Source organism: Bufo gargarizans, chromosome 9 (genome assembly GCF_014858855.1).
Source record: "Bufo gargarizans isolate SCDJY-AF-19 chromosome 9, ASM1485885v1, whole genome shotgun sequence".
Lineage (NCBI taxonomy): Eukaryota > Metazoa > Chordata > Amphibia > Anura > Bufonidae > Bufo > Bufo gargarizans.
In genome coordinates, this window is record NC_058088.1 from 104418792 (window position 1) to 104490880 (window position 72089).

General features: G+C 45.4%; 1 protein-coding gene across 1 annotated transcript; it reads right to left on the minus strand.

The window, feature by feature from the left end:
* Positions 1–33692: 33692 nt before the first annotated feature.
* LOC122919794 (protein shisa-1-like) lies at positions 33693–35545 on the minus strand. Its single transcript, XM_044268981.1, has 2 exons — positions 35260–35545; positions 33693–34210 (listed from the first exon to the last, which is right to left on the minus strand). Exons 1-2 carry the CDS (start codon positions 35543–35545, stop codon positions 33693–33695), a joined length of 804 nt encoding a protein of 267 aa, XP_044124916.1.
* Positions 35546–72089: the final 36544 nt, after the last annotated feature.

Here is a 72089-nt window from a genome sequence, read left to right on the forward strand (position 1 = left end):
ATCACCTGACAAACAAGCATTTTTCTAATTTTTCGGGTGATCGCAGCTCAGTTCATTCCCAATAATCAGACTGACACGGCCCGTGTAAATGGATCTTTAGAGTGGAAAGATGCCAGGACTACTGGATTTACCATTTATTTTTCAGATTAAGGTAACTGTAAACCCCTTGGGATAAAGATAGGAAGAGATAACTGAAATTACTTCTTGATTGTGCAAAAGGATAATCATTAATCAAACAACTCTAAATAAATGGACACAATTGAAAGTAAACAGACAATTAAGTCCTGCTAACTACTTGCTGTTTGTCCAGGATTAGAAGTGATATTTTCAGCTTAAATCATTAACATGAAAATAGGGATTTAGTGGGTTGTTAATCACAGAATGGCAGGCTGTAGTTTAGTTTTATTCAACAGGAAACAATGCCAGGACTGTGCTAGGCCTCATGCAAACGAATATCTGTTTTTAAACCCATAATAAAGTATGCAATATAAAACGAATTTTATAAAATCTAATGTTAGATAGATAATACGGTCTAAAATGAGAAATCTGATATTGGATGTGCCAAAGTTTTGTTTTGTGGACTCTGCATAAAAGTCCCTCTGAAATGTGTTCACACCCTATCCAGGAACCATGTGCTATTGATCCTGAATATGGTCATGAGACCTTGCAATCTTAACAAAAAATACACTGTCTTGAATGCACAACTTAGTAATAGAGCAGACAATCCTAAAGACCCCCATAGATATACATTAGTCTATTGTTGACCTAAAAATGCTGAGACTAGCGGGGGAGCTTTCAACTATCCCCCCGACAGATAATGTCCAGGGAGAGAAGGATTGGGCAAAGTGAATATTTTCCCACAATGTTTTTGCTATCCTGGAAGATAAGCCACCACCAGAGTTGCCTGGCAGCAGCTTTCTCCCCTGTATTCATTCAATACACATTGTCAATAGTGTTTGTCGCGAATATGCGAATTGCGAATTTTGATCGCAAATATCGCCACTTCGAGAGTTTGTGAACATTTAGAATATAGTGCTATATATTCTAATTCGAGAATATTCTAGATTTTTTTTCATCTGAACCCATAATCCCTCCCTGCTTCTTGCTTGTGGGCCAATGAGAAGGCTGCAGTGTCTTTCTCTGAGCTTAGCAACATCCCTAGCAACCAATAATAGAGGTGTGTGGGGAAGTGGTCGTCCACTGTTTTCAATACCTCCTGGCGCAATAACACGGCCTCAAGTGGTTGTAGACAATTCTTTTTATTTGCATATACGTGCAGGACGCGCTGTATGCACGTGGATTAACAGCCTCAGACTTGAAAAAGGAGTGTTATTCTACTCCGAAACACGTTGTCACGTATATGCAAATAAAAAGAATTGTCTACAAATACTTGAGGCCGTGTTATTGCGCCAGGAGGTTGTCACAGCCTATGGTGTGTTTAGTGACACTTTCCTTCACTTGTGGTTGCCCGTGGCAACGTGTGGTGTTGTGTGCATGTGGTGGCAGTGTCTCGGCCTTCTGGCTGATCCCCAGGACATGGTTGCCACGCATGCTGTTGTCCGCGGTAACAGGTGGAGTGTGTGCTTGTTTGTGCTTTTCCCTTTTAAGTAGCTTCCATCCCTTGCCTGGTATTGGAAGGGTTAATTCCCTTCCTAGTGTGTAAACACTGGGTGTGTCTCTGTGTGGGTGTGGCTACTTGGGGTTATTTAGCTCCTGCTGGATGCCAGAAGTTGAGGGGTACTTCAACCATGCGGTTTGCTGGAGTCATCCTCCTGGTATTATTCCAACTGTCCACTGAGGGCCACCCTTGTGGTCATAAGTTATGTTAGACATTATTGTTCTTGTTTTATTATATGTCTAGTGGTGTCTTTATCTTTATTGCAGCTTATGGTCCTGGGTTCCTGTGTGATGTGGGCTGTGTCCGTTTGTGTTCTTGTGGACAGCAGCACTCGTGCATGGGTTCCAGGCTGTGTGTCTGTGGCAGGTACGTGTGATACTTGTCTACTTACCTGCCATTGCCATATGCTGTACATGTTCCCTTTTCCTTGCAGCTTGGCCAGTGAGACTCCGGTTCCTCTGTGATGTGGAGGAGCAGGTCGTCTTACTCTGCTCCTAGTCCAGGGCCACCCTGAGGGCTAGTAGGGATCTTAGGTTCCTGAGTATGAACCCTCCTACCATCAGGGTTGGCTCATACGGCTAGGAGACAGGGTCAGAATGGGATGTGATAGGAGGTGACCTGCTCCCTGATTCCTGTCCTGGCCTAGCAGCTATCTTTCTTGACATCCCACGGATTAGAGTTACCCCCACTCTGATCTGTGACAGTGGTATTGAAAACAGTGGACCACCATTACCCCACACCCCTCCACACCACACCACACCACTTAAACACACGCCTACACTAGTGTTGTGCCTATGCTTCCACAACACAAAAAGGTGAGCATAATCATTACCTCCTTTTAAACTACCCACCAAGAAACTATTACCCTACGAGCTCCTCTCTCCCTCTCTCAGCACATATGCTGTATAGCAACCAATAAGGAGGCTGCCTACCCCTTACCATATAAGAACCTCCCCAGCAGCCATTTTCTACAGGGTTTTTTGCAGTTCTGAGAGAGACAGCAGTGACATTGCTGTGCTCTGTGCTTTGCTGTGTCATTACCTTAGATAATTAGTTAGTTTAAATATATAATACAGATAGTTGTGGGAGATGTCAGTCAGTGTAGGTTAGATAGTGATAAGCTGTCTATACATACAGACATAGTGCTGTGATATCACAAGTTCACAACAATACTTAGTGCAACCAATCAGTAATATGTATTCAGACCTGCTAAAATGTGAAGATGCGCATATTGCACCAAAATATTGCGACTATATTGGAGCACTCTATCTGCATATAAGGCTATTGCAATGTTCAGCTGTGCCAACCATTTTCTCCAGTCCAAGGAAATTTCTAACAGCTTGAAAAATGTAGCAAAAGTGACCCACACCTGTTTTGCGCGCGCAATACGCACATATCACATTGCCGATTTTCACAATCAAAAAAATAATCACAAATTCTCAAATTCACTGCGAATATTCGCCCAAATATTTGCAAAATATCTTGAATTCTCATCACTAATTGTCAAGGCAGGGAATAGTAAGCTGTAACTCTACCTGTACAACAATCCCTGCCTAATTGCGCACAACTGGACGACTGTCCCTTCCTGACTAGGTGCTGAGACCTAAGGGGGAAGATAGACTGTTCAAAAAGGCCATGCTTGCAGGTCACATGGGGATGTGTTGGCGGCACCGCCGATTTGCTGGGGCCTTAGAACACAAGCCCAAGCACTGTCACCAGGGAAATAGGACACCGGCTGTGATGCTCACTGCCACACACACCCGCCAGCATCCTAGTCATAACACAACTACACATTCAGATGACACCTATTTAATGTGTATGGTGCCTTAAGGCTTCTGCATATAGCCAAACTGTATGCATGGAGTCTATATCAAGGCTTGCTAGTATGGACTAGAAAAGGAACATCACCCAACATATGGTCCAGGGTATATTCAAACCTTAAAGGGCAAGAAGAGCTATAATAACCCTATCTTTGACCTGTGTGTTAGGACATAGCTTTTCTTATTGCTTAAAAAAAAAAAAAAAAAGAGAATAAATGCTCTAAATAAATGTGATTTAAAATATCCAATCTCTTTCAATTGTTTTCATTGTGTGGTTCTAAATAACTGGGTTACAATATAGGTTATTTACCACCACCCAAAGAAAACAACTGAAAAAGATTGGATATTTTAAAGCACATTTATTTATTACATTTTTTTCTCTTTTTTTCAAATCAATAATAAAAGTTCTGTCTTAGCACACAGGTCAAAGGTCAACAACATGGTTATTATAATGCTTCAGCTAGTATGGAGCCACATGGTCATAATGTGCTGCCACATAAGCCCCATCAGGTACCACACATACTAAAATGTTCTCCCCTAAAAGCTGTGCTTCTAGGGGAAAATACTTCTATATATAAAGAGTCCAATAGAGCAGAAGTCTCCAGAACAGGGTCACTGATATAATGTTATATTGATATAGGTAAATGCTGTAATTTGGTATATTTGTGCACCTAATAGTATCATATGGACAATTAAAGGTTAACAAGTGGGTCCACCCCGTGGTTAGTTAATGTGGACTCTCCTCTTAGCTCTACTACAGTTAATACCTGCATATAAAGGCTCACGAGAGCTCGGCCCAAGCTCAGAGAACCATCATCTCTGAGACTTCTACACCCAAGGATGCTACTTTATTATCAAACGTGCTCCAGAGCGAAGGAAATCAGAATTTACAAGATTGTGCATTGGAGTCAGTCAACAAGGTATCATGCACGTTTATGGCCAAGACACTTTGCTGCTGTGAGAGGGAACACCGCTAAGTTTGGCCAGCCGCATCTGATATCTGCACCCTTCAGCCCAGGAACTGCAGAAACAGTTAACAAGTACCTCATTGCTGCTGTCCATATGTTGCTATTGGGGAAGGATTCCACTGTGTTATATGCCTTGGAACTGTGCCTCGTTATTGTCAGATTTACTGCTACTCCTATTCTGCAATTAAGTAAAAAGAGACTTATTTATTGATACCTACTGGCTTGGTTATTGACACAACTATTCATTGACTTATTGCACCCTCCCTCCTATCTTCCACTAAGACCAATGCCTAACATAACTACCACCATACAGGAGCCCAACACCGGGGTCTGCCCTGAGGGAAGAAAGGGTACTCCCTCCAGTTATGGCCCGGAGGAGCCATAACCACTTTTCCCATCCTCTGCTCGCTCCTGGGCCGTCACACATGCGGATAGATTTTGGACTATTCTTCAATGGTTTAAACTTTTACTAAGAAAATACATTTTATTGAACAGATTTTTTTCATTTTTACCAGTCATGTACAAACATTGGGGGGACAATAGGCAACAGCCAGGAAGATGAGTCTGTGGGCATAATGGCCGTTTTGTACTTTATCACAGTGGGATTCACAATAAAGGGTCAGCCAAAAAGCAGAATACCAATGACTTTGCTTGATAGGGGTACTGCGTGAGGCTAGTTTTACTGGTACATATGACGTTTTGAACGCTTTTTATAGATTTTTTTCAATAAGTGAAGGGACTAAGAGGAAATTAGGCCATTTTGTTATTTTTCCATTATGGCATTCATCGTGCAGGTTAGCTTAGACATTTTCGGATGTTATGTTTTTTTGTTGTTTATTTTTATATGGAAAATTGAGATTAGGGTGATTTGAATTTTAAATGTAATTACATTTAATTTAGCTTTTTTTGCAGTCTATGGGGATTCTGTTGACTTCCTATTAAACCTAGTTGCAGGCATGCTTTAAGGGGTTGCCCCACGTTTTGAAGTTATCCCTTATCTCCAAACAATAATAGGGGATACCTAACTGAGGCTGGGGGGTCTGACCACTGGGATTCCCATCGATCCTGAGAATGGTGGTCCCATTTCCCCACCATGTAGTGGCTGTTGTACTTGGCAGTCCCATAGAGAATGAATTGAGTGAGAGGGCACCCGTGCACTCCATCAGAATGGGGGAATGGAACCTAATGGCCCTAAATGGCTGGATTTCTAAATAATACACAACATAATAATGCTAACTTTTTACAATAAAATAAGAATTGCAGGTCTGGGGTACTGCAAATGTATTTCCAGCAGAGGATCTACACCCAAACAGCTGATCAGCGGGGTTTCAGATCCCTGCTGATCAAATAATGATGACCTATCCTGAGACTATGTCATCAGTATTACAATCTCAGAGAACCCCTTTAAGACCATCGTTTAGAGTTGCACTCTAGAATCTGGTCACTTTGGCTGATAAACCCATTTCTCTGGACTGGCCAACGTATAACCAATCTGTCTATTAAATAGCCCGCTCATAGTAAATAGCCCATAATTATCACTCATCCTAAATTGAGGGTATATCATTTCCTTCCTGCAGATGCTCTCCTCACAAAGATAATTCTCTTGATTTGTGTAAATGTACAGGTTTTACCTTGATAGAGACTTTGCACATTACCACAGTTATGGCAATCATACAAGCAATTGCACATTACGTAGCGCGTGTTAACAAATATTCAAATTCTCTGGCATATGGGAGCAAGGCATTACTGCATGAAAAGAAATAGATTTAGGCCCAGCGTGAGGTTGTAAAACAAAGATTAAAGTGACTCATTAGTGTGTCTGAAATCAAAATTGGAGAGAGGACGGTTTTAAACTGCTTTATAGCACCCTGCTGGCCCATCCATTTAGAATTAACCCCCTCAGTGATCAAGTTAACAGCAGACATCAGGATGTGGATGGTGTTTAATACAGTTAAGATTTGCCAGTGTCTACCTTAAAAAAATATGTTTTTTTGCGAGCCCACAAACACATTTTCTACCTGCTGTTAAGGTAGGTTCTTTGCCATTATTGCTCGATAATTTCTTGTGTGTATTGTAATTATCTGAAGAAATGAGGCTTAGCGATTTCATCATTTAAAACGTCATCATGGGCCTTATATAAGAAATAATATAATGCAGCTGCGAAATAGTAAGGACACCTACTTTTAGGACAAAATAATACTTGTCACCAGAAATAGACTGATAAAGCAGGAAGAGTGCCTTGTAGGGCTCACTCTGCTGAATGTAATGATACCTTTCACTTAGTTATCCATTGTTCATTTTATCTATATGCAAATTAGCAGTTAAGTGCACTGAAGGCGGGCCCAGGTCACTCTTTGCACCCATGCATCTCCTGCCTCCCCTGCCTCTCCATAATTGACATGGCGAGTTTTCTGCATAGTCATCTAGGGTGCACTCAGTTTAAACTCACCCCCTCCATGCACTTATCTGCTTATTTGCATCTGGATTAAAAGCACCTTTTTCTCCAAAATTAAGAAATGGATCGCTAAGTGACAGGCATCATTACATTCAGCTGAGCGAGCCCTACCGGGCACTGGGACAAATCTACTAATCCTATAGACCAGGGGCGTACACCGTTTTCTGGTTGGGTGCCACATTGTCAGACTGAACTAATGACAAGGGCCGAAAATAAAATGTAAAGGGGTAATAAAAACTGAATTACTGTATTTATGGCAAATTGAACACACAGTATATACCATTAATGTCTACTTACAGTTCCAGGACTCCCATCTAATGGAAGAAATACATGAAAAATACATGTTAGCAGCCACAAGACATAGATATACAGGTGAAACCCGAAAAATTTGAAGTTCAGTTATTTCAGTAATGCAACTTAAAAGGTGAAACTAACATATGAGAGACTCATTACATGCAAAGCGAGATATCTCAAGCCTTTATTTGTTATAATTTGGATGATTATGGCTTACAGCTTATGAAACCCCAAAGTCACAATCTCAGGTCCCCTTTGCTCAGGGGGTATGGATTAATTAGCTGACTAGTTGTGACACTTTGAGCCTAGAATATTGAACCTTTTCACAATATTCAAATTTGAAGTTGCATTACTGAAATAAATGAACTTTTCTACGATATTCAAATTTTTCGAGTTTCACCTGTACATGTCTGTTACCAGATGGTATCAAGGGCCGCATGTGGCCCCCGGGCCGCTGGTTCTGCACCCCTTGCTATAGATGGTACAACATTAGACCACCTGTTTAGACCTGCACCTGATTTATTGCATGCTGGATAATGAATTTGGGGAATGGTTAAAGGCTAGACACATTTGTCTAATTCTATGCCAACTATTGGCTGGCTTAGTTTGAGATAGAATTTTACACCAGAATTGTGGTGCAGTTTTGGCACTAAATGTTTTAGCCCATGCTCTTTTTTGAAGTCTCTCCCCTTTCCTGATAAGCCATACGCTGCATTTTGGAGCAATTTACGCCAGAGTCTAGGTGCACTCACATTAGTAATTGTGGACCATTGTTCCTGGTTTAACAGTGAATATCCTGCTGATAGACTACCTTTGATCTTTATCCGATCAGCCCCTTTCAAGTACTCCCACATCATCTTGATGAAATAAAAGAACCCTTTTTTAATCATTTGTTGGTGAATTCCCTGGTATGTTTAGGGTCATTGTAATTTTACAAGATCTACTTTTAGCTGAGTATCAGTCTTATGACAAAAATGGTGTTTCCCCTACCCTGGAGTAACATGCGCCTAATTTTTTAAAAGATCCCCTTTCAGCATGATCAAACCTATTAAACCAGGAATATTGCCTGGTAGGGTTCATGATGCTGAGTAAAATTATATCTTTCTTTTCCATAGAAGGCTAATAATGGCTGAAATATATTAACATCTCTTCCATCCCTGTGTTCTTGATGCCTGAGCAGTGGATCTGATAAGCTCGCAAAGCAGATCAGATCCACTGTGCAGAGTCACTCAGGTGATTCAACGATTGCGCTTTGTTGTTCTGATGATCTGAGCACAGGGAGAGGTGGGCTAGCGGTGATCCTAAAGCTATGGCCAGCCTGTTGGTGCTCCAGCTAGGGAATTGACATAAATTAATATATAATATGTTGCCATTATTGACCATTTAGAGAAAAGAAAGATGTAATTTTACTCAGTGTGGTCAATCCTACCAGGCAATATGCCTGGTTTAATAGAGTTGATTAAAAAGGGTTCTTAATAGATGCTGGTATAAAGTTAAAATTGTGTTCAATAAAAATACAGTTTATTCACAAAAACCCTATTGTGGAGGAGCAGCGTTTGAAATTACAATTGTACCATAAGCTGTATTACAACTAAATGTATTACATTAAATCTACCAAATTAATGAGAACCTAAACTTTAAAACTTTCAGGGTGAGCTATTGGTCTCTCACAGAGATTCTATGTACTCTTAAATGGCGTCTGTGGCTGCGCGCTTCCACAGGCGCTTATGTGAATTCGCTCTGCTAGCTGTGTTCATACAATTGTGCTCACTACCTGGGCTAAAACCATAACTTAGAATCTGCCCCCCGACATGTTTCGCCAAGTAACCAGTATCTTCAGGGGCTGGGCAGTCTAATAAAAATACAGAAGACCCTCCTGTCAATTAATACCATGTCAGAGGGAGTCTGTTAAGGAACTTACGTGCAGGGTGAATATTTTCGGGTAGCTTGTGCCTTAACGCGGCGTCCTTCGTCTTCTTTGGCACCTAAAATTGCTTACCTCCTTTTGTTCTCCCCTACGCAGCTCTTTTAATTGTTGATCGATTGTAGCCTTATCCGGACTAGGCCTCGGCGTCCCACGTGGAGTCTGGTAGTGCGCTTCGCCTGGAAAAGAGGGTGCGATTTGTTTGCGCTGTCTTCACCAAGTATCCTACACACGTGACCAGGATGTGGTTGAACCGGGAAAAGGGTAAACTTTCGTGCTGGAGCGCTCCGATTATTATTTTTCGCTATTCAATTCAATAAAGTCCAGAATAGTTCCAACTTAAGTCGAGGTGATAGTAAGTCCCCAAATCTTCCTTAAACGCGTTTCAACTTCATTGATTAAGCATATGTCTATCTCAACATTAGAAGTAGGAATTGGGGACATGAATCTTATCGCTTGGTACCAAGCGGGGGTTAGGGAGGTGACTCAGTTGGTAGAGGGTAACTCAATAAAATCCTTTGAATCCATCCAAAAACACTATTGTAATTACACCTGCACACCACTGTATCTGCAAAGACAAACAGGTAAACAACGAAGAGAAGGCACCGCTCATAGGAACACTGCCTTTTCTTCATACAGCTGATCGGCGGGAGTGTAGGGAGTCGGAACTTCAGCGGTGAGCAGGTGTAATTACAGCTCAGCTGTCCCATTCACTTCAATGGGACAGCTATTCATTTAAACAGGAAGGAGACATTCCATTGGTGTGAATGGGACAGCATAGTTGTAATTACACCTGCTCACCGCTGCAGCTGCAATGGCGAGCAGGTAAACAGAAAAGAGAACACAGAGCTCGTACTATCGCTGTGGTCTCTTCAAACAGCTGATCGGCAGGGGTGCAGACAACCCCTTTATTAAATGGCGCTCATTGTCTAACATTATTCTTTAGCACCCTCTGGCACAATAAAGTGGATTCTATGATGGTGAGCTGCCCAAGCCCCTAATGCTGGAAAAGAAGCCCCAAACCATAATATTTCTATCACCATGAATTAGATTCTTTTGCTGAAATGCTGTCTCTTTTTTAACCAAAAACATGTCTTCTGGTCTACTGTGGCTAAATAACTTACCCCTCCACTCATCTGTCAAGAAGACATTGCTCCAAAAGTTATGATGTTTCCTTAGGTTTTCATGGGCAAAGTTTAGTTTTGCCCTTTTGGTCAGCAAAAGTTTCCTCAGAGCACATCTGTCATGGAGAACTAATTTGTCCAGCCACTTTGTAATGGTAGACTAATCCACTTTGAAATCAGTAGTGACAACAGCATCCAGAAGGTCCTAGGATAGAGTTTATAGATCACTTAATTTGCCCTGTGGCTGTGCTTCATGGGAATTGAATTCTTGCTGCCAGGTTCCTTGCAGTTGATCACTGAAAACCAATGATCAGCTTACCCTCAGGGGACCCATCTAACCAAAAAGGGATTTCCCGATGTTCACAACTTCTTAAATAACACCTATAGGCTCTGCACAATGTAGTTTGATGGCACTTTTTAAATGGCTAAAGGCGGATTTTCATTGCACCGACTAACAATTATCATGAAGAAAGAGTTATTTTCTGATAACTGTCTGCTCATCAGTGGAGGAAAGAACTGCATTTACATACAGTGATCAACAGCGATCATCTCTGCTTCATAGGGACAAATGATAGCTAGTGCTATTACTCAACCTCATGGAGATTAGTTATTTCTGGGTAACAGATCGCTGTTTAAACAGCAATGATACAGATGATTGAGGTGTCCACATGAGTGTTTTGCTCGTTTATTGAGTGATCTGCAGAATCTTAAAGGCTGTATTAGACTGGCCAATAGTCTGCCAGATCATCGCTAATGAGTGATCGATAGCGATGATCTGGCAGTGTAATACTGCCGCCCATTACCTGATGAATGAACAAATCTTTAAGCAATCCAGATTTTTACACAGGCTTAAAAATCATTACTTGCAGGCGGGAGATCGTGCTATCTAATCATGATCTGCTGCCTGCAAACAACAAGTCAGCAATTGCATTAGCGATCACTGCTCCCCATAGTATGGAGGATATCACTGCATGTAGAGGTCTCCTCCACTAACGAGCAGGCGATTGCCGGGAACGAATGTTTCCTTCAGAACAATCGCCTGTAATACAGCCTTTACATTATCGACTATCCTGATAATATGCTGACAATAGGGTGGTTTAAAAGCGCCATAAGGGGTATTTGGTTTAGGTGCTGCAAGCCACCAAGGAGCAGAGCGAAGGATGGAAGTGGCAGTGGCTCTGGCTGCAACAGTTATTCAAAGTGGCAATCCTCACACTGATGCCTAGGACCGGGCAGTGACTGGAGGGCGCACCCGAATGTTGGGGCTCCTGCCTGTTGGTCGTTGGAGTGTTATGAGTGTTATCAAGCCGTGTCAGTAATGGCATGATAAGTAATCAAGCCAGTTGTAGAAAGTAGATACATCTCTCTTTACTAAAGTGGAGAATGGGAGTTGTAGTGCATCAAACGGTATCGAGCACAGTTCCAAACAATTCACAGTGCAAATATTCCCAGATAGAGATGTACAGATATTAGCAAGTATGGGGGTTGTAGTACTTCACCTCTCTATCTTTCCAAGGTCTCTTTCTGCAGAATCTGAGTTTGGCAATACATTTCTTGCAAAACTTTTTCTGTAATTCCCAGCTAAGGGGTTCAGGATTAAGACATGGCTGGCCAGGATCTTCTCACATGACCGTTGTTTCGGTCCACATCCGATCTGCATTAGTAATATATTGTGGGGCCTTCAGAAGCGGAAAACTGCGATTTGCAGACCAGAAAAAAGGATACGGTCATGTGCATGAGGCCTTACCATGACAATGCCCATTGTTCTTCTGTCTGCCATGTGTGTCATCTGATTTTCACATGCGGGAAAGAAAAGGAAAGTGGCCTGTTTGCGACTCCCAGCAACGGTCCAAAGACAAATGGCATCCTTATGCTGTCCATAGTGTTCACAGATCCATAGACTCACACTGATGCCTAGGGCCGGGCAGTGACTGGAGGGCGCACCCGAATGTTGGGGCTCCTGCCTGTTGGTCGTTGGAGTGTTATGAGTGTTATCAAGCCGTGTCAGTAATGGCATGATAAGTAATCAAGCCATTTTTGTTTCAGAAAATGAACTAAAGTTGGTTCGCAGAAGAAACAGATGTCTGGAACATATAACCAGGATACATTCACTTGTGCACAAGGGCTTGCCAAGTCAGTGATTCATGTCCATGTATTTGATTTTCAGTATTGGTCCCTTAGAAACCATGCACTGCTTTGGTCCATTTTGCAGACAAAGTGTGCCCATTTCATTTAATGGGTGTCTTAACCACAAAGAGTATGCAGACGACACCTGCGTGTTCTCTAAAAATTGATGAACATTTTGTGAAAAAACAAAGTTTGCCAATTTTTGCAGACACAAAAAAATTGATCAACTATGTTGAAAAACCACCACCTCACGTCCTGAACTTGGACATTTTCAGATGCAAAATGGACACAGACATGTGAACCAGGACAATTTAATAATTTCCCACCTCTGTTTTTTCCTGCAGTTTTTTTTTTTTTCAGAATGCATTCATGACCACCCATGGCACTGTAGTCGTTAGAGATATTCTTTCTTTTCAACCATGTTCACGGGCATTTTACTATGGATAAGGCCTTACAGAGCATGATGGACTGACATCTTATGGGAGGTAAAACCTGCCAAAATTAAAATGAAATTGAAAAACCTAAAATTATAATAAAGTTTTAAAATTTTAATTTCATCTAGCGTCTGCAAAATGCATGCCAAAATTAAAAAGAAAACTCAATTTCTCCAATAGAATTTTCTTTTCCAACTCCAGTGTGGGTCATAAGTGCCCAAAAAAATTAAAAAATAGCCTTTTTTATTTTACATTTCTACTTTGTCAATTAATTCTCCTCTTCCTATAGTGGGTTTTTTATGTCAAAATCAGAAGTCAAATGAAAACACCATGTAGAAGCTGAAAAAGGTAGATTGAGATTTCAATTTCATCTCTTGCAGGCATTTTCTCTGCCAAAAGTCAAATGAAAAAGAAAGTCTATTTGAATTTTTATTTTAACGTTGTACTAACATTCAGATTCATTTAAATGAGCAGTAGTGGGCATGGTGCAGCATCCAAAATGTTATTTAATTCCTGGCTGACCTGTATGTCCACTAGAGGGCGCTGTGCTTCTCCACATTTCCAACAACACATGATCAAGTTTACAATTCCAATAGATGGTGTTGTGACAGTGAAATCTTAGTAGCCAAATGCATAGGATAACATTATGAGTCTAATAGATGGTGCCCTCTTTTTTAAGTAGTAAATTATACTAGCATTATCATTATATCATCAACTCTACTGCCCTTTTAACCCCCTAGATGCCATGGTGCCTTATCACCTGCAGCATCTATGGGGTTAATCCGCTCTGCCATACTTGAGTGAGGACGTGGTGGACGTTGCTCCAGAAAAGTGCCAAGAAGCTTAAAAAGTCGCAAATTATGGTACACATATGTCATGCGCCATAATCTGTGACTTTTTTTTACATCAGTATAGTGGAATAAGACAATAAATGCCCTCCATTGTGTCTGAGTGACCAAAAATCAGGGTGCATGACTTGCAGAAACGCGAAGCATCCATGGCATCACTGTTCTGATTGCTGGGAGAGTTCAGACCCCCATGATCAGTATTGATGGCCTACAATAGCGCTCAGCAACCTGTGGCCAGAGGTGTAGCTATAGGAGGTGCAGAGGTAGCAGTCGCTACTGGGCCCAGGAGCCTGAGGGAGTCCAAAGACTCCTGTGCCACTTGAGAAGATACCGGTATTATACAAAGTACATGCTGGTCAAGTCACTCCTCTGGCTTAAGAGATACAAAATTTGGCACGGGGGGTAGGTGTTGCCATTTAAATTTTTGCTTCAGGTACCGCAAAGGCTATGCGCTTCCATGCCCCGACCACAAAGCACTGAGGTAAGGGGGCCAAGCTGAACTCTTGTACAGGGGCCCATGAGCCTTTAGCTATGCCACTGCCTTCAGCACTGCAGCTGCGGTGAAACTACAACTCCCAGCATGCACATTTACTCAGCTGTTCTTGTAACTCCCATAGATGTAAAAGGAGGATTCTAGGAGTTGTAGTTTCAGAACAGTTGGAGCTCCGGAGGTTGCCGATCCCCCAGCCTACGGTATTGATATATGGCGGAGCACAGTACAGTTCTGTGGGGTGCAGTCTTCATGTGTGTGAAATCCTGACAAAAGAACAGGTGACGGTCCGTCATTTTGTAAATCTGCAGCAGTAAAATCCACAGCAAATCATGCCACTGAATTAAAATCCACACCGCAGTCCAATTTGTGCAGTGAATTTTGTTCAAACATGTGGCTGAGAGCCCTTAAAATCATATCCACTTTGCTGGCACGTAAACGCTTTGAACCTGCCACCATATACTTGTGTGCAGCAAATCTACAGCGCTTATGTCCAGTGTGACATGATGTACCCTAATTTTTCCATGTAGCTATAGGCTGGGCCCCAGAATCGGTTCTTCTGGTGGGCCCCAGGCACCCCAGTCCAACAATGACCCCAGGCACTAGGTGAATTCACCTGGTTTTTGGAGCTCCTGCACTCAATTCTATCTGTGTCCACTGGACGCAAATACAATTGAGCATCTGACAGCTCCAGCAGAAGAAGGGAGAGATTGGTTCCCTGTCCCTCCATTTCGGGCTCTTCTCTGTGACATAGATGATGCCATCGCACCTGCGACGTTACACCAGAGCAGACCTGCCAGAAGAGGCCTGTCTGCTTCCCTGCATGATCATCGTGGGACCCCGCTGGGACAGGTTAGTTAAGACTGTCCTTTCCTTTTCTGTTTATGTGCCCGAAAACTAAACCCTGGCCCTAATTCTGATCCAAACTGTAATATGACCCCTTACGCTAAAACTGACCCGAACCGTAATAATAACCCTAATCCTAATACAGAGCCTAACCATAATACTGACCCGAACCTTATTACTAATCCTAATCCTTATACGGACTCCTAACTGTAATACCAACCCTAATAAGAACAGTAACCGTAATACTGACCCTATTATTAATATGTATTTTGCGTTCCACAAAAAACGGATCTGCAAAAAATACGGCTGTCTTCCGTGAGCATTCTGTATTTTGTGGCCGCTAATAGAACAGTCCTATCCTTGTTCGTAATACGGACAATAATAGGACAAGTTCTATTCTTTTGCTGAACGGACATACGAAAATAGAATGCACATAGAGTAACTTCTGTTTTTTTTTTTGCTGACCCATTGAAATGAACGGTTCCACATGCGGTCCGCAAAAAAACGTAACGGACATAGAAAGAAAATACCTTTGTGTGCATGAGCCCTAAAACTGACCCGAACCTTAATACCGACCAATCCCTGACATTTAGGGGTCATGCACACAAACATATTTTCTTTCAGTGTTCGTTTGGTTTTTCTTTTTGCGGAACCATTCATTTAAAAGGGTCCGCAAGAAAAATGGAAGTTACTCTGTGTGCATTCCGTTTCCGTATTGCTGTTCAGCAAAATAATAGAACATGTCCTATTATTGTACGTATTATGGACAAGGATAGGACTCATCTATTAGAGGCCAGCTGTTCCGTTCCGCAAAATATGAAATGCACACGGATGTCATCCATATTTTTTGCGGATCCGTTTTTTGCGGACCATAAAATACATACAGTCATGTGCATGAGCCCTTACCCTAAGGGCTCATGCACACAAATGTATGTATTTTTTGGTTTGCAAAACACGGATCCACAAAAAGTACAGATGACGTCTGTGTGACAACTAGTGTTGATCGAGCACCAAAATGCTCATGTGCTCTGGCCAAACACATCGGTATGCTCTTGTGTTCTACCGAGCACCCTAGCACAATGGAAGTCAATGGGAGAACCCCAGGCACCCCCTGCTTGGAAGAGAAAAGGGTGTCTGGTTTACAAAAAAAGTTTAGAAATTGATGGAAACCCCATCAAAATGGTTTGGAAACAGCATTAAGAGGATGGCTGGATGCGTCTTAGACTCCTATTATCAACAACATACAATAGACAACCACACAAACGCTATATGCCAAAAGCCATGTATGTGCAATCCATCAATCTATCCATGAGACAGATAACAACCATCATACTTTACAATGACAGCATTGTGCACTATGAGATATTCCAAACCAGCTATCGTCTGACTGAGAGCCAGGAAGCCTCAAAGGTACTTTGCATCTGTTGGATGGCTTGGGTGGACTTGCACACCTAGATCAATATCATTAGGGTGACAAAAAGCTTTCTGATTGTCCTAACATAATATTCAATAACCTTTCCATAAAGTTTTGTCATGTAAAAACTAATTTGCATAAACATGGGCATATGGGAAAGACATGCAAATGAGCAGAATCTGCCTTGTTTTTCAGCTGAAAAACCATTTGCATGGATTATTCTAATCGCAAATTTTTATTGCAAATTTTCCATGCAAAAGGCTACACTAATAATCTTGTCAGAAAAATATGAAACCAATAGATGGCGCTGTTCATGATTAGTGTAGATCACAAATTTTCAATGCATATGGTTTTTCAGCTGAAAAACAAGGCAGATTCTGCTCATTTGCATGTATTTCCCATATGCCCACATTTATGCAAATGAGTTTTTACATGACAAAACTGTATAGAAAGGTTATTGAATATTATGTTAGGACAATCAGAAAACTTTTTGTCTCCCTAATGATAATGATCTAGGTGCGCAGGTCCACTCAAGCCATCCAACAGATGTGAAATAACTTTGAGGCTTCCTGGCTCTCAGTCAGATGAGAGCTGGTTTGGAATGTCTCATAGTGCACAAGGCTGTCATCTGTCTCATGGATAGATTGATGGCTTGCATATACCTGGCTTTCGTCATTTAGCCTTTGTGTGGTTGTCTATTGTATGTTGTAGATAATAGGAGTCCAAGATGCATCCAGCCATCCTCTTAATGCCAAACCATTTTGATAGGGTTTCCATCAATTTCTAGACTTTTTTTGTGAACCAGACACCCTCTCTTTTTCTCCTATTGACTTTCATTGTATTAAATTGTACTTGAGCACCCGCAGTATTCAGCCGAGCACTCGGATGTGCAGAGCATAGCTATGCTCAAGCTGAACAGCAGTTCGGCCGAGCATGCTCGCTCAACACTAGTGACAACCGTATTGCATCAATATTTTTATTTTTTTGTGTGGATCCATTGTAACAATGTCTGTCCTTGTCTGCAACATGGACAAGAATAGGACATAGCTACGCTAGAGCTGCGTTCCTGGCCAAACGTTGCTGAGTGCTATTGTAGGCCATCAATAGTTATCATGGGGGTCTGAACTCTCCCAGCAATCAGCGCAGTGATGCCAAGGATGCTCCGCGTTTCTGCATTTACTAATTATCTTATGCCACTATACTGATGTAAAAAAGTCACAGATTATGGTGCATGACATATGTTTACCATAATTTGCGACTTTTTAAGCTACTTGGCACATTTCTGGAGCAACGTCCACCACGTCCTCACTCACGCAGAACGGAATACCCCCAGATGCTGCACATCTAGGGGGTTAAAAGGGCGGCAGAGTTCATGATATAATCATATTGTAAGATCCTCACCTGCTTTGCACTCACCTGCTTTGCCAAGAGGGGTCCTCGTGGAGTTGCGGGACAGGTTATGCGTGTCTCTGATGCACCAGCGCTGACCCCTTTGCGAGCCAGTGCGGAGATGCGTTCGCGTGGACATCGGAGGGGAGGACCGTCGGAGTCCCGGGGACAGAGTGGCCAGGCGAGTGACAAGACGCCGCGGCCAGGGTTGTCTCCGGTGTCTCCTGCGACTTCCGTTTCCGCATCTGGGTCCACGCGCTCGCATACTCGCGCTGAGTCAATCATGCGTCCGTGCGTACGCAGGTTCGCAAAGGGATACACGGTCGCGAGTACGCGCTTCTTATGCACTTCGTCGACCAGTGGCGCATATTATACTGACTCACAAGAGCAAAGTGGATAAGGGAGCCAGCCATGGGTTAATCAACTTGTGATTGCCTTAGGCCTTGTACTCAGGTGCAGGGCAATTTGTTCACCTATGGTAGTGGACACTTGGCACCCTGGGATTGGTCAGCAGGCATTTAAAAGGAGGTCTCTCAGGGTGATCAGTGCCCACTGTTATTTTCCCTCAACCAGGTATAGGTCACAACTCCTAGTGACTGAAGACTGCCAGGAACTTTGTCCTTACAGCGGACCCAAGATCTGGAGTGACTCGACTGCCAAGTGCACAGCATCATTCAGCACTGGTTGGGACTATTCCTGCAATCTCCTTGCCTGGTTTTTTGTTATTATTCCTTGTTACCAGCAAGTGTCCTGGACGTTTATGTTTCTGGTGAATAAACACCTTTTTGCTTTCATCACTGGTCTGTTTGTTGGTGCCTTGCATTACAGAACAGTGGGCCCAACTAACAGTTGCCATGGACAAGATCCAGCAGCAGCTGAATGAATTAACGGGAGCCGTTAACCTGCTGTTCCAACGACGCCCAAATATACCAGCAGCCGCTGCAGCGCAAATCCAAGAGCAACTGACAACTGTGATGGAGGAGGTTCAGCAGCTTATCCAGGGAGCCTCAGCACTACCCGTCACTATCGCAAGGCATCAAACAGAACCTAAGATCCCTCTGCCTGACCCCTTCACAGGAGAGCGACAGGAGTTCTTAAACTTCAGGGACTCCTGTCTCCTTTATTTCCAGTTACGACCGATGGCTTCTGGCACTCTCAGGCAGAGAATTGGGATTGTAATGTTACTGCTACGTGGAGACCCCCAACGTTGGGCATTTAACTTGCCTCAAGACCATACAGCTTTTTCGTCAGTGGATGCCTTCTTCGAGGCTATGGCTGTGATTTACGATGACCCGGATCGTACTCGCACCGCAGAGACCAATCTTGAGCATATTCAACAAGGCCGCCGCCCAGCTGAAGAATACGCTGCAGAATTCAGGCGATGGGCAGCTTTCACCACCTGGGGCGACGCAGCCCTACGCCATCGCTTCCGTTTGGGACTTTCGGATGCGGTCCGGGATCTTCTTTTGGCCTTTCCTACCCCCTTCTCGTTGGAAATGGCTATCTCTCAGGCAATCGATGCCGACAGGCGAATCCGTGAGAGGCAAGTGGAACGGTCGTCTCGGTTTTCATCCTCTCGACCACATCCAGGGCCTCTAAAATCGGCCGAAGAGCCAATGGAGGTTGGATCCTCCCATCTCACACAGGCAGAACGAGCTCGTCGCCAACAGAAAGGCCTGTGCCTATTTTGCGGGAAGTCTGGACACCTCGTTAAAACCTGTCCCCTCCTGCCGGCGGGAAACAAATGAACCTAGGGGGCATAGAGGAGAACCCCCTAGGTGCTATTATCCCTCCTCCAAGCCGGGTGATGGTATCCATATCCTTACGGTGGCAAGACAAGGTCCATGAGTTTTCAGCACTAATCGATTCTGGGGCCGCTGGGAATTTTGTGGACTCAACCTTGGTTCGTCGACTTGGCATCCCGTTGATCCAGCCGAAAACCACCATGTCAGTGACCGCGATTGATGGTTCCCCTCTTCAAGATGGTCGTGCAGTGTGGATGACTCCGGGAATACAGGTAACGGTGGGGGCTGATCATCGGGAGACCTTAAGCCTTTTTGTCCTTGACATGCCATCCACTCCTGTGATTTTGGGTCTCCCTTGGTTAAGGCTCCATAATCCAGTAGTGGACTGGCGCTCGGGTCTTATCTGTCAGTGGAGTACGGAATGCCTTACTAAGTGCATTCGTCCCGACCTGTCACTAGCCTCCATGGAAGTATTAAGTACTTTACCACAGCAGTATCATAATTTCCGAGATGTGTTCAGTCCTCAGGGGGCTGATGTATTACCTCCCCACAGGTCATATGATTGTCCTATAGACCTGTTGCCAGGCACCATGCCACCACGAGGGCATCTTTATAATCTCACTGGGCCTGAGGTTCAGGCTCAGCGGGAGTATATTAAAGAGAACCTTGAGAAGAATTTCATTCGTCCATCCACTTCCCCTGCTGGAGCTGGATTCTTCTTTGTGGAGAAGAAGGATGGAGGCTTGAGACCTTGCATCGATTATCGTGCCCTTAATCGGATTACGGTGAAGAATCGATATCCACTGCCTCTGATTGATGATCTGTTTTCTCAGGTGGCAGGGGCCCGAGTCTTCACCAAACTCGATTTAAGGGGTGCTTATAATTTAGTTCGCATTAGAGAGGGTGACGAATGGAAGACCGCATTTAATACCAGAGACGGGCATTACGAGTATCTCGTGATGCCTTTCGGTCTCTGTAATGCTCCCGCGGTCTTCCAGGAGTTCATCAACGATGTTCTCAGAGATTTCTTGGATAGATGTGTTGTTGTCTATCTAGATGACATACTAATCTACTCCTCGAATCTGGTCTCTCATCGGAGACACGTGTGTCAGGTTTTCCAGAAGCTGAGGGAGAACCGCCTCTATGCCAAACTTGAGAAGTGTCTGTTTGAGGTGAAGGAGTTGCCTTTCCTGGGGTACATTATCTCAGAAAAGGGATTGGCTATGGACCCATCCAAACTTTCTGCTGTCTTGGATTGGCCTCAACCTAAGGATCTTCAGGGGTTGCAGCGTTTCTTAGGCTTTGCCAACTTCTACCGCAAGTTTATTAAGAATTTTTCTGCGATAGTAGTACCTCTCACCAACCTCACTAAGAAGGGAGCTAATCCTTCTAAGTGGATGAGAGAGGCAGTCAGAGCCTTTGAGACGCTGAAACAGGCCTTTTGCACGGCACCAATTCTTACTCATCCAGACACCTCCAGACCTTTTGTTCTCGAGGTCGATGCCTCAGAGGTCGGTGTAGGGGCAGTTCTCTCACAGTATTCTGGGAACCCCGAGAGGTTACATCCCTGTTCCTTCTTCTCTCGGAAGCTCTCTCCAGCCGAGTGTAATTATGATATCGGCAATAGAGAGCTTCTGGGAGTAAGATTGGCTTTTCAAGAGTGGAGACATTGGCTAGAGGGTGCAGAACATCCCATCACGGTTTACACTGACCACAAAAATTTGGAGTATCTAGAGAGTGCCAAAAGACTCAACTCCCGACAAGCCAGGTGGGCATTGTTTTTCACCCGCTTCAATTTCCGCCTCACTTATAAACCAGGTTCCAAAAACGTGAAGGCAGATGCCATGTCCCGCTGCTTCCCTGAGGCTGCTTCCGTCCTGGACTCTGAGCCAGAAACCATTCTCCCAACTAAATGTTTTCTTGCTGCCCTGGGGGCCGCAGAAGTAATGGAGGACTTGTCCTCTCTTCTTGAGCCCTCACAGGCAGAGAGTCCACCTGACAAACCCGAGGGTCGATGGTTCGTACCCATTAACCTTCGATTGGAGGTCATCCGACAGCTTCATGACTCAAAGTCTGCCGGGCATTTGGGTGTTAAAAAAACACTTGCCCTTGTTAAACGTCACGTGTGGTGGCCCAACATGTCCGTGGATGTTAAGGCCTATATCCAGGCATGTACTGTTTGCGCCAGATGTAAACCGTCTCGGTCTGCCCCTTCTGGGACTTTACTCCCACTGCCTATTCCCCAGGCTCCATGGACTCACATTTCCATGGATTTCATCACAGATTTGCCAAGATCCTCTGAAAGTACGGTAATCTGGGTAGTGGTGGACCGTTTTAGTAAAATGGCCCATTTTATCCCACTCCCTGGATTGCCCTCGGCCAGAGAATTGGCAGATCTGTTCTTGAATCATGTCTTTCGATTACACGGAGCGCCGGATGACATTGTTTCAGACAGAGGAGTGCAATTCATCTCCCGCTTCTGGCGTTCTTTCTGCTCCCGATTGGGTATTAATTTGTCTTTTTCTTCTGGTTTTCACCCAGAGACCAACGGTCAGACGGAAAGGACTAACCAGACCCTGGAGCAATATCTCCGGTGCTTCGTGTCAGACTGCCAGGAGGAATGGGCAGCGTATCTACCCTTTGCGGAGGTGGCTTATAATAACTCTGAGCATGCTTCCACTAAGATGTCTCCGTTCAGGTGCGTGGGGGGCAGGGATCCAAGACTCTCTTCTTTGGCCGGACCCTCCACTGACTCACCGGTGGTGGATCAGTGGTTCAAGGATAGGCGTCCCATTTGGTCGTCGGCCCAGCGGAATCTCCGCAGTGCGGTGGCGCAACAGAAGAAATTTGCTGATCGTCATCGCACCGTAGAGCAAAAGTTTAAGGTGGGAGATCAGGTGTGGGTCTCCACCCGGAACATTCCGCTGCGTCAGCCATCTTCCAAGTTGGGTCCTCGATTCATTGGCCCATACCCAGTGACACAAAAGATCAACCGAGTTACGTACAAGTGTAAAAGTAGAGGGATGGCACTCAAACAACTGAGGTGTATGGAAAAATATTCATTTAATGAGGAATAGCTGATGTTAAAATATATCAGATATAATGGCTGTGTATGCACATGATTAAATAAATCAATACATGATGGTAATAGAGATAATAAAAGAAAAGAAAATAAAATAAAATAAAATAAAAAGACACCAAGTAAGGTGGTTCGATGTCAATTCAATAGAAATCGGTTGAATGTCAATTCAATAAAAAATTCAATAAAAAATTCAATAAAAATCCTGCTGGAAAAAAGAGAGAGGAATCCTGTTGGAAAAAAGAGGGAGACACTCCGCTGAAAAAAAGGTCACTTCCAGTATTATAATGACCAATAATATCCTAGTACAATGTCAATAGTGTATAATCCTGTTGGAAAAAAATTGTATAATCCTGTTGGAAAAAAAGAGGTGCTCCTGGTATGGAGGGAGAGGAGATAGTCTCGTAAATCTGTTTTATCAACCTGTTTTGGGAGAGAGGTATGTACCTTCCTAAACAGGTCTAATTCATATAGCCCAAGATTTTTTAGGGTTTAGAGATTAATCCGGTTTCGGTCCAGTATTGATGGGCTGTGGAATAAAGACTGCTTTGTAAGCAGGTACGTTACCCTCCTTGTGGTTGTTGGTGCGCTGATCAGCGGCTCCTGTCCGGGCGGCGATATCCACGTGTGCCGTTCCCGCTCTCTGGTGTCTCCGGCCGTTAGTTGTTATTAGGTGTCGTCACTTCCGGTGACGTCACCAGCGTTCCTCGGATCTCCCGCTCAGTGCTGATGGAGCTTGCCACGTGGAGGCTAGTGGCGGGAAGCGGAGGCGCTGTAGTTTTTGGGTAGCTCCGGAGCTGATCTGTAGTGGTCGGATCCTTCTTGTTTCGTTGCTAGCTAGATGACATAGACTTACTCAATGCCCATACGCGTTTCAGAGCTCACTGCTCCTTCATCAGTGGGAAATTCCCACTGATGAAGGAGCAGTGAGCTCTGAAACGCGTATGGGCATTGAGTAAGTCTATGTCATCTAGCTAGCAACGAAACAAGAAGGATCCGACCACTACAGATCAGCTCCGGAGCTACCCAAAAACTACAGCGCCTCCGCTTCCCGCCACTAGCCTCCACGTGGCAAGCTCCATCAGCACTGAGCGGGAGATCCGAGGAACGCTGGTGACGTCACCGGAAGTGACGACACCTAATAACAACTAACGGCCGGAGACACCAGAGAGCGGGAACGGCACACGTGGATATCGCCGCCCGGACAGGAGCCGCTGATCAGCGCACCAACAACCACAAGGAGGGTAACGTACCTGCTTACAAAGCAGTCTTTATTCCACAGCCCATCAATACTGGACCGAAACCGGATTAATCTCTAAACCCTAAAAAATCTTGGGCTATATGAATTAGACCTGTTTAGGAAGGTACATACCTCTCTCCCAAAACAGGTTGATAAAACAGATTTACGAGACTATCTCCTCTCCCTCCATACCAGGAGCACCTCTTTTTTTCCAACAGGATTATACAATTTTTTTCCAACAGGATTATACACTATTGACATTGTACTAGGATATTATTGGTCATTATAATACTGGAAGTGACCTTTTTTTCAGCGGAGTGTCTCCCTCTTTTTTCCAACAGGATTCCTCTCTCTTTTTTCCAGCAGGATTTTTATTGAATTTTTTATTGAATTGACATTCAACCGATTTCTATTGAATTGACATCGAACCACCTTACTTGGTGTCTTTTTATTTTATTTTATTTTCTTTTATTTTCTTTTCTTTTATTATCTCTATTACCATCATGTATTGATTTATTTAATCATGTGCATACACAGCCATTATATCTGATATATTTTAACATCAGCTATTCCTCATTAAATGAATATTTTTCCATACACCTCAGTTGTTTGAGTGCCATCCCTCTACTTTTACACATATCTCCTTACCACAAGCGTTGGGTACGCTTTGTTTGGATTGAGCACCTAATCCATCCTCTTGCCAACAGAGAGCCGCCTCACTTCTATTCTTCAAACCACTGCGAGTTACGTACAAGGTTGCTCTTCCACCGTCGATCCGAGGAGTGAACACCTTTCATGTTTCACTTCTCAAATCGGCAGCCGACTCCGCTCCCTTCATTCAGACCCCATCCCCGCTGGCGGTCCAAGGGGTACCGGAGTTCGAAGCAAACAGAATTTTGGACTCTCGTTTTGTCCAAAGGTCTCTTCAATACTTGGTGGACTGGAAGGGTTTTGGTCCAGAGGAGAGATGTTGGATACCTGCTCGCCAGGTGCATGCGGATGAGTTGGTGGCAGCCTTTCACCGGGATAATCCGGGGAAAGCTTGCTTGGAGTCTTCAGAGCCGCCTCCTCGAGGGGTGGGTAATGTAAGATCCTCACCTGCTTTGCACTCCAGGGGAGCCAAGAGGGGTCCTCGTGGAGTTGCGGGACAGGTTATGCGTGTCTCTGATGCACCAGCGCTGACCCCTTTGCGAGCCAGTGCGGAGATGCGTTCGCGTGGACATCGGAGGGGAGGACCGTCGGAGTCCCGGGGACAGAGTGGCCAGGCGAGTGACAAGACGCTGCGGCCAGGGTTGTCTCCGGTGTCTCCTGCGACTTCCGTTTCCGCATCTGGGTCCACGCGCTCGCATACTCGCGCTGAGTCAATCATGCGTCCGTGCGTACGCAGGTTCGCAAAGGGATACACGGTCGCAAGTACGCGCTTCTTATGCACTTCGTCGACCAGTGGCGCATATTATACTGACTCACAAGAGCAAAGTGGATTAGGGAGCCAGTCATGGGTTAATCAACTTGTGATTGCCTTAGGCCTTGTACTCAGGTGCAGGGCAATTTGTTCACCTATGGTAGTGGACACTTGGCACCCTGGGATTGGTCAGCAGGCATTTAAAAGGAGGTCTCTCAGGGTGATCAGTGCCCACTGTTATTTTCCCTCAACCAGGTATAGGTCACAACTCCTAGTGACTGAAGACTGCCAGGAACTTTGTCCTTACAGCGGACCCAAGATCTGGAGTGACTCGACTGCCAAGTGCACAGCATCATTCAGCACTGGTTGGGACTATTCCTGCAATCTCCTTGCCTGGTTTTTTGTTATTATTCCTTGTTACCAGCAAGTGTCCTGGACGTTTATGTTTCTGGTGAATAAACACCTTTTTGCTTTCATCACTGGTCTGTTTGTTGGTGCCTTGCATTACACATATTCCTAGTATAATTCACTCCTCAAAAAGAGGGCACCATCTATTAGACTCATAATCTCATCCCATGCATTCAGCACAATACTAAGATTTCCCTGTCACCACGCCATCTATTAGAATTGTAAAGTTGATCCTGCATTAGCTGTTGGACATGTGGACATACAGAGTCACTGTCTGGTCTGTCCGGAATGAAATAACATTTTGCTTGCTGCACCATGCCCACTACCGCTCATTTAAATGAATCTGAATGTTAGTACAACGTTAAAATGAAAATTCTAATAGCAAAACCAAAAATAGCTTCTCCTATGTCCCGGCGCATGTGCAGACCAGAAAACTGGATCTGGCAACGCAGCAATTTACGGAACACTTGGTACCGGATCCAGCATTAAAACATCTCTATGGAAGTTAATGCGGTAGTGTTCTGGGATTTTCGCCAGAAGAAATACCACAGCAAGCTGCGGTATTTTGTCTGGTCAAATACCGTACAAGAGACGGAACGGAAGACATCCTGATGCATACTGAACGGATTGCTTTCCATTCAGAATGCATTAGGACAAAACTGATGCGTTTTCTGTAGTGCTTTCATGGGGTTCCGTTCTGTGCTTCCATTCCGTTCCACATCTCTGGATTTGTGGACCCATTCAAGTGAATGGATCCGCATCCGTGATGCAGAATGCACACGGCCGGTGCCCCGTGTATTGCTGACCCGCCGTATGCAATGGTTGTTTGAACGAGCCCTTATACACTGAAATTCTCGAGCCTTCCATCTTCATGTGGACTGGCTGTAGTGCACCTGGAAGAGAACTAGCCGCACTGTGCAGTGGGAGCCATGGTGCCAGTGAAAACGTTGCTGTTTACACAGTTGGTTAGTAAATCCCAGGGATTTCCTTGCACTTCTGTTGGCAACACCTGGGGTTTAACTCTAGGAACAAAATCCCATGTGAAGTATTTACTTCTAGCATTGAAATAACAATGCTCGTGCAATCCTAGATCTGTCGTAGTAAAAACACTGCACCAAATATCAACACACCAAAGCCCTAGAAGAATAGCAGGCCACATTTCAGTATGGCCTCACCAAGTACCCTGTACTCCAGAGAGCTTAGGGATTTCTTTTTACACCGGTCTTAGTTTCCCCCTTGTGCGGTCTGTAGATTCTTCTAATTTATGTGGAGGCGTGTGTCTCGCCATAAGGCCAGGGCTACACGACAACATTGTATTTTTATAATGATAGTCAATGGTGTTGCACAGTGACATGTGATATACTGCGATGCGACAGTCACAAAAAATCCATCCAAGCATGTCGCATGGCACAGTGCGACACCTTTGAATATCATTATAAAAAATGTCATGCGACATGAATGTCGGACGACACATCACAATGTAGTTTTACCAATAAGTCGCACACCACATGGCACTGTGTAGCCTTAGCCTAAATTAGGCACATTTATGGCAGTCCTTGCGTCGGGTGATAAAACTAGTTTTTTTTTTTTTGCCAACATTTACACCTGTTTCTGGCTGGACTCCCGACCCCGGTACAGCCCCTGTCACGCCAAACTGGTGAACACAGCAGAAAACCAGCAGTGGGACTAAATGTTGTTGCACGGCTGCTTAGAAGGGGCACTTGCAACTATTTTTTTAAGTCCCTTAACAAATGCGCCAGACTTTAGGGTTGTCTCACTTCAACAAACAGTATTTATCATGTAGAGAAAGTTAATACAAAGCAATCACTAATGTATTATTATTATCCGTACCGCTTCTTTTGCTGGCTGGATTTATTTTTCCATCACATTATACACTGGCCGTTTCCATGGTTATGACCAAACTGCAATCCATCAGCGGTGGCTGTGCTTGTACACTATAGAAAAAAAAGCACCAGCCTAAGGCCTCTTTCACACAGGCGTTGTGTGTGAGGGCCGGATAGGATGCGGGTGCGTTGCGGGAAAATGTGCAATTTTCCAGCGCGAATGCAAAACGTTTTAATGCGTTTTGCAAGTGCCTGAGAAAAATAGGCATGTTTGGTACTCAGACCCAAACCCGGACTTCTTCACAGAAGTTCGGGTTGGGGATCCGTGTTGTGTAAATTATATTATTTTCCCTTATAACATGGTTATAAGGGAAAATAATAGTAATCTTAATACAGCGTGCTAAGTAAATTAGGGATGGAGGGGTTAAAAAAAAAATATAATATTAAACTCACCTCATCCACTTGTTCACGCTGCCTGGCTTCTCCTCTCTTCTTCTTTGATGACCTGGGAGAAAAGGACCTTTGGTGACGTCACTGCGCTCATCACATAACCATGTTATAAGGGAAAATAATAAAGATCGGGTCCCCATCCCGATCGTCTCCTAGCAACCATGCGTGTATAAAAAAAAAATAAAAAAAAAAAAAATCGCACTGCATCCGCACTTGCTTACGGATGCTTGCGATTTTCACACAGCCCCATTCATTTCTATGGGGCCTGGGTTGCATGAAAAACGCACAATATAGAGCATGCTGCGATTTTCACGCAACGCACAGGTGATGCGTGAAAATCACAGCTCATGCGCACAGTCCCATAGAAATGAATGGGTCCGGATTCAGTGAGGGTGCAATGCGTTCACCTCACGCATTGCACCCATGTGAAAGAGGCCTAAGTGCACCCCCACAGTCCTGGCCACCAGAGAGCCCACTACTTTTTCCTATAGCGTACAAGCATAGCCATCAAAATGGATTGCAGGCTGGTCGTAAGCATGGAAACAAGTGGATAATGTGATGGAAAAATGAATCCAGCCAGCAAAGGAAGCAATATGGACAATCACAATACATTAGTAAGTGCCTTGTATTAACTTGTCTATGGGATAAATGCCACTTGCTGAAGTGACACAACCCCTTTAGGTTAACACAATTCAGTTTTTATTTTTTTTTGTGGTTTCTCATAGCCCCATTCAATACCTTTAGACATATGCCAGGAAGGAAATACTCTCCTCAAGACCCCCTCAATTAGCAAACTCTTAGGCCCCTTTCACACGGGCGTCGCGGGTAAATGTGCGGGTGCGTTGGGGGAACAACCGCGATTTTTCCACGCGAGTGCAAAACATTGTAATGCTTTTGCACTCGCGTGAGAAAAATCACGCATGTTTGGTACCCAGACCCGAACTTCTTCACAGAAGTTCGGGATCGGTGTTCTGTAGATTGTATTATTTCCTCTTATAACATGGTTAACATTCTGAATACAGAATGCATAGTACAATAGCACTGGAGGGGTTAAAAAAATAAAAAAATTATTTAACTCCCCTTAGTCCACTTGTTCGCGCAGCCGACATCTCTCCTGTCTTTAACTGTGAGCAATAGGACCTTTGATGACATCACTGCGTTCATCACATGGTTCGTCACCATGGTGATGGATCATGTGATGAATGCAGTGACATCAATAAAGGTCCTATTGCTCACAGTTAAAGACAGGAGAGATGCTGGCTGCGCGAACAAGTGGACTAAGGTGAGTTAAATATATATTTTTTTTTAACCCCTCCAGCCCTATTGTACTATGAATTCTGTATTCAGAATGCTATTATTTTCCCTTATAATCATGATATAAGGGGAAATAATAATGATCGGGTCTCCATCCCGATCGTCTCCAAGCAACAGTGCGTGAAAATCGCACCGCATCCGCACTTTCTTGCGGATGCTTGCGATTTTCACGCAACCCTATTCACTTCTATGGGGCCTGCGTTGCGTGAAAAACGCACAATATAGAGATTTTTACGCAACGCACAAGTGATGCGTGAAAATCACCGCTCATGTGCACAGCCCCATAGAAATGAATGGGTCGGTATTCAGTGCGGCTGCAATGCATTCAACTCACGCATCGCATCCGCGCGGAATACTCGCCCGTGTGAAAGGGGCCTTAGGGCTCATGCACACGACCGTATGCCCTCCAAGACATACGGTCCATGAGCGGACCATATGTCCCGGAGCGGCATACGTTGTGCGCACAGCATCATAGGTTACTATGATGCTGTGCACATCAGGCCGCCTGCGGGGCTATTGTCCCGTACTCATAATATCATACGAGTGCTGGACAATAGCTCTGCAGGCGGCCCGATGTGCACAGCATCATAGTAACCCATAATGCTGTGCGCACAACGTATGCTGCGCCGGGACATATAGTCCGCTCGTCTCGGAGGGCATACGGTCGTGTGCATGAGCCCTTACAGCTATATCTAGCACAGATATCAGCACTGTACAGTATATCTGTATGGTTGCTCCATGCAATGTTTGAAGAGAAGACTACTTTTGTAAAATGTGGTTGTCTGGTAAAAATGGTCCGTGTGACAGCCACATTTTCCCGACCAGCCATGGCTTTTCTGAGCCAAACTCACTGCATTGTAAAAATATATTATGCTGCGAGTCCCAGTTCCTGTTCTGTACTTGCAGCATCATTTGGGTACAGGACAGTAGACCCGGCCACAGTCAGTCAAGATAATAAGACATCACACAGCCATGTGAATGCCGCCGAGTCTTATGAAATCAATTAGAAAAACACAAATCTGCATGTAGCACATGAAGATACTGTCTGCATTCATTGATTTCTATTTACTCCATATTTAGGACTGGGATATAGCTGTATACAGCAAACACCACTGTATGTATGGGAGAAAACCAGAGAGCGGGAGTGAGGACATGGTTGAATGTAGATGCCTAGGCACTATTGGAAGCATAAGGCCAGGTTTACACTGTGCATTTCTTTTAATTATATATTGAAAATATTTTCAAAACTGCAGTAGAATTTTTGTACATTTGTTATTTTCCTAGGGGAAGCCTCCCCCCTACCCCAATCCGAGGGCAGATATCCTCTCTGGTGAGAAGTGTGGAGACCATCCCCCCCACTGGGGTCACTGGCATCTGCATGGAGAGGAAAAGGACAGTAACAGACTGTGAATATGAGGCTTGTTCCTGAGGTCATTTGCATCTCCCCCACCTTACAGACACATGTCCAGGGAGTAAAACTTGTCATGCTCCTCCCAACTTCATAGGAGTGCTGCTCCCTGAAAACTGACCAAGAATATGAACACATAGGAAACAGAAGCTAGCATGTACAGTACTTAGCTACCCATAGATTTCATTCATGTGTAATATGGGCGCTTTTCTGCAATGAAGTCAACTCATGTGAAATTAGCCTTAAAGAGGTTGTCTCATGGAGAAAATCCCTTTCCATATTCTCTATGAGGGCACATGGTCATCATAAAGAGGGGTTCTCCACTTAAGACCCCTCTATGAACCAGCACAGTTAGCAGATTTGTAGGAGTGGCTCTTGTTCTGTTGCAACTTAATCCATCTTTGCACCCCCCCATCCCCAAGCAAATTAGTTGTTTTCAGGTTAATTAGTTGATCACTCAAAGGGATACTCTGATGACACGACACCTTTTAAGGATTCATTCACACGTCCGTGGAACGCGGTCCGCGAGATACCAGACTGGCATCCTGGTTAGTGCAGCAGCGCACGGCGTTATTGGTTGCTATGATGCTGTGTGCCGCAGTACAGTAATACACTCATATATGATCTATACAAGTGTATTACTGTACTGTAGCGGCAGAACACAGCGCATGGCGTCATAGCAACCAATGACGCCGTGCACTCCTGCACTAAGCAGGATGCCAGTCCGGTAACTCACGGACAGTCTTCCACCGACGTGTGAATGAAGCCTAAAGATTATTCCCTCATACAATGGCTTTGATTTATCATGCCTTTACGCCAAAATTCTGGCTTCAAAAAGCCTCTTTTTTGCATTTCTACACCACTCACTCTAGTTTTGAAATAGAGGGAAAGTGGGTGTGATTAGCTAGGTTAATGGGTTTCACTCCAAATTTATCACAGTTTAAAAAAATAAAATTATAAAAATCTGGTCCGAAATATTGGGCTTAGCAAGACACAGTATCCACAATATCCTTAATAATAATCATTAGGCTAACCTCCCAAGATGGACAAATTGCAGTAATAGGAGCAAAGTCTAATTTGGATTCTAAGAGAGTGATATTTGAGACCTGCTTTGTGCAATGTTTAGACAGCAATACCTTCACAATGGAGAGCAATCCAGTCAGATTCTAAATAGTTTCTATTCTCTTTTGCATAAACCTCTTAGTATGCAAAGCCCTTGGTCATCAGCACCTTGGTGGACAGCCATTGTCTTGGGAGGACTACACAGCATCAAGACAAAAGTCCTCAATTTTCATAGTGTAGAGTAATCAGACCCAAGCTCTACTCTGGAAGCACCTGGACTGCCAGAGCCAGAGGACTTCACCTTTGCCAGAGGGGGGCAAGTTGTGCAAACAATGGCACAATTCAGGCCACAAAGAACCCATTAAAGGAGCTTCAGGACATAATTAAAAGCATTGATTACTCCTTATGAACCATGATGTTCTACAGATAACAGAAAACCACTGACTTGCAGAGTTTATAAAATTAACATGCAATCACCAGGAGCAGTTAATAAGAGCACAGACTTGATAACAGTACATCTGTTTTATTTTACTGTAAAAAATAAAGTGCACTTGACACTGTAACATACAACGCTCCTTTTCCAGAAGCAAATTCAACATCTAGAATGATTGTCACAGTCTCAAATTCTTTAAGAGCAACCATCACAATTTGCAAATTCAAAGTAATAAAAAAAATAAAAAATAAAGAACATACGGTTGTTTTAGTCTTTTCCTCATATGCCAAGTGGAGTGCTGACAAATGGTTATGAAGAAATACAGAAAAACATGGGAGGGGGTGTCAATTCTTCACATAAAAAAAAAAAAAAAAAAAAAAAAAAAAAATCCCTTGCAGCAGCCTTTGTGATGACACAGGAATTCGGAAAAAGTACAAAACTACTTGGAATATGATGAAGGAAGTAGAAAGGCCCAAGCAAGAAGATTACTAATAGAGTAATCATAGTCCTAGAAATCACCAGTGGTCAATCATCCACGTATAAGACTTAGGGCTTATGCACACGAACGTATTTTCTTTTAGCTTACTTTTTTTTTGTTTTGTTTTGGGCGGACTGTAGGTGAAACCATTTACTTCAATGGGGCTCTGTATGCAATCCGTTTATCCGCATGGCTGTCTGACACAAAAAAAATAAAAAAAGTAGTGCATGTCCTATTGTCCGCAAATCACAGTCCGAGGCCCCATTCAAGTCAATGGGTCCACAAAAAATACGGAACGTACACGGAACACATCCATATGTCATCCCTATTTTGCGGATCCATACTGTAGAAATGCTATGCTCAGCCCATATTGCTCATGTGTTTGGTGATTAATAAATTACCGTTTCCGATCCGGAAAAAAATAAAATAAAAAAACCTCAGATACAGAACGGATCCGTGAAAAACTTACCTCAAAACAACAACGGTCGTGTACATGAGCCCTTAGGCTACATTCACACGACCGTATGCGTTTTACTGTCCGCAAATTGCAGATCCATTGTAACAATGCCTATACTGGTCTGCAAAACGGACAAGAATAAGACATGTTTTGTATTTTTTTTTTTGCAGGAGTACGTAACGGCCATACGGATAGCACACGATGTGCGGTCTGCATTTTTATTAATTGAAATGAAGGGGTCCGATTCCTATCCGCAAAAAAACGGAACAGACACAGAAACAAAATACGTTCGTGTGAATGTAGCCTTAACTAAGTATTCCAGTTATATTTAACTATCCCCTATCCAGAGGGGCCCCTGTAACCTGTAGAGTACCCCAAAATGAAGAGAGCGGTTGGACGTGCATTCAGACCAGCAGCGCTGTTCATGTCAGGGTAATCCATGGTGGCTGCCTGGATAAAGACTTGGTGGGATGGACACAGCCTCTAGGCTCAATAGTCATTTGTTTGCGCCATTTACACCATATTGCCATTTCCATAAAAACTTCTCTTCTCCGCATACAAATCATTTCACGTTCCTGTCCTCACAGGGCTCAGTCCATTATAGTAAAACTTCCCTGTGGGTCAACATTTAGAAGGAGATTCTTCTGGCCCAATATGTTGGGTCAGTGGAAGGTAGTTTGTAGATTGTGGGTAACCCCTCCTGGCGTCAATGTAAGATGCTGGTGCCATTAATATGGCATGCTCCCCTGGCACAGCATAGTTAATGAATGGTGGCTGTAAGAAAGGAGCAGCAGATGGGCCAGCGTGTATAAACTGCGCATTTGGTGGACAGCCCATGACTGGATAGCCTTGTGGCATGTTCATATACAAATTGATGTTTTCCGCTCCCAGAGCACAGAGATTTTGTGGCCGAGCACCAAGGGATCCGCGGGGGGCACAGTTTGAGCTGGAACTGGAGTGCCTCGAGACGTCAGTAGATGGTTCTGTATCCAAGAGTCGGCTTTGTGGAGCAGGTCCATTCATCTGGGTTTCTTCCTCAGGTCTAAGACATCTGCAGCAGCATACTCCTACAAGAGCACCCACTATGACAAAGCTCACAAATACGGTGCCAACTAGGAGAAAAGGTAGGTATGTGGGCACTACAAGAAAAATAAAATAAATAAAAAGATGTTAAACTTTACTGTACTTTAAAGCAGATTTACAATATAGAAAATAAAATGTAGCAGTTTATCAGGATGGCATTGGCCTGCATAAGCTGGTGATATTTTATCATCCATTGGCGCTCGCACGGACCGAACATCGGGCAGTGTAACACGCCCCTTAAGCTATGGACAAGTTAAATGTGTACATTGGGAGGATTCCCAGCAAACAGTGTGACCACAGCTTCAGGCCTCATGCACACGACCGTATGTATTTTGCAATCCACAAAAAAATACGGATGTTATCCATGTGCATTTCGTATTTTGCAGAACGGAACAGCTAGCCCCTAATAGTAACAGTACTATCCTTGTCCGTAATAGAACACATTCTATTTTTTTGCGGAACGGAAATGGAATGCACACAGAGTAAGGGCTCGTTCACATGAACGTGTGAAGCCCGTGCTGTGGACCGCAAATTGCGGTCCGCAATGCACGGGCACCCTCCGTGGGGCAGGCGTATTGGGGATCGCAGACCAATTCACTTGAATGGGTCCGCGATCCTTCCATTCTGGAAGCACGGAACGGAACCCCAGAAAGCACTCCGTAGTGTTCAGTTTCTACATTCCACATCTCCGAATTTGCAGACCCATGCCCGTGTATTGCGGATCCACAATACGGCAACAGGTATCACACGTTCATGTGAATGAGCCCTAACTTGGCGGACCGTATACGGAACCATTCATTTCAATGGGTCCGCATAAAAAAAAACAAAAAAAAAAAAAAAACAACACCACACACACACAACTGAATATGCTCCTCAAAATAAATAAATAGAACATGTCCTATTATTGTCCGTATTACAGACAAGGATAGGACTGTTCTATTATGGGCTGGACGTTCCGCAAAATGCAGTATGCGCACGGCCAGGGTCCGTGTTTTTTCAGATACGCAGTTTGCAGACTGCAAAACATGTAACGGTTGGGTGCATTAGCCCTTAGTAACAAAAACTCCACCTGCATTGCCATGGTATACAAAGAGTACGGTTTTACCTGCATCCGGCATCTCTACAGCGGGCGCTCCATCCCGGAGAATGTCTTCCTGCTCCTCACTAGGGCACTGACCCTGGTCCAGCCTGGCCTCACTGGCAGTGCAGCAGTACCTTAGATTACAAGATCCACAGCAGTAGGTAGCTTCCACATGGTCATATCGTTCAGGGCACTGAAACCCTGAGTGCCAACTTCCATAGTTGTCCGTCCATCCATGGCAATACTCTCCAAACTGTGCCCTAGAACTACTAACGTGCAGAAGCAGCACCAGGATCAACAAAGGACACATGGTGCCAGCTGAGGAGAAGGCTGATTGCTGAGTCTGCTGTAGGGGGTAGATGAGTTTTATCAGCTGCTGGTAGAACCCGCCTTCCCTCTGAGGGAGTGTCAGTCACCTCAGCCCCAGACTCTCCACCCCAACCCCCCAGGGCCACTTATCATAAAGACATCAACACCTCCGAGCATCACCCTTCCCAGCTGTAGGCCTGCGCAAGCTGCAGAGCTTTTCAAGATGGTCCTGTCTATGGTAATCTGCCGTCCAGGAATTTGGCATGTCCAAATGTAATCATATGGAGGACATTAAGGATACATCCACATGGGAAATAATCTGCTGCGGATCTACGGCAAAATCCTGATGAGTTACGTGCGGATATGTCTCAGATTTTGCTGCGGCTTTCTCCTTGTGCATGGCAAAGGTTCACATATAAACGGACAAGCTGCGGCCATAGGCCTCATTCACATTAACGTTTTTCACGGATGTGTGCTATCTGTATTTTCCACGGATGTCACGCGTACCCACTGATTTTAATGTGTTCACACATGAGTGGTTTTCCACTGACCATCAAGGAGACCAAACGCTGTCATAGAAGTCTATGGGTCCATCGAAAACGGCTGACACAGCACGGATGGCATCCGTGTTCTGTCAGTGTTTCATGGGCCATTAGGGCTCATGCACACAAACATATTTTTTTTGTTTTGTGTCCGTTTTTTTTTGTTTTGTTTTTTGCAGCCTGTATGAGAAACCATTCACTTCAGTGGGGCCTCAAAAAACAGAAATGAGCCTGTGTGCATTCCGTGTGCATATGTCTGCATGGCCAGTCTGTAAAATAGAAGATGTCCTATTATTGTCCGCATTACGGAAAAGATAGGACTGTTCCATTAGGGGCCAGCTGTTCCGTTCGGCAAAATGCGGAATGCACACGGCCGTATTTTGTGGACCACAATACACCAACGGTCCTGTGCATGATCCCTTAGTAGGAGATGCTCTGCAAATCAACTTTCTGCTGAGCAGTGTCCGTGGAATTTGGATGACACGTGGAGGAGAAAAAACGGACACACGGACCAAACAGGTATTCATCATGGACATTCTCATGGATGAAATCCGGACGGGTTTTCCATGGATGTCAAATGGACATGGAAATATGAACGAGGCCTTAGGACCTGACATATGGTACCTGCACAGGGGTGTGGGGAAATGTGGGGAAATGTGCAGAAGAGCCAAATGAATTCTGTGCATTTCCACACAAGTTACTTGCGGTTTTTGTTACGGACTTTCTGCAGATCTCACTCTTCCATTGAAAAGGGCGAAATCCGCACATCAATCTGCACCTAAGAAATAAAGCAATACGTGCATGAGATTTGGCTAATTTCCTTCACATTGCTGGTGCTGTACTATGCAGCCGTTTTTTCTCCGCACATAGTCCTCACCGTGTGCAGCCACCCTTGGGCCACTTGCACATGGCTGTGGGTGAATGGACTTGAGATCTGCACGAATCTGCGTTTCTGCAGCATATCCGCACACAAATCCGCAATGTCTGATTGCAGATTTTGGTGTGGATTTGATGTGGTTTTGTCGCAGATCTTACCCTTCCACTGAAATCCGCAGCTAAAACCACAAACATCATTGACATGCTATTTGTTTTGAAATCCGCAATTTAGGTCAATTTCCGCATGGAACAAAATCTGCAAAGTGTACAAGAGATTAGTGTAATCTCATCCACTTACTGGTACTGTACTACGCTGCGATTTTCCGTGTATTCAGCAACGTGTGCCTGTGGCCTTATGGTTTTATTAGTGCGTAGAAAATTTAGGCGCAGAATCAAAATCCTGCACATTTTTCACAGTTTTTTATGCTGTTTTTGGTGTAGATTTTGATACAGATTTTTACATGGTATTTAAGCATTTTATTGATTTTAAGGGGAATTTCCACGCAGAATCCGCATGAAGGATGAACCAATGCAAAAAAAAAAAAAAAAAAAAACGCTCAATATAAACTTCAGCATGGGTTTTCCACTAAAAACAATGGAAGCTGAATTGAGGGAAAGTTCTTTATGGACATGGGTGTGGGAAAATACGCCAAAATTCTCATGGAAAATCCATTATGCGAATATGGCCTTAATATCTGCACCACAAGTCAATTTATGCAGCAAATATCTTGTTCAACACTGTATGGATTAGATTTGCTAAAGGTCTCATGCACACGACCGTTGTTTGTTTTGCGGTCCGCAAACCTCGGATCAGCAAAACACGGATGGCGTCCGTGTGCATTCCGCAATTTGCAGAACGGCACGGATAGCCTTTAATATAACTGCCTATTCTTGTAGAATAGAACATGTTATATATGTTTTGCGGACCACGGAACGGAGCAACGGATGCGGACAGCACACGGAGTGCTGTCCGCATCTTTTGCGGCCCCACTGAAGTGAATGGGTCCGCATCCGAGCCGCCAAAACTGCACAACGGCCGTGTGCATGGGGCCAAAATCGTATCCACTTTGTTGGCACTGTAGTACACTGGGAATTTACAGCAAATCTATAGTACATCCATCCTGCGCAGATGTACCGCAAGGCTCAATGTACAGATTGCGCACTGCAAAGTACAGTAGAGGAGAAATCTACATCACTTTTACATGATGCACAGATTTGCCTTTGCAGATCATCCTTTCCAATCTGTAGCATGCCCATTATCTCCAGAATTGTTCCTGGATAATTCCCGGATTTCTTCAACAGAGTTTAAATCCACAATTTGACAAGTGTGTTGCAAATCTATTTGTGGATTTGGAGCAGATTTCCTGCAGACTTCATCCTCAAGCCTGCATTGTGTGAACTTGCCCTGGTTCCCTCCTTGTAAATCTAGGCACTAATGATAATTAGTTTACCTCCTCAGTCCTGAGGAACTTTCCAGCTTCATCACCGCACTAAATCAATTACCTTGTCTCCAGATAATCATGTGTGCACACTCCATAGCTCCACCTACTGTCTGGCACTTGCACTACACATGGCTGACATCATTACAAGACGCATGTAAAACCACATTATATTACCACCAGCGGATCTCTGCGGACTGTCTGCTCTATATAAGTATGTGCTTATTTATGCGCAGGCCTAGGGACCTGTATTGTACTACATCAGTACTATGGACACATACCGCTGTTGTGAATTTATTTTACCCTTTCAGAACCAGAGTTTTTTGGGGGTTTTTTTGCGCTCCCTGCCTAGCTAGAGCCATAACTTTTTTTTTTTTGTCTGTTCACATAGCCATATGAGGGCTTGATTTCTGCGAGACAAGTTGTTCTTTAAAACGCCACCATTTAATATTGCATATGATGTAGTGAGAAGCGGGAAAAACATTCCAAATGGGGTGAAATTGCAAGAAAAAAAAGCAATTCCACCACAGTTTTACAGGTTTTTTTATTTACGACGTTCGATGTACCTTAAAACTGACCAGTTACTTTTGTTCTACAGGTCAGTACGAATATGGCGATAGCTTATATGTATAGTTTTTCTTGCGTTTTGATAATGATAAAAAAAATAAAAAAGTGGGAAAAAAATATCTTTTATTTTTTTGTCGCCATATTTTGACCCCTATTACTTTTTTTGTAATTATGTGTACGGAGCTGTATGGGGGCTCATTTTTTGCGGGGCGATCTGAAATTTTCATTGATACCATTCTTGGGTGTGTGTGACTTTTTGAACACTTTTTATATAATTTTTATATTTATAATGTAGCAACTAAAAAAACAGCGAATCGGCCATTTGAACGCTATATTCCATTTTGCTGTTTGCCATATGGGGAATATATTTTTATACTATGGGCGATTTCGCACATCGTGACACCCATGATGTGCATTTTTCTTTTTTTTTGGGGGGGGGGGGGGGAAGGGGGGTGAATTGAATTTGTATGTTTTTTTTTTTTTTTTTTTTTACACTTTTTTTATAGCTCCCATAGGGAACGATAACAATCAATCATCTGATTGCTATTATCATAGACTCCAATGCACTAGCATTGGAATCTATGATGATTTTACTAGTTTCCTATGGAAGCCTATTACAGGCAAGGGCTCCATAGGAAATACTATGCAGCAGCCTCCTGTCATTCACAAACACAGGGGCTGCTGCACACATGCTCCGGCTCCTCCGATTTCAGCATGGGGGAGCCGGTGTTCTGTCAGAAAACCTTACCTTGTCAGATTCCCTTACCCCACGTGACTTCTGGGGGTGTCCCGGGGGTTTGCCCCTCCGCGCAAGCGCAGTACCACGGCACGGCACCTCCACGCAAGCTCAGTACCAGGGCACGGGTAAGGTAACACTGCACGCGCTCTCAGGGGTAAGGAGATCTGACTTTCTTTTGTCTTGTTAAATCTCCTTAGGCCTCATGCACACAGCCGTTGTTTTGATCCACATCCGAGCCGCTATTTTGGCGGCTCGGATGCGGACCCATTCACTTAAATGGGGCCGCAAGAGATGCGGACAGCACTCCGTGTGCTGTCCCCATCCGTTGCTCCATTCCGTGGCCCCGCTACAAAAATATAACCTGTCCTATTCTTATCCGTGCTTTGCAGACAAGAATAGGCATTTATATTAAAGGCTGTCTGTGCCGTTCCGCAAATTGCGGAACGCGCATGTACGCCATCCGTGTCTTGCGGATCCTCGATTTTTGGACCGCAAAACACACCATGTTCGTGTGCATGAAGCCTTACCCTCACACTGCGCATGCACAGATTGTAAAATCTCCTTACCCTCACTACACAGCGCACTTCCCATGCGCAGTGTGAGGGTAAGAAGATTTAACAAGACAACAGAACGTCAGATCTCCTTACCCCTGAGAGCGCATGCGCTATGGTACTGCGTTTGCGCTGTGGTACTGCGCTTGCGCGGAGGGGCACACCCCTGGAATCACGTGGGGTAAGGGAATCTGACGAGGTAAGGTTTTCTGACAGAACACTGGAGCACCACCGGAAGCGTGCCCTTCTGGTGTTTCATGCGCTCAGATGCCATGATGTGGATTGACCACGGAATCTGAGGGGTTAAATGTCAGTGATCGGCATTTCTGACGGTTGCAGACATGAGCCGCGTGTGTCTGCTATAAGAAGCAGGTGGCCACCAGCGGCTATGGTGCCCGTAGAGCTCAGGAGCGGGCGCCATCTTTAGGCCCCTTTCACACCGGCGAGTTTTCCGTGCGGGTGCAATGCGTGAACGCATTGCACCCTCACTGAATCCGGACCCATTCATTTCTATGGGGCTGTGCACATGAGCGGTGATTTTCACGCATCACTTGTGCGTTGCATGAAAATTGCAGCAAGCTCTATTTTGTGCGTTTTTCATGCAACGCAGGCCCCATAGAAGTGAATGGGGCTGCGTGAAAATCGCAAGCATCCGCAAGCAAGTGCGGATGAGGTGCGAAGTTCACGCGCGGTTGCTAGGAGACGATCGGGATGGAGACCCGATCATTATTATTTTCCCTTATAACATGGTTATAAGGGAAAATAATAGCATTCTTAATACAGAATGCATAGTACAATAGGTCTAGAAGGGTTAAAAATCAAAATCAAAATTTTAACTCCCCTTAATCTACTTGATCGAGCAGCCCGGCTTCTCTTCTGTCTTCATCTTTGCTGTGCACAGGAAAAGGACCTGTGATGACGTCACTGCGCTCATCACATGGTCTGTCACATGATCCAACACCATGGTGTTGGATCGTGTGATGGACCATGTGATGAGCACAGTGACGTCATCAAAGGTCCTATTCCTCAAAGAAAACAGAAGAGAAGCCGGGCTGCGAGATCAAGTGGAGTAAGGGGAGTTAAACTATGTAAAAAAAAAAAAAACTATTGTACTATGCATTATTATAAGGGAAAATAATACAATCTACAGAACACCTAACCCAAACCTGAACTTCTGTGAAGAAGTTCGGGTCTGGGTACCAAACATGCCAATTTTTATCACGCGCGTGCAAAACGCATTACAAATTGCGCATTGAAAAATTGTGCATTTTCCCGCAACGCACCCGCATCTTATCCGGGCAAAAAACATAACGCCCGTGTGAAAGAGGCCTTAAAGACCCAAATAGTGCCGTACATGTGCAGCGCTGGTCGTTAAGGGGTTAATATAGGGCTAGTAGCACTGACCTCTCCTCAGGATAGGTCATCAATATCAGATTAGTGGCGTCCAATTACTGACACCTCCACCAACCTTATCGCACCTGCATCTCCCAATGCCTGAATGACCAATAAGAATGAATCCAAAAGCACAGCTCATTCTTCAAGCGAGTAAGGGTAGATTCACATCACTGTCATGTTCTTCTGATCCATCAGAAGTACAGAAAAAAAATACGAATCCTTTATTTTGAGGATCTGTTATGCTCATTTTGCATCCATTTTAGCCATTTCTGTCTGAGATCCATTATTGTAGCCGGGAGAAAAAGTCCTTTATGGAGGATCCATTTAAAATAACGAATCTCAGACTGAAATGGATGCAAGATGAGAATGAAGAATACTCAAAATAAAGGATCCTTTTTTTTTTTTTGTTGTCAGATGATGTGAATCTACCCTAAGGCCCCTTTCACACGGGCGAGTTTTCCGCGCGGGTGCAATGCATGAGGTGCGTGCGGATGCGGTGTGATTTTCATGCATGGTTGCTAAGATGACAGTCTATTCACTGTATTATTTTCCCTTATAACATTGTTATAAGGGAAAATAATAGCATTCTTTAATACAGAATGCTTAGTAGAAGGTCAATTGAGGGTTAAAAAATAAATAAAAATCTCCTCCTCCTCTTGATCGCGTTGCAGCCGGTCTCTTCTTACTTCTTTTAACATCAGCTGCCGGCTAAAGGACCTGTGGTGACATCACATCACATGGTCCAATCACATGGTCCACCACCGTGTGATGGACCATGTGATTGGACCATGTGATGAGCTCAGTGACGTCACCACAGGTCCTTTGACAGGTCCTGAAGAAAGAACAGGAGACTGGCAGCTACGCGATCACTTGGAGGAGGTTAGTTAATTTTTTATTTTTATTTTTTTTAACCCTCAATTGACCTTCTACTAAGCATTCTGTATTAAAGAATGCTATTATTTTCCCTTATAGCCATGTTATAAAGGAAAATAATTGCATCTACACAACACCAAACCCAAACCTGAACTTCAGTGAAGAAGTCTGGGTCTGGGTACCACAGTCAGTTCTTTATCACGCGTGTGCAAAACGCATTGCACCCGCGTGATAAGAATTGAACAACGGAATGCAATCTCAGTCAAAACGGACTGCAATTGCGTACCTATTCGCGCGGGTTTGCCACAATGCATCTGGGACTCATCCGGACACGCTCGTCTGCAAGGGGCCTAAGAGTAAGGCTGCAGTAACTGAGCACATGGCCACTACACATTCAATGGAGCTATACTTACAGCTCAGTTCTTAAAGGCCATTTACAGGGGCCGAGAATCGCACAGAATATCACTAACGAGCGTTCATAGTAGTGAAACGCTCGTTCATCGGGTCATCCGATCGTTTTTGCGCATGCAGAAATGATTGCTCCGGTGTAAACACAATCTCCTGCCGGCAAACAATGAGTCAGTATGGCCTTAGCGATCGCCCCTCCCCATACTCTGGAGGAGATTGCTGCATGTAAATGGAGGGGTCTCCTCCACCAACGATCAGCAGATTGTCAGGAAGGAAGCGTTCCTTCCCGACTATCTGCTGTAATATCGTCCCGTTTAAAGGAACCTTAAGTGGTAGTTCTGGTGATGCCAGCTGCAGGTAATAGCTGATCGTGGTGGTGCCAGATGTCAGAGCCACATTGATCTAACAGTGATGACCTCTCTTGAGGATAGGTCAGCAAATTCGTTAGACTAGAAAACCCCTTTTTTTTTTATAACCTTATGGCCTCTTTCACACTAGTATACTGAAATCCGTCAGTATTCTGGCTCTGGATTATGCACTGATTCCTGATTGCTTCAGGATTTCATTAGGATTTACATGCATATTCTTTCCTCCCTGCATTTTTGAGGCACTCCCACAGACTGTAATGTGCGTATTTGGAAACAAGTATTCAGAAAACTCGGACATGCTGCAGATTTAAAATACTTACGGAAATTATACGCCCATGTGAATAGCTCTATTCTAACATTAAGAACGGATTCCGGTACATAAAATCAGGGATTTGTACGGTTTGTAAATTCGCTCATGTGAAAGAGGCCTATAGGCTAAGTGCAACCCTAATTCCCAAAAAGTCGCAGTGTAAAATTAAAAGAAATGTAAATAAAAACAATGCAATTATTCCCAGTAGCTCATAGAATAGATATCAGATGTTGAAAGTGAGATGTTTTACATTTCATGAAAAAAATATTAACTAATTTAGAACTGAAATTGTAGGTGGTACTAATAAAAAAGGAGCAGCAATTCGGTACGAAGTCATATGACTGGTTATAAAAAGCGCTTGCTAGAGAGACAGAGTCTCAATGTAAAAAATGCAAAGACTTTGAATATCCCACCATCTATCATCAAAAGATTCTGAGAACATGGAGAAATCCATGGGTGCAAAGAACAAGGCTGGCGGTCAGTATTGAATGCTCATGATCTACGGGCCCTCAGGCGGCACTGCATTAAAAGCAGGCATGATCCTGTGCTGGAAATGACTGCATGGGCTCAACTATGATCCAGAAACAACGCCATATTCTCTGGGCCAAAGCTCATTCCAAATAGACTGAGGCAAAATGGAAAACCTCTGTGGTCAGATCAATCAATATTAGAAGTTTTATTTATTTTTTTAAACCATGAGACCAGGAACCACCCAGCTTACACACAGTTCAATAGCCTGCATCGCTGATAGTATAGGGTTGTATTCATCACTAAGGCGCGTTCAGCTTACACATCTGGAAAGACACTATCAATGCTGAACAGCGTATAAAGGTTTTAGAAGAACATATGCTCCCATCCAGACAATGTCTAACAATGCTAAACCACGTACCTCACAGAAGAAAAGTCCAGGTGCTGAACTCTCCTGCCTGCAGTCCAGACCTTTGACCAAAAGGAAATATTTGGCGCATCACTGAAATGAAAAATCTGGCAAAGAAGACTAAGGACTGAGCAGTGAAAATCCTACATCAGCCAAGTATGTAACAACATTCCTCTCAGAAATCTCCAGCAATTGGTCCCCTCACTTCCCAGACGTTTACAGATTGTAATTAAAGGAGGGGATCCTACAGAATAGTTGACATGGTCTCCCAACTTTTTTTGAGATATGTTGCTGCCGTCAAGTTCTAAATGAGTTTTTTTTTTTTATTCCATGAAATTATAAAATGTCTCACTTTCAAAATCTGATCATTTGTTCTATGACCTATTGTGAATAAAACATGGGCCTACCTGAGTAGTAAAGCTTCTAGATTATTCGTCAAAAAAAAGTGACAGGTACCACGCTCCTTTTATTGTTTACCAAAACCCCTCTCGTCAACACGCCCCTTTCGTCCTCTTGACAGGTCCCCCACCCCTTCGCCTCCCCCCTCCCAAATCTGAATAATGCATGCCTGGACATGTCTAGAGACCGCGTTATATTATAATGGTAGATAGCGACCTCCACCCCCGCCCATATCTTTATGATTATGGGTTTATTAAAACATTATGAATTTGTCAATTTCTCACCTACACCTCAATCTTTTATGAATGTATTAATATATTATGAATTTGTCAATCTCTCAATTGTGCCCCATATGTATTTATTAAAACATTATTGAACGAGTGTATGACACTCCTCTCATAACACGTACAGCCTCCCATATAGCGGCATAGGGGTGAAAACGTGTCTGGGCATGTCTAAAAAAGCACAGCTTATGATAGATGGACATGTCTGGAGACCACATTATATTATGGTAGATGCGTTCCTGGACATGCCTAGAGGCCTGCACAGCGAGCCCCTTATTGACAGTAAACGAATTGAGCACAAACAAAAAACGCAGTGTTAAAAATTTTATTGAGCAGATAAACATCGTGCAGAAAAGAGGCAATGTTACAACACATATATAAATACAAAAATACGTTTCGCTGGGTTACAATATACATTACATTAATAATATCTACACATAATCAGTATTCACAAGCTTAACAAAGAATATTGTAACATTGGCGATGTCCTTCTTTTAGGTAACGGACTACCCTGTCTTATACCCATAAGATAGGTGTGGAGGGGTTGGTCAGGAGAGCACGATTAGGAGCGACACTTACAGATGACTCATTCAAGTTCGCTTTTAAACCGTCCAGAATCTCTCTAGTAGATGAATTACCCACAACAGTAGACGGCATATTTATGTCCACCATGGCATGCATAAATGCAACCCAGCCTGGTGGGTTTTTGTTTTTTGTCAGTCTGTGGTTCTGCGTCGCATTGCGCACAAGATCCATCTTGTTAGAACCAGGAATGACATCACCCTTATAAATAAATTCACCTTTATCATTCCACATTGTAACACTGGTATTCTGCTTCAGCCTGCTTAACAAAAGTTCAGCCTTTTTCTTAAACAGGGGTTGACATGTGTTACAATTTCAAGGACAGAATCGTATTTATTAGCGGGTGTATTTGGCAGTTGTTGATGATCAGGATCAGATTGGTTAACAAGGTGTAAAGTCGCTAGCTCTTTAGTCTCCTGTTTGGCTAGAACCAAGTATCTTTGCATTATATCGGTGTATCTTTTAATTTTCACATCATTCGGCAATCCAGAGCTGTGTAAAATACCGTTAATTTCATCATCCAAGCGTTGTATCACGCCATGCCTTACACCGGTCGGTGGTGTAAAGACCTGACTCATCCTCTTGAGCTCGTGTTTTGGAACCAAGTACATTTTCTCCGCATGATCCATTATTTGTTAAAAAGCAAACTCGTTATTAATGGAATTGCAAACCCCAATAGCGGTCCTATGAAACCACCTGTCTGATTCACTAAGCGCTTCTTTTTCTTTATGGGGATTGTTTTATCACACATCCGCCTTATAGCCTTACGCCACTTTCTGACGTTCCTTTAGCGGAATTCGTCCTTTTAGGATGTTTAAGGCAATCTCACCTATGGCTGCTATTAAATCATTACTCGCATGGCGCTAAATAGATTTTCTGACAGATGGTATCGCTTTTACAAGCGTTTTTAAGAGAGCCCAATTACGGTGAAATCTCTCCGACATCTTGTCGCTGCTGTGTAAACGTCCTAGAATGCGCTTAACCTTCTAAATCTCACTTTTTTCAACTATTTCTCTTCTGGGTATACACAGCCGGCAATGCTGGCGGTAAGAACCCCGACCTTAAACGAAGTTGCTCTGGTGTAGTAGCCCTTAAATCTACTAGCAGGTGGCCATAAGGATCCCGCGTAGCGTCCTCAAAAGCATCCAAGAAGAAGTGTGTTTTCCCAGGATACATTTGTCTCGCTAATGTTAGAATTTGCAATTTATCACGCAGATTATTAAAGAGAACCATGTACTTGGTGTTTAAATTTATCGTTCTACTCTTTTTACCCTGACAAAATATGTTCTGCACCAGATACTATATACTTAGATTTCTATGATGCATGTACTTGGTGAATGCCTTTTCAAGCTCACTGTTTTCACTAGCGGAATCCATAAGATCATCAACAATAGTCAAATTTACCTTGTCGGGTGGGAAAGTTCGTCATAAAGTTTTTGCCAACAAGCATAAAACCAAAAATATTATCGGGTTTGTATGATAAATGCGTGTCAGTATTTTCTAACAGTTTTCTTACAAAATAACTCTTTCCAGAGTTGGACGGTCCTGCTAAAATGCATAAAAAAGGGTGTTGTAGGCGTGTGTCCATGGCATTAAAATCCAAACGCTCTCGTTGTAAAATCGCGTGATAGCTGCCTTTCAAAAACAGGATCCAGGACCTTCTTAAAAATAGCAACTAATTCACCTGAAAAAATAATGGTGTAACAGTGTCATAACATTATTAGAACCCGAAAAGTAGCGTGGTTAAATAGTCTTGCAGACGCCTCTTTGTGTATACGCACCGCTGCGTTTTGCACAATGGTCTTGTTTCAATCTCCCACAACTATTTCTAACAAAACCTGGTTGCTCCACAGATATAAATTTCTGACATTCAAGATCGCTGTTTAGGATGTAATCCAGAACTAAATCCTTTAGACTGTCAAAATGATTATCCCTAGCATTAGCAACGTTTAGTGTGATCCCCTTAACCTTTAAAACCGTCTTACCAGTATTCAGTTTGTACCCGTAGGATTTTGTACCCGTAAATACAAATTCTGTGATGTGTGTGTTATCTGGTATTTCGCTGGTTAGTTCGCCCAAATAATCGCCTAAAGGGGGGAGCCAGTCACCTTCACGATGAACAAAAATGACAGAATCCGTGTCGTGATAAAGACACCTTTCCTGCAGTCTGTCCAGAAGGGAGTAGAGTTCTAGTCTGGCGTAGGCTGTTGTAAAACATGCTATAAAAATGTTTGTGTTTTTGTTGATTGTGTGGTGGTTTTTTGCATATTTCCAATTGATCGATGCTGTTTCATCATCAATAAAATTTTGCTCAGAAACCTCGTAGTATGGAAGAAAGGCATAGCGAAAGAGCTCATCAGAGTTATTCACGATGCTGGTACAGGGTAAATTAGATCGCTGCGCAAACTTTCCCCATAACAAATTTAAGAACAGTTTAGAGATCTGTCTTTTTGCCGGGTTCACAGCGATATTTGCAGGGTCTAATTGTACACCTTCTTTTTCAAGAAATGTGTCAATGTATTAATCTGTACACCAACTTGGATAGCGCGATGCCTCCTGCTTGTCCCTGAGATGAAGCTCGATGTAAGGTACAAACAGATCGTCAGTCGTGTCGGGAAAATGCCACACCTCATAAACCTCTGCGATCCTGTATCCCTTTTCCAAAGCGAGCTCTAACTCTATTGTACACCATGTACCTGTCAGAGAGCGTTGTTCATGGCTATGCGTACAGACACCCGTCAAGGAGTTTGCGGCGCATGTGTTGCATAGGGGGAACATTAATGTATTGTTCATTTTCACCGGCAGGACCGGGAAAAACAAATCTCTCGGTGGATAAACCGTAACCCTGGCAATGCCAAAGTAATTTATTTTATGTAACCAAAATTGTCATAAATGATGTTGGGGTGTCCTACCGGATATGTTGTTGTTTTGTTGACAAAGGGATACAGACTCGTGAAATCGTAGTAGTGTACAGCTTCCCCTTCAGCCTGTTTGTGATAGAGCTTTATGGCGTTAGTCCTACCGCCATAAAGAGCATCACAAGGATCTAGCGGTGTTGGGAACCACATGTTAAGGAGGTATGCTTGAAGTCTAGAATCTTTCTCTACCATTTCATGCCACTCATGTTCCCAAAGCACACGCACTACATAGCCACAGCTCTGTAGAAAACGTTTTTTTAATGACGAATGTGTGGTACAACTGTCTATAGCTGGTGTTTGTAACACCATTGGTGTCATTTTCGTTATAGCAGACGGGGCAGCCGTGGTAAAAGCACCCCTGAAATTCATACGCTATGTGCATATATTAACTCTGGCGGATATAAATCTAGAAAATATCTGCCTACTTGTTTTTCACCTCCTCTCGAAGCATGCTGAATGGCAACGTTTTTACGTTTTTTTTTTCAACATACATGAGCCACTGAATAGCCGGTGATGAGTAACGCTTTTTCGTTTTGTGGTAGTTGTCGGCTGGTAAAATGGCTATGGTATTTTTGGGGAGGAACTTAAACCTGTACATAGCCATACATACAGATGCCAGGGTGATAAGCTGAAAAGGATTGATGCTTTGGGTAGTTACAACATCTCTCTTTTGTCATTCACAGTATTTTGTCATCTTTTTTCTAGTCATCTCCATCACGCGCTCTCTGTAATGCTCACAGGCCTGTCTCAAAACATGGACGTCCTGCATACAGTATGATTTTAACTAAAAGTAGTGCGTTTCTGCGTCTCATACCACTCCAAGAAATCCTTTTTATCACTAGGCATCATATATTCAACCCCGTAATGCTCAACAGACGGTAAGGGCCCCACACAGTTTTGATTTTCCTCAGTGTTGAAGAAGTGGGGGAAATAACCCTTTGAACCCGAGAATTCTAATGCGTCTGGTAAGCGTTAAACTAAATCTCATTGGTAGGAAGTTAAGGGAATCTATGAACCTTAATTTTAAGTCCGGTAGCATCACACACAAGAGTCGCCCACCTTAAGTAATTATTTTTATGCGCAGCTTTTCATTAATCAACTCCTTAACAATAAAGTAACCGTCGTACCTGCCGGCATTATGAGCCATCAAAGTGTACCCAGCAAATTTACCACTGGTAAAGAAGCTAACAAACTCCTGCGTACAAGTTTTACCCACAAACTCCCAGGAATTAGCGCCGTACAACGACGTGGCATAAATGTAATTGGGCACGTGCGTCCCCGTCTCCTGCATGCATTCAAAGTCATAGAAAACATTATAGATCTGACTCTTTCTTTACTTTGTAAGGTTGCATATAGCAAAGACGATCATCGAATTTATACATGAGACCCCCACAAATGCTGCAACGCAAACCATTACACTTGTGCTCTTTCTCTCTATTGTACACAAAAAGACAACAACGATCACAAAACGTTTTAAGCCTATAAAACTCAGGCTCCTTTCTAGCCAACAGGTTGTGGTGATCTAAACACGCTACCGAACGACAAAAAGCATGACAAGTGGGACATTGTTGGTCAACACACTCAACACAATCGTCTCTTTGACAAGCCCTACAGAAATATTGACACGAGTGGTTGTCTTTGTGGTGATACACTGAACTACACGTTTCACAGAAGTATGCTGCACCGATAAACCCCTTCACATTTTTGATATCATAGTAATGCCCGTCATGATACAGAAGATACATTTTTTTTCCGTATACTTTTTTCCAGTTTCAAAATAGCGCCAATCAACACTACTGTGGTACAAGACCTTAATTACAATGTCAAGGTGGCTCTCAAAAGCATCTATACCACTGAAACTGACCAACTCATTATCAGGGATACCCAAATCAGCGTGTATCTGTCTAGCCCGTGACAATAAACTAGCGTCGTCATCAGCACCATCACCTATCAGAGCGCATAAGCTGGCCGCAAGAAACAAATTAGAGTCGGTGTTATTAAAGTCATACAACCACCGCTTTTTCTGCTGAATAATCTTACTGTATACGATGGATTTCAAACGCCGTTTCACCCCACTACGTCGATTTCTAATGACAATAGCCACAAGTTTGAGCTGTTGTGAAGAAAGGATTTCAGCGTTATTCTGAAACACAGCCGCAACCGCATTGAGAAACGTCTTTGCGTTAAAGACCTCTCGCAACTGCTTTGTAGAATAAACTGCGTCTAAGGCGTGCCCGCCTTCAAGTTTTAACTGAACAAAATCACCAGGGTTAATATCTCTGCGGGCTCTGTCCAGTAAAGACTGGATGGCAGCATGCACAGCCTCCAGAGGAGACCATGTAAGAATTAGTCAGTATAAAGGGACTTTCGCAAAAGGGTATGAACAGTCTTACACGGACGCAGGGGCGTACATAGAAATCACTGGGCCCCATAGCAAGAATCTGAATTGGGCCCCCTAACCCCGCCAACTACCCACCCCTTTCCCATCCCACCGTCTGTCCTGGCTCCTCCCCTGCCCCCCCCCCCCCATTTGCCAATAAAGAAATGTATACATACATTCGTACGTATTTGTACTGACCCAGAGAATGAAGGGCACAGGTCAGTTTTGCGGCAAAGGGAATGGCGTAGGAACAAAACCCTGTGGTATCTGAATCTATGGGACTCCTGTGGATATTCCATAAATGTTTTATCTGCAGTCCTATATAACACTACGAATAACAGTAATAACTCTGAGTACAGATAATGTAGTAGATGTCACCTGTAGTCCTATGTAACAACACAAATAACACAGTGATGACTCTCTGATTATCGAAAATGTAGTAGTTACCTGCAGTCCTATGTAAAACCACAGATAACACTAGTGTAGATCATGTGGTAGTGTTACCTGTGTGCTTCCTTGTGCCTCTCCCACGGACTCCATGCTGGTGTCTCTGCCTCTTCCTTCTTCTTTCTCTTGCCCCGAACAGAACGTCCTGATGCAGCTACGTCAAGACAAGGGAACACTGTGGGCATGGTCATTGTGACACAAACACGGACACAGGGACAGACACACACACACATACATACAATAAATATGATCACATCACACATCACTGCTCCTGCCTGTCTGATTTGGTAAAGCCGGGCATAGATGGGCTATGTCAGGCTTTAGCAGAGTGGGCACAGGATAGTGGACACAGGGCACGATATGTATGTGAGCACAGCTGAACGAGTGCAGGGAAGGGGCCCACATATACATTGCTCCTCCTGCCTGTGTCATACCCCCCCCTGTATTTTGGGGGGCATTAGGAGTTGGATAACCCCTTTAACTCCTTGCTGCTGATGCTGAGTGTGCACATAGCCACCAATCATATCCCCCCCCCCCCAAAGGTGACTGATGTGCTGGGGGGGAAGGGGGGAATATGTTTGGTGGCTCTGTTGTCATGGAACCATGAACCAGACGTACAACAAGAGATAAGTGGAAATAAGAAGGCTTTATTGAAAATCAAGCTGTAAGCAAAAGTCCAAACGGATGGCTAAACCGAAGCAGGGTCTTGCGTAGACAGAGGTCAGGAACCAGAAGGGTAGTCAGACGAAGCCAGGATCAGGAACCAGAAGCAGCAGCAGTCTTAGAAGCATGTGAACACAGGAGGACCAAGCAAGGAACTGAAGCCACAGACCTCCTATATATATGAGCTAGGCATCCAGCTCCTCCCAGTGGGAAGGAGAAGCCGCAGGGTGGGAGGCTACAAGAAACCCAGAAACCAAGATGGCCGCCAGCACATGTCAAACGAAGGAGAACAGCAAGAAGGTAAGACCATGACAGTACCTCCCCCTCAAGGGCCCCTCCTCCGCGGAGTAAGGAACGGTTTCTGAGGGAAGCGTGCGTGGAAGGCTCGGAGCAAAGCAGGAGCATGGACATCTGCGGAGGGAACCCAGGAACGCTCCTCTGGACCATAACCACGCCAATGGACCAAAAACTGCAACCGACCGCGGACCAGGCGTGAGTCCAGGATATTGCTCACCTCATATTCCTCACGATTGCCCACTTGGACCGGACGGGGCCGAGGAACCGAGGAAGTGAAACGATTACACACCAATGGCTTCAACAGGGAGACATGAAACACGTTGGAGATCCGCATGCCAGGAGGAAGCGCAAGGGCATAGGCTACCGGGTTTACCCTGCGAAGCACTCGGAAGGGACCAACAAAGCGAGGCGCCAGCTTGGGAGTGGGCACTCGAAGGTTGAGGTTGCGGGTGGACAGCCATACACGGTCTCCGACCTGGTAGGAAGGAGCGGGCGCTCGTCTGCGATCAGCCTGGAGTCTCTGGCGCTGCGCAGAGACCTCAAGGGACCTCTGGATCTGTACCCAAGAAGCACGTAGGACGGAAAGGTGATCCTCCACAGCCGGAATATCCTGGGGAGAGAATACCTCCGGTAACACGGCAGGTTGGAACCCATAATTGGCCATGAAGGGAGACGTCCCAGAGGAAGAGTTCACCGCCGTGTTCCTGGCAAACTCAGCCCAAGGCAGGAGGTCAACCCAATTGTCTTGGTGATCGGAGACATAGCAACGAAGGAATTGCTCCAAGGCCTGATTGGATCGTTCTGCGGCCCCATTGGACTGAGGGTGGTAGGCCGAGGAGAAAGAGAGATGAATCCCCAACTGGGAGCAAAAGGCGCGCCAGAACCTGGACACAAACTGACTCCCCCGATCCGACACAATCTCCTTGGGCAAACCGTGCAACCGGAAGACCTCCCTGGCGAAAATCGTGGCCAACTCTTGTGCAGAGGGTAACTTCTTGAGAGGAACACAGTGGCACATTTTGGAAAACCGATCCACAATCATGAGAATGACCGTATGGCCTCGGGATGCAGGGAGGTCCACAATGAAATCCATCCCCAGGTGTGACCATGGGCGCTCCCCGGTGGCTATGGGTTGCAAAAGGCCCAACGGAAGGTGCCGAGGGGACTTACTCTGGGCACAAACGGAGCATGCCGCTACATATGCGGCGATGTCGGAACGTAGAGAAGGCCACCAGAACAGACGTGAAACAGCCCAGGACAGCTGATTCTTTCCAGGATGCCCCGCGGCCTTGGAGTTATGGTAGGTTCGCAACAACCGAGTGCGCAACTCCTCAGGCACAAAACACCTGCCGTTGGGTCTCCCAGAGGGAGCACCAGATTGAGCCGCCAAAATCTGCTCACCCAGGGGAGAGGTTAGGCTGGTGCGAATGGCGGCCAGGATCTGATCCGGAGGTATGACCGAAGTCGGAATCGACTCCTCCCCGGACAGCTCGGAGTACTGCCGTGATAAGGCATCCGCTCTGATGTTTTTGGAACCGGGTAGGTAGGAGACCACGTAATTAAAACGTGACAAGAACAGAGCCCATCTGGCCTGACGTGGTGTCAATCTCTTGGCCTCAGAAAGGTAGGTCAGATTCTTGTGGTCCGTCAGGATGAGAACCGGAACCACCGAACCCTCGAGCAAGTGCCTCCATTCTTTAAGGGCCTGCACGATGGCCAATAACTCCCTGTCACCAATCTGATAGTTGCACTCCGCGGAAGACAGTTTCCGGGAGTAAAACCCACAAGGAAGCAGAGGACCCTCTGGTGTTCTACGCTGAGACAGAAGGGCGCCTACTCCCGTCTCAGACGCGTCCACCTCGAGGACAAAGGGCAACCCAGGGTTGGGATGCGACAGAATCGGAGCCGACACAAAGGCGGACTTTAGAGCCTCAAAAGCTCGGATGGCCTCGAGCGGCCAGACCTGGAAATTACTGCCCTTCCTGGTCAGATCCGTGAGAGGCTTGGCTAGCATGGAAAAGTCCCTGATGAACTTCCGATAATAATTGGCGAAGCCCAAAAAGCGCTGCAGGGCACGGAGACCACTGGGCTGGGGCCACTGTAAGACAGCCGAAACCTTCTCAGGATCCATGGAGAACCCCTCAGCGGAAATGATGTAACCTAAGAAGGTTACCTGGGATCGGTGAAATTCGCATTTCTCAAGCTTACCGAACAGCCTGTTCTCTCGTAACCGTTGCAACACTCGTCTGACATCCATAATGTGGGCCTCCATGGATTCAGAATATACCAAGATGTCATCCAAATAGACCACCACACACTGCTGCAACAGGTCACGGAAAACATCGTTGATGAATTCCTGGAAGACTGCGGGCGCATTGCACAACCCAAAGGGCATAACCAAGGATTCATAATGACCGGTCCTGGTGTTAAACGCGGTCTTCCACTCATCGCCCGCCTTGATCCTTACCAGGTTATATGCCGCCCTCAGGTCGAGTTTGGTAAAGACCGTGGCCCCTTTGAGGCGATCGAACAGCTCGGAAATCAAGGGTATCGGGTAAGCGTTCTTGATCGTGATGCGATTGAGACCCCTGTAATCGATGCAAGGCCTCAACTCACCGCCCTTCTTTTTCACAAAGAAAAATCCAGCCCCTGCCGGGGACGAGGATTTGCGAATGTGTCCGCGTGAAAGCGCCTCCCTCACGTACTCCTCCATGGCCTCATTCTCCGCTACCGACAGTGGATAGACTTTGCCACGAGGAGGAACGGCACCAGATTGTAACTCTATGGCACAATCGTATGGGCGGTGCGGAGGTAGGGCCACCGCGCGCACCTTATCGAATACATCCCGGTACTCTTCGTATTCAGGAGGCAACAGAGAGTCCGAGGAAGTACACAGCAACTTGACAGGCCCATGGATGCAACTAGCCCCACACTGCGGTGACCACGAGAGGATCTCGGCCGATCTCCAATCGAAAGTCGGATTATGCTTCTGGAGCCAGGGGTACCCCAAGACCACCGAGTAGTGTGGAGACGAAATCACCTGGAGACAGACCGACTCTCTGTGAACGGCACCAATGGCTATCCCCACTGGAAGGGTCTCATGAGTCACGTGTGGCGGCAGAAGGGGTCTGCCGTCTATCGCCTCAAGAGCCAGTGGGGAACCTCGAGGCTGCAGAGGAATGGAATTGGCGGCAGCGAACACACTATCAATGAACAAACCACCAGCACCAGAGTCCACCAACGCCTGGGTCGTCACCGAGCCCCCGACCCAGGAGAGGACAACAGTGATCAGTGGTTTGTCAACACGGGAAACCGGGGACGAGGAGACTCCACCCAAGATCTGCCCCCGACAGGATCTCAGGTGCGAGCGTTTCCCGGACGGTTCGGGCATGCCAACCGAAAATGCCCACCGAGACCACAGTACATGCATCGGCCCTCGCGTCTCCGGAGTACCCTCTCCCCCTCGGACAGGCGAGCAAACCCCAGCTGCATGGGTTCACCCCCAGACAAGTCATCCCCAGGAGGAGAGGGAGGCACGGGTGGGACAGCAAACGTAGACGCCAATCTGTTAGAAGACCTCCGCAGGCTCTCCTTAAAGGAAGGTCTCTCCCTGAGTCTGGTGTCAATCAAAATCAGGAAAGAAATAAGAGACTCGAGCTCCACTGGTAGGTCCTTAGCTGCAACCTCATCCTTCAAGGCATCCGAGAGACCATGAGAGAAAGCAGCGACCAGAGCCTCATTATTCCAGCCCACCTCTGCTGCCAGGGTACGAAACTCAATGGCGTATTCAGCTACGGATCGTGAACCCTGTCTGATGGACATAAGGAGCTTCGCAGCAGAGGCAGCACGAGCCGGCACATCGAATACCTTCCGAAGAGAAGCAACAAAACCGGAAAACTCGGCAACCACCGGATTGTTGTTCTCCCATAAAGGGCTGGCCCAGGCCAAGGCCTTGTCCGAGAGCAGCGAGATCAAGAAGCCCACCTTTGATCTCTCAGTAGGAAAGGCATGTGGCAGCAACTCGAAATAAATGCCCACCTGGTTAAGGAAACCTCGGCACTGAGTTGGCTCTCCCCCAAAGCGCTGTGGAAGGGGGGCAGAACCGGTCATACCCCGAGACACCGCAGGCGCAGCAACAGGTGTCGGGGTAGACTCTGGCGCAACAACCGGAGCGGCAGTAGGAGCGGGCCCAGGAGCGACAACCGACCCATCGGCAACGGAAGCGAAATGAGCCGTGCGTTCAAGCAGGGTTTGCAACGCCACAGCGAACCGACCCAACAGGTGATCCTGCTGATCAAGTCTGGCAACCAGCGTAGGTAGCGAGGATGGCCCTGTACCGTCAGAATTCATAGCTTGGTCCTAATGTCATGGAACCATGAACCAGACGTACAACAAGAGATAAGTGGAAATAAGAAGGCTTTATTGAAAATCAAGCTGTAAGCAAAAGTCCAAACGGATGGCTAAACCGAAGCAGGGTCTTGCGTAGACAGAGGTCAGGAACCAGAAGGGTAGTCAGACGAAGCCAGGATCAGGAACCAGAAGCAGCAGCAGTCTTAGAAGCATGTGAACACAGGAGGACCAAGCAAGGAACTGAAGCCACAGACCTCCTATATATATGAGCTAGGCATCCAGCTCCTCCCAGTGGGAAGGAGAAGCCGCAGGGTGGGAGGCTACAAGAAACCCAGAAACCAAGATGGCCGCCAGCACATGTCAAACGAAGGAGAACAGTAAGAAGGTAAGACCATGACATCTGTGCACACCCAGCATCAGCAGCAAGGAGTTTAAGGGGTTATCCAACCCATAATGCCCCCCAAAATGCCGGGGGGGGGGGGGATGTAGGAGGAAAGCACACTGTTCCCCTGAGTCCTCTATGAGCCACCCTGAGGCCTTTATGAGCCCCCCCCCCCCGAAGTCCTTTCTGAGTCTCTATGAGCCCCCCCCCCTTCCCCAAACCCCACTGCTTGCTGCTGCCCTGAAGAATACCCATATTCAACCAACCATATAGACCGGTCCGGAGCGGTCCTTCAGTCTGGGCTGGGGGGGGGGGCTGCACTCACTGCCACTGGCTGATGCCTTTAGGGCGGCAGACGTGAGCGCAGGGACCGAGAGGATGCTAGTAGGCAGGGTGTTTGTGAACTTGCGCGGCGCCGTCTCCTGCTGCCTGCCAGCTACACACTGGTCAATCAGCAGCAGGATCTTTGCACTGCTAAAAGCTGATTGGCCAGTGTGAAATGCTGCAGACGCCCCCAGCCCGGATCATCAGATCAGACAGGGAGCGGGGGAAGGGGAGGACCCGAGGAAGAACACAAGTGCCACTGCCGCATATTAACTAATAACTGTCTGTGCAGAGTAGACGGAGGGGGCGGGGCCTTCCGTGTGCTCCGGGCCCTCCTATGCCATGGGCCCCATAGCAACGGCGTGGTCTGCCTATATTGGCGGTACGCCACTGCACGGAGGAGATTTTCATCATTTCGGGTGTTAACACAAGATTTAAAAAACTTACAGTATGTATAAACTTGTTGATTTGGATAATGATCTAATAGAAGGTCCATTTTAAAAAGAAGAGTTACAGAAAGTCCCAGCGGATGCTGAACGTGTGTACAGAATAGAAAAAGATGTGTGAGGGGTGAAACAAATTTTTTCGTAAAGTGGCGTGGTTACCCCACAAAAATCAATAGCTGGATCGGTGAAGAGCAACTGACTTCTCTATAAGCCATGGAATCTGGTTCCTTTTATATAACGCTGCCTTGTAATGCATCTTCCAAAATTTACCTTGAAAATTCAATAGCTGTTTTTACAACAAAACTCGCAAAAGCCGTTCATTTGTCGGGTCCTTATGATGTCGCTATGACCGAGATCCAGTATCCGTATAGCTGGTATACCGTTGGATCGCAAGAAGGCATCTTCTTCTTTGGGAAAAAAGGTGAAACTTTAACTGAATACTGCATCAAATCTGGATTTTATTCTACTGTAGCGGATGTTGAAAAAAGCTATTTATGAGGTTCTTGAAAACTTATATATGACCCCATAAAAAGGTCTGTTTATACACAGGAATCACAGACACACATTTTTATGCTATGTTGAAGGCTCTATCGAAAACAATCAGATCGAGCGGAGCAGCATGTACGCTGACATACACTCGGGAGTTTATACACTATTTGTTTATTCAGACAGCATTCGCTCGTTGGAAATTCATACGCTCAACTTTTAAAAACTGTTGAAATTAGCGGTAGAAACAACGAGATTGTCACCCTAAAGTATATGCGGCCCGACTATATCCCTGTATCCAATCATAATTTCGATACAATTTTAATAGCCATTGTAACGGACCAGTCTCGACCTGTTAAATTCAGGTACGGTAAAACCATTGTGAGATTACATTTCAGACCATGCAAGGAGGTGACATGCTAAAAATGCTGTCCCAGAGACTGTACAGCGATCCCAGTGTGTATGCCCAGTACTACGTTAATCAGGCAGGTAACGGGTTAGAGGGATTCCGTGGTGATGAATACATGTATGGGTCTGGCCTTGCTGGCTTGTTTAGAGGACTTTTTAGGAGAGCAGTCCCGCTTTTCAGGAGGGGAATTGAGCTTGTGAAACCGCATGTAAAAACTGCGGCCAGAAATATTGCTAAAGACGCCGTCACAAGTATATCTTCTGCTGTGATGGATAAATTAAGCCAGCCCCGAAAAGATCAGAAAGGCTCATGCCTTGTTTATGTTGTGAAAAAATCAGCTAAAAGAAAATCACGCTCGGGTTCATCGTTTCCTCCTGTGCTCAAGAATAAAACGCCACCGTGCAAAAGACGTAGACACCAGAAAGCTGTTAGACGATCTGGAGACTACATATTTTAGTGAAATACCATGGCTTTCATACACGATGGATCTGTGGAATGTACTAAATCGGAGCTAGATATTTTTGATTTACCCCTGACGCAGACGAGTATTAAAAAATCGCTCTTTGTAGAAGTCCAACCCATAGCTGCCTTGGCCGACAATGCCCCGTTGGAGTTCTTAATTTCAGGCAGTGGTGAATATTATTACGACCTGAACAACACACTCTTGTATATCAATTGTCGTATTGTGAAGTCGGATACCACTATTCCCGTGGATGGCTGTGTTGGTTTGATTAATTACCCAATCGCCACGCTTTTTTTGATTAGACTGACGTGACACTCGGCGGCAGACTTATTTCACGCTCAGATAATTTGTATAGTTACAGAGCGTACATAGAGACTATTTTAAATTTACAGCCCTCAAGCGCTGTCGTCGCAGTTTACGGCTGGCCTGTTCTATAAAGACACAGTGGGTCATCATCATGAAAGAACTCTTGGCGGTAACAATTTGGGGTTTAACAAAAGGGTTAGGGCTACTGCCCGGTCTAGGCCTGTCGAGCTTTTGGTGCCCCTTTTTGGTGATATATTTAATCAACCAAAACTCATACTGAATGGATTGGACCTGAAAATGAAACTGACCAGAAATAATGATGATTACACTTACTGGTAATCTGATTTTCCTGACCCCACGACAGCACCACTGAGAGATGGCTCCGCCTCCATGGACAGGAAACCTGTAGCATAGAAAAGGTGGAGCCACTCTCCCACCTCAGTGAGTTTACAGAGCATGAGAGGGGCTCCCTTTTGGTTAATACAGCTTACATGAATTTTTCTTTTTTTTTGCGTCTCACCACGTGCATTCCACACAGTACCACCACCTTAGGGAGGGAATTAGACGGGTGCTGTTGTGGGGTCAGGAAAATCTGATAACCGGTAAGTGTAATCAAAATTTTTCCCCTCCCCCACGACAGCACCACTGAGAGAGATTACATAGAAATCAAGGGTGGGTAACAGCTTCTAACACCTTTCTGCCAAAAAGGAGGTCAAAGATAGAGTCGAGCTGAAGCCTATAGTACCTATAGAAGGTAGAGGGAGAAGCCCAAGTGGCAGCCCTGCAGATCTGGTCAATTGACACACTGGCCCTTTCTACCTAGGAGGTAGACACCGCCCTAGTAGAGTGAGCTTTCAAGGACAGCGGAGGAGAAGAACCAGAATAAGAGTATGCTAAGGAAATTCGCTCTCGAATCCACCTAGCGATGGTACTCTTTGAGGCAGCATTACCTTTCCTAGCCCTTGCGTACAAGACCAATAATGATAAAAATGTTCTCCAGTCCTTGGTCTTTTCCAGGTACTGGATCAGACACCTTCTTACATCCAGAAGATGCCATTTTTCTTCATCTTCATTCTTTGGTTCTGGAAAGAAAACTTGGAGAACTATCTCCTGTAATCTGTTTGTCTTGGAAGGGACTTTAGGAATAAATTTAGGGTCCGGCCTCATCACTACTCTATCCTCATGTAAGTCCCAAGGGGGAAATCTAGGTCCTTTAACTGGAGCAACCCTATCCACTGCTTTGAAAAACCTGACTATCCAGGGATCCATAGCTAAGCTCCTACCGCTTAATCCGGAGAGGGCCGAAACCTGAGCCTTGAGTGTGCTTTTAGCTAAACCTAAAGATAGCCCTCGCTGCAAAAATTCTAACACCTGTCTAGTAGAATTTTTTTCTGGCAAAACATTTGTCTGTAGGCCTGCAAAGGATAGGAATCTTTTCCAAATCCTGGCATAAATAGTGTTGGTCACTTTTTTCCTGCTTTTAAGTAGGGTAGAAATTAGAGCTTCAGAAAACCCTTCATCGACTAAATGCGCCCTTTCAATCTCCATGCCGTAAGATGTACGGACTCCACCTCCGGGTGCACTACTGGGCCCTGCACCAGGAGATTCGGAATCTCGGGAAGAACCCAAGGTTCCAACACCGACATGGACCTGAGAATATAGAACCATGCCCTCTTTGGCCAAAATGTGGCAATAACTATCATGTCTGATTCCTCTTCTCTTATTTTCCTGAGAACTCTGGGAAGAAGCTGACGCGGGGGAAAGGCATACCCCAGACGAAACCTCCATTTTAGGAGAATGGCATCCACCCCAAACGGGTATTCGTGAGGGCTGAGGGAGCAAAACTTCTCCACCTGCCTGTTCTCCCTGGTGGCGAATATATCTATTTCCGGGGTTCCCCATAACTTCACAATCTTTGCAAATACTAAGGGGTTCAGGGACCACTCTCCCTGTCTTAACCGATGACAACTTAAAAAGTCGGCCTGAATATTCTCCTTCCCTTTTATATGTAGAGCAGATATATGCGCTACCTGAACCTGTATTTCTGAGAATATTAACTCTATCTCCCTCATCAAAGATCGGGATTTGGTACCTCCCTGGCGATCTAAGTATGACACCACTGTTCTGTTGCCTGACATGATTCTGACGTGTTTGTGTTGTATCTCTGGAAGGGCTGCTTTTAAGGCTAACAATACTGCTCTTAGTTCCTTCCTGTTGGAGGAGAAATCTCTCTGAAGCAAGGACCAATTTCCCTGTCTCAATTGACCCTGAAAATGCGCCCCCACCCCCATGGGCTGGCATCGGTAGTGATTACTACAGGGTCTGGGTAATTCCACAGGATACCCTGGTTTAAGTTCTTTACCTCCGACCACCAGTTGAGGGAGATAAGAGTCTTCCTGCAGAGCATCATCTGGGAGTCCAAGGTTATCCCTTCCCATCTTGTTATCTCCAAGATTTCTCCTTGAAGCTGTCTTAAATGAAATTGCGCCCATTGCACTGCCGGAATACAAGCTGTCATTAATCCCAGTAGAGACATTGCCTTCCGGACAGACATACGTGGATTTTCCTGAGTTTTTAGAACTTCGCTCCGCACTTTCTCTATCTTTTCTAACGGAAGAAAAGTCCTCTGTTGCAAGGAGTCCAGCTGTAAACCTAAAAAAACTTCCAGCTCCTGGCCCTCTGGCATGTTCCTCCAGCAACCGCCATCCTGTGTCCTGCGGCCCCCACGCGGTCTCACTCCTCTGAGGGACCCGTGCAATAGACCTAAAGATCGAGGAATGGCCCGGACCATCCCCCGATCCTCCAAAAGAGAAGGACCCGGCACTCGGTCTCTTGGGCTGGTAAGACCACATGACCCTCTAGGCTTTCCTAGGATTTCCTGGTCATGGGTCCCTAGAAGAAAAACTACAAATCTCCTGCTCCAGGGACAGGAAACCTCACTGAGATGGGAGAGTGGCTCCACCTTTTTTATGCTACAGGTTTCCTGTCCATGGAGGCGGAGCCATCTCCCAGTGGTTCTATCGTGGGGGAGGGGAAAAAATATGCTTTTTGCCTGATGTCTGCAGATGCGGAGCATTTTAAAGTACAAATCTTACAAGCTGCTCAGTATGTAAAGAGAGTGCAGGTATCCCTGGCTGTCAGAATAGGTGTCATGCCCTGCTCAGGTTATGTGCGGAGGTCTGCCAGGTTAGCAGCACGTGTGTAGCCTTTTGTTTTTGTTTTGGAGTTGAGCTGTATCCGCCTCCCTTCAGGTGCACTGGGTGGGGTCATTGGTATGAGTTTAAATTACGCCCACTCCCAGTGTCCTGTGCGGGTTATAGCTTCTGTCTTGCTGAGAGGAAGGAAGGAAGGATTTGCTGTTTCTGCTCACTAACAAGATAAGTTGGTTTTTGTTTTTCTTGTGATTGTCTGTCTAGGCTGTTAGAGAGACGCCTGCCCCCTCCAGGTCCTGAGGGAGCAGGCTGCCTCTTTCCCCCTTTCACCATCTTGGGGATTTTAGGGTATCTTCAGCCTAGGCACGGGGACACGTTTATTCCCACCTTCAGGGTCTGAACGTGGGCATAGAAGTCTAGGGAGAGCTGGTAGGGATTTGTCAGGAGGTGACCTTTTTACCCAGCCTCTTGCCTAGACACTTGTTTGGTTGTGTTCTGTGTATCTTGTATCCTGTCCAGTGTGACATTAGGCCACAGTCAGAGGACGAAAGGGGCGTGTTGATGAGAGGGGTTTTGGTAAACAATAAAAGGGGCCTGGTACCTGTCACTTTTTTTGGACAAATAATATAGAAGCTTCACTACTTACGTGATTTGCTAATCATTTTATTCTATTTTTATTTACATTAATTTACATTTTGTGGTTGTAATATAGGAAGTAATATCAGATTTTTGGATGTGATACAGGTAAAAGATTTAAAAAAAAAGATGATGCTATTATATTACAAACGGATTTATATAAATTGGAGTCTTGGGGAAGTAAGGGCTGTATTACACCAACAGATTATCAATTACCTATTTCTATCCGATCAGGCCAATCGTTGATGTGTGTGTGTGTAGACAGCTGTCTGACCAATGAATGATCAGATAATCCGTTAGTGTAATACAATCCTAAGGAACATGAGATTTAACCCAGATAAATGTAAGGTTATGCATCTGGTAACAGAAACAAAGGTCCCCATTCCATAGTAAAGGTGTTGTCCTGTGACGAGACAACTTATACCTGAGCCACAGGATATGGTGCAAGTAACTGATCAGTGGGGGTCGGACCGCTGGGTCCTTGGCCGATCATCAGAATGGGGGCCCGTGCTCCCCGTTTGAATGCAGCAGCAAACATGCATGTGTGTCCACCGGTCCATTATACTCTATTGGGGTTGCTGGAGATGGCCGAGTACAAGTGCTCATTTATCTCAGTCAGTATATGGAGCTGTGGACGTGGAAAAAATATGTCTCTGTTTGATTTCATACAGAAGCATACAGAGATTTGTAGGAATCCACTCATCTCATTAAGCAGTATTCTGCACCTATGACAGTGTGTCCCTAGAGCTGAGGATGCTCCTCCTGTCGCTGGATTGACAGGGCTGGACATCAGCTGTTCCTGACAAAGTAGCACCTGCACCACTGCTCCGAGTAGCAGCTCAAGCACAGAGGCTCTGCTTCTGATTCCAGAGCAAAGTCTGTTCATGTGCCGCTACTCAGAAGTGCAAAGTCACGCATGCACAGTCGCTGCTTCAGTAGCAAATTATGAATCGATTCGTTTGACTCTACTTATGATTTTTATCCTCTTTACACCTAATATTGCCCAAAAAGTATATGTTCATATATTTAATCAATATAACTGTAATATCTACTATATAACAAAAAGAGGAGAGAAACAATACCCCATAATGAAGAGACAAAAATAAAAAATCACTCAGCCTAACACACAATGAATTCTAGTCATTAAGCCAGGACATTCCAAAAACTGGTAAATCTTGTCTGTTCCTTAAAGAGGATGTATGAGCTTATTCTATTGATGATCTATCCTAAGGATAGGTCATCAGTATCAGATCGGAGGGGCTCTGGCACCCCCGCCGAGCAGCTGTATGAGGAGACGGTGCACGCAGTGTGCCATCTCCCGTCTCTTTCTTCCTGCTCTCCGCTGTATGTCTATCCTCATATAGCTGATTGGCAGGGGTGCTGGGTGGCCAATCTTATACTGATGATAACCTATTCTGAGGATAGGTCATCTATAGATAAAGCCCAGAAAACCCCTTTAATGCCCTATTCCCATAAATGTCTGACAAGTGCGAGTCCCACCTCTGGATCTGCACCTATCCCAAGAACGACCCCCTTCTCATGGCCAGTCATGCGTGGCTCTCTCCATTTACTTCTATGTAAGTTCTAAAAATAACTGAGTAAGCTATTTTCAGAGAACCCTTAAAAGCGAATGGTGTGACCACCTCTCATATCCAGTGGATACACTATAAATGTTGAGATGGAAATAATCCTTTAAGTTGTAAAATACTCTGGTCATGAAATGGCTAAAGGGGTTTTCTGAGATTTTTATAGTGATCAGTGGAGCTCCAATACCCGGGATACCCACTGATCAGCAATCAGCTGTTTGAGAAGGCACTGGCGCTGTGAGCGCTGCAGCCTTCTCGCAGCTTTTCCTAGGCCAAGTGACAACACATTCATGTGTCATGTTGCCTTGGAGCAGCTCAATCCTATTGAAGTAAATGGGGCTGAGCTGTGATTCCAAGCACAGCCACTATACCATGTACGGCGCTGTGCTTGATAAGCTGCAAGAAGGCCGCGGCACTCACAGGACTTTGTAGCTGGACAGCTGTGATTGCAACTGTCATGAAAGAGTCACAGTCCAGATCAATTTACATGTAAGTATCGTGAGATATACTTGTGATAGTTGCAACAAAATGTCGAGAAGAAACAAAGTTGCAAACAAACTTCATGCGAGCCATTCTGCTGCAGAATCACCAATTAAAGGGGTTCTCCAGGAATTAAGAAAATTAAAATACATAAATATTACTTTACTATAAATATATTCCCAAATACCTTTCATTAGTTATAATGGCTTGTTTTGCCTGGGAAGCAATCATCGGGAGAAATAAAATGGCTGCCGTCCTATTAGTACACACAAAACCTGTCTTAATCACACAGGAGGACAGGTTACTTCACAACACTGAGCTAAAGAGCTGCCTCGGCCTCCTCTCTGCTCTGCTTGTCAGGGATTATGATCCTGAATACAGTTTAATATAATCTTCAGATCTTCAGCTGAATCTCTGTAGGAATGGAATTCATGAGGAGACATAAAGTACAGAGAGGAGGTGGGGATGTAGTAATGAGCAGGAGCTCTTGTATGCAGTCCCCATTACCACAGCCCCACATTACCACAGTCTGTCTTGTCCATTCTCTCTGTACATTATGTCTCCTTATGAACTCCATTCCTACATACACACCCCTGTTAAAATGTCAGGTTTCTGTGATGTAAAATAATGAGACAAAGATAAATAATTTCTGAACTTTTTCCACCTTTAATGTGATCTAATGTGACCTATACAACTACAACTCAATTGAAAAAATAATAAGGTTGCATAAGTGTACACACCCTTAAACTAATACTTTGTTGAAGCACCTTTTGATTTTATTACAGCACTCAGTCTTTTGGGGTATGAGTCTATCAGCATGGCACATTTTGACTTAGAAAGATTTGCCCACTCTTCTTTGCAAAAACACTCCAAATCTGTCATATTGCGAGGGCATCTCCTGTGCACAGCCCTCTTCAGATCACCGCACAGATTTTGAATCGGATTCAGGTCTGGGCTCTGGCTGGGCCATTCCAAAACTTTAATCTTCTTCTGGTGAAGCCATTCCTTTGTTGATTTGGATGTACAGTATGCTTTGGGTCGTTGTCATGCTGAAAGTTGAAGTTCCTCTTCATGTTCAGCTTTCCAGCAGAAGCCTGAAGGTTTTGTGCCAATATTGACTGGTATTTGAAACTGTTCATAATTCCCTCTAGCTTAACTAAGGCCCCAGTTCCAGTTGAAGAAAAACAGCCCCAAAGCATGATGCTGCCACCACCATGCTTCACTGTGGGTATGGTGTTCCTTTGGTGATGTGCAGTGTTGTTTTTGCGCCAAACATATCTTTTGGAATTATGGACAAAAAGTTCAACCTTGGTTTCATCAGACCATAACACCTTTTCCCACATGGTTTTGGGAGACTTCAGATGTGTTTTTGCAAAATGTAGCCTGGCTTGGAAGTTTTTCTTCATAATAAAAGGCTTTCGTCTTACCACTCTACCCCATAGCCCAGACATATGAAGAATACGGGAGATTGTTGTCACATGTACCACACAGCCAGTACTTGCCAGATATTCCTGCAGCTCCTTTTATGTTGCTGTAGGCCTCTTGGTAGCCTCCCAGACCAGTTTTCTTCTCGTCTTTTCATAAATTTTGGAGGGACGTCCAGTTCTTGGTAATGTCACTGTTGTGCCATATTTTCTCCACTTGATGATGACTGTCTTCACTGTGGTCCATGGTATATCTAATGCCTTGGAAATTATTTTGTACCCTTCTCCTGACTGATACCTTTTAACAATCAGATCCCTCTAAAGCAAGCATGTCAAACTCAAAGGCTAACATGGGCCAAAAAAACCAAATTTAAGTTTATGTGGGCCGCATCAAAAAAAATAAAAAATCGTACATTTTCATAGAACAACATTGTTGTTTCATGACTGCTGACCCCCAACATCCTGTTGCCCAATAACACAAGTGAGACCTAGGTTTGTTGGGTAAGGGCAACGGCCACAGCTTTATTTATTTTAAACATCAAATGCCAGCAAACATATCACCCTGTCAGCTGTTGGAATGTTTCCCCAACAGACAGCTCTACCATTAATAATAAAAGAGTCCGGAGCAACCTGCTTTCAGTAGGCTTCGACTCCCCAAGCCGCCTCTGCACCTTTTACCACTGCACTGTGCTGGCCAGGACGCCCACATTTCTTCTGAAAGACCCTTTGGTCTCAACCTCATCAGTCTGGTCCTTCCTTCCTTCGCAGTCCAGGGAGGTACAAGAACAACATAAAAACAACAACAACAACAAGAACAACAAGAAAATTAATGTTTTCTTCCAGACACTTGGCATCTCTTCTCTGCCACTAGCTTTCCTACTTCGGGTGAAATCTTTTTTGCAGTGATCACTTTCAAAACTGACCCAAGGTGAATGTCTGTAATTCTGGTTCTGTCATGGAACCATGAACCAGACGTACAACAAGAGATAAGTGGGAATAAGAAGGCTTTATTGAAAATCAAGCTGTAAGCAAAAGTCCAAACGGATGGCTAAACCGAAGCAGGGTCTTGCGTAGCCAGAGGTCAGGAACCAGAAGGGTAGTCAGACGAAGCCAGGATCAGGAACCAGCGGGGTAGTCAGACGAGGCCAGGATCAGGAACCAGAAGGGTAGTCAGACGAAGCCAGGATCAGGAACCAGCGGGGTAGTCAGACGAGGCCAGGATCAGGAACCAGAAGCAGCAGCAGTCTTAGAAGCATGTGAACACAGGAGGACCAAGCAAGGAACTGAAGCCACAGACCTCCTATATATATGAGCTAGGCATCCAGCTCCTCCCAGTGGGAAGGAGAAGCCGCAGGGTGGGAGGCTACAAGAAACCCAGAAACCAAGATGGCCGCCAGCACATGTCAAACGAAGGAGAACAGCAAGAAGGTAAGACCATGACAGTACCTCCCCCTCAAGGGCCCCTCCTCCGCGGAGTAAGGAACGGTTTCTGAGGGAAGCGTGCGTGGAAGGCTCGGAGCAAAGCAGGAGCATGGACATCTGCGGAGGGAACCCAGGAACGCTCCTCTGGACCATAACCACGCCAATGGACCAAAAACTGCAACCGACCGCGGACCAGGCGTGAGTCCAGGATATTGCTCACCTCATATTCCTCACGATTGCCCACTTGGACCGGACGGGGCCGAGGAACCGAGGAAGTGAAACGATTACACACCAATGGCTTCAACAGGGAGACATGAAACACGTTGGAGATCCGCATGCCAGGAGGAAGCGCAAGGGCATAGGCTACCGGGTTTACCCTGCGAAGCACTCGGAAGGGACCAACAAAGCGAGGCGCCAGCTTGGGAGTGGGCACTCGAAGGTTGAGGTTGCGGGTGGACAACCATACACGGTCTCCGACCTGGTAGGAAGGAGTGGGCGCTCGTCTGCGATCAGCCTGGAGTCTCTGGCGCTGCGCAGAGACCTCAAGGGACCTCTGGATCTGTACCCAAGAAGCACGTAGGACGGAAAGGTGATCCTCCACAGCCGGAATATCCTGGGGAGAGAATACCTCCGGTAACACGGCAGGTTGGAACCCATAATTAGCCATGAAGGGAGACGTCCCAGAGGAAGAGTTCACCGCCGTGTTCCTGGCAAACTCAGCCCAAGGCAGGAGGTCAACCCAATTGTCTTGGTGATCGGAGACATAGCAACGAAGGAATTGCTCCAAGGCCTGATTGGATCGTTCTGCGGCCCCATTGGACTGAGGGTGGTAGGCCGAGGAGAAAGAGAGATGAATCCCCAACTGGGAGCAAAAGGCGCGCCAGAACCTGGACACAAACTGACTCCCCCGATCCGACACAATCTCCTTGGGCAAACCGTGCAACCGGAAGACCTCCCTGGCGAAAATCGTGGCCAACTCTTGTGCAGAGGGTAACTTCTTGAGAGGAACACAGTGGCACATTTTGGAAAACCGATCCACTATCATGAGAATGACCGTATGGCCTCGGGATGCAGGGAGGTCCACAATGAAATCCATCCCCAGGTGTGACCATGGGCGCTCCCCGGTGGCTATGGGTTGCAAAAGGCCCAACGGAAGGTGCCGAGGGGACTTACTCTGGGCACAAACGGAGCATGCCGCTACATATGCGGCGATGTCGGAACGTAGAGAAGGCCACCAGAACAGACGTGAAACAGCCCAGGACAGCTGATTCTTTCCAGGATGCCCCGCGGCCTTGGAGTTATGGTAGGTTCGCAACAACCGAGTGCGCAACTCCTCAGGCACAAAACACCTGCCGTTGGGTCTCCCAGAGGGAGCACCAGATTGAGCCGCCAAAATCTGCTCACCCAGGGGAGAGGTCAGACTGGTGCGAATGGCGGCCAGGATCTGATTCGGAGGTATGACCGAAGTCGGAATCGACTCCTCCCTGGACAGCTCGGAGTACTGCCGTGATAAGGCATCCGCTCTGATGTTCTTGGAACCGGGTAGGTAGGAGACCACGTAATTAAAACGTGACAAGAACAGAGCCCATCTGGCCTGACGTGGTGTCAATCTCTTGGCCTCAGAAAGGTAGGTCAGATTCTTGTGGTCCGTCAGGATGAGAACCGGAACCACCGAACCCTCGAGCAAGTGCCTCCATTCTTTAAGGGCCTGCACGATGGCCAATAACTCCCTGTCACCAATCTGATAGTTGCACTCCGCGGAAGACAGTTTCCGGGAGTAAAACCCACAAGGAAGCAGAGGACCCTCTGGTGTTCTACGCTGAGACAGAAGGGCGCCTACTCCCGTCTCAGACGCGTCCACCTCGAGGACAAAGGGCAACCCAGGGTTGGGATGCGACAGAATCGGAGCCGACACAAAGGCGGACTTTAGAGCCTCAAAAGCTCGGATGGCCTCGAGCGGCCAGACCTGGAAATTACTGCCCTTCCTGGTCAGATCCGTGAGAGGCTTGGCTAGCATAGAAAAGTCCCTGATGAACTTCCGATAATAATTGGCGAAGCCCAAAAAGCGCTGCAGGGCACGGAGACCACTGGGCTGGGGCTACTGTAAGACAGCCGAAACCTTCTCAGGATCCATGGAGAACCCCTCAGCGGAAATGATGTAACCTAAGAAGGTTACCTGGGATCGGTGAAATTCGCATTTCTCAAGCTTACCGAACAGCCTGTTCTCTCGTAACCGTTGCAACACTCGTCTGACATCCATAATGTGGGCCTCCATGGATTCAGAATATACCAAGATGTCATCCAAATAGACCACCACACACTGCTGCAACAGGTCACGGAAAACATCGTTGATGAATTCCTGGAAGACTGCGGGCGCATTGCACAACCCAAAGGGCATAACCAAGGATTCATAATGACCGGTCCTGGTGTTAAACGCGGTCTTCCACTCATCGCCCGCCTTGATCCTTACCAGGTTATATGCCGCCCTCAGGTCGAGTTTGGTAAAGACCGTGGCCCCTTTGAGGCGATCGAACAGCTCGGAAATCAAGGGTATCGGGTAAGCGTTCTTGATCGTGATGCGATTGAGACCCCTGTAATCGATGCAAGGCCTCAACTCACCGCCCTTCTTTTTCACAAAGAAAAATCCAGCCCCTGCCGGGGACGAGGATTTGCGAATGTGTCCGCGTGAAAGCGCCTCCCTCACGTACTCCTCCATGGCCTCATTCTCCGCTACCGACAGTGGATAGACTTTGCCACGAGGAGGAACGGCACCAGATTGTAACTCTATGGCACAATCGTATGGGCGGTGCGGAGGTAGGGCAACCGCGCGCACCTTATCGAATACATCCCGGTACTCTTCGTATTCAGGAGGCAACAGAGAGTCCGAGGAAGTACACAGCAACTTGACAGGCCCATGGATGCAACTAGCCCCACACTGCGGTGACCACGAGAGGATCTCGGCCGATCTCCAATCGAAAGTCGGATTATGCTTCTGGAGCCAGGGGTACCCCAAGACCACCGAGTAGTGTGGAGACGAAATCACCTGGAGACAGACCGACTCTCTGTGAACGGCACCAATGGCTATCCCCACTTTAAGGGTCTCATGAGTCACGTGTGGCGGCAGAAGGGGTCTGCCGTCTATCGCCTCAAGAGCCAGTGGGGAACCTCGAGGCTGCAGAGGAATGGAATTGGCGGCAGCGAACACACTATCAATGAACAAACCACCAGCACCAGAGTCCACCAACGCCTGGGTCGTCACCGAGCCCCCGACCCAGGAGAGGACAACAGTGATCAGTGGTTTGTCAACACGGGAAACCGGGGACGAGGAGACTCCACCCAAGATCTGCCCCCGACAGGATCTCAGGTGCGAGCGTTTCCCGGACGGTTCGGACATGCCAACCGAAAATGCCCACCGAGACCACAGTACATGCATCGGCCCTCGCGTCTCCGGAGTACCCTCTCCCCCTCGGACAGGCGAGCAAACCCCAGCTGCATGGGTTCACCCCCAGACAAGTCATCCCCAGGAGGCGTGGGAGGAGAGGGAGGCACGGGTGGGACAGCAAACGTAGGCGCCAATCTGTTAGAAGGCCTCCGCAGGCTCTCCTTAAAGGAAGGTCTCTCCCTGAGTCTGGTGTCAATCAAAATCAGGAAAGAAATAAGAGACTCGAGCTCCACTGGTAGGTCCTTAGCTGCAACCTCATCCTTCAAGGCATCCGAGAGACCATGAGAGAAAGCAGCGACCAGAGCCTCATTATTCCAGCCCA

What these genes read in the sequence shown, in the direction of transcription:
- LOC122919794 (XM_044268981.1), bottom strand. Translation starts at nt 35,545, where the DNA reads ATGTGTCCTTTGTTGATCCTGGTGCTGCTTCTGCACGTTAGTAGTTCT. An exon ending in TGTAGAGATGCCGGATGCAG is followed by an intron (nt 34,211 to 35,259) that starts GTAAAACCGTAC and finishes TTTTTCTTGTAG; the next exon opens with TGCCCACATACCTACCTTTT.